Consider the following 67,228-nt stretch of genomic DNA (forward strand, 5'->3'; position numbering starts at 1 on the left):
GGGGCCAATGGGCAGAAAGTTACCAGCAGGAAACAGCAGGTGGGGGTGGTTCTGACTAAACAGGATTCTTGCTCAGGCCAAGGTGGTCAGACATCACCTGGGTGTGGGGCAGAATGACGAAGCTGACCAGATATCCGAGGTGACCAGATATCAAGGATGAGGGGTTCTGGTTAAACTAACTTAGCAGAGTTCTTGCTAAAACTGGACTTTACAAGGAAATGCACAGGCGAGCCCAGAAGGGTCAGGAGCCTGACTAAAGAGTCTAGTCAAGCAAAGAATCTTTGTCAGGACTCTTAGAGATATTTGAAACATTGAAAGGGCAGGATAAAATGTTGGAAATGGATACAAACTTAGAAACATTGAATAGGACATTCCTCCAAGGCAAGAAAAGATGCCTACTACAAATATTAAATCGTATGAGAAGCCAAGCACTGTTCCAACTACTAAATAAGCTTTTTTTTTTTTTTAAGATTTTATTCATTTGACAAAGAGAGACACAGGAAGAGAGGGAACACAAGCAGGGGGAGTGGGAGAGGGAGAAGCAGGCTTCCTGCCGAGCAGGGAGCCTGATGCGGGGCTCGATCCCAGGACCCTGGGATCATGACCTGAGCCGAAGGCAGACACTTAACGACTGAGCCACCCAGGCGCCCCTAAAGATTTTATTCTTATAATCAATGAAGGAAACAAGCAGATTGCAATTGCTTCAAATAAAAGTAAGGACATCGCCAACATGGTGAGCTAAGAGTTTTCTGCCATCTCCCCACAAAGAACACCAATTTAGAGAATCACCCTGGGACAAGGGAGACTTGTACAAGTCCAGGTTTCCAGTGGAGAAGTTCCAGACACCATTAAAGTAAAAGTATTAAAGATAACTACAGCTACAATAACTTGTTAATGTATACACTATCTAAAAAGAGGTAAATTGTGACATCAAAAGCATGAACTGTGTGTGTGGAGCGGAGTAAAAGGGCAGAGTTTTTGTATAAAATCGGAGTTATCACTGTAAAATAGACTGCTACATCTATAAGATGTTCTATGTTACCTTCAGAGTAGCCACAGAGCAAAAACCTAAAGAACATACACAAATGATAAAGAGAGGGAAATCAAAGCAATCCACTATGGAAAACCATCAATTGACAAAGCAATACAATAGCAGAAGATGGTATTAATAAGTCCTTGCCTATCAATGATTACTTTAAATGTAAATAGATTAAATTTTCCAATAAAAAGGCATAGAGGGGCCAAATGAGGTGGGGGGGGGTGGTGGGGGAATGAGACCCAACTATGTGCTGCCCATATGAACTTCAAGGACACACATAATCTCAAAGTGAAGGGAGGGAAAAAGATTCCACACAAGCAGAAACCAAAGGACAGCAAGGATAGTGACACCTGTATCAGGCAATCTAGACTTTAGGTCAAAACCTGTGAAGAAAAAAAAAGAAGTTTATCATATAATGACAAAAGGGTCAATTTTTCAAGAGGATATAACAATTTAAAATATATATGCACTCAACATAATACATACACCAAAATGGCATATTTGGGGGTGGTATGTTCTGCTCCTCTTCAAGTGAGCAACGGAAGTAACTCATCATGAACAAATGCATCACATCACAAAGTATGTTGATATTATATCCTATCGTAACATTAGAAGACCAAGACATCCAGCTCGAGGAGAGGCAGTGAATTCGCCCTTCCTCCACCGTTTTGTTCTATTCAGACCATCAGTGGATTGAAGGAGGCCAACCCCCCACAGTGGGGAGGATGATCTTCTTTCCCCAATCTACCAATTCAAATGCTAATCTCTTCCAGTAACACCCTCATAGACACACCTGGAGATAACGTTTTACCATCTCTCTGGGCATCTTTTGGCCCACATGATTAACTATCACACCCTCCCTGGCTCTGCACCCCCAGAACCTAGCACACCACTTGGCCCAAACAAGATGCTCAGCAAGTCTTTCTGAATGATTTCTGAATGGCTGAGATGTGTGAGCAGCTTCCAAGGCTTATGTCACAAGGCCTTCCGCTGTACTCCCATTAAAGCCACCTTTTGGGAGGCAGGAGGCAATAAAAGGTTGGACTTGATCCCCAGATGAGTCACACACCCTCAATACATTATCCTGTCAGAAGAGACTTCTGGCCCATCCCTGTGAAGTGGTTGGGACCTGTGCCTCATCTCCTCACACAAGGCCATGCCCCTGCCTCTCTAGAGCCACAGACCTGGCTGTATCCCATGGCCTGAGGGGACCTATGCACTCACTCCCAGAAGGACATCTGGCGGATAGGATGCACCCAGACCTATACTTATCTGTTGACATTTCCATGACTGGAAAGTTTCTCAGGGTAGCTCCTAGCCAGGGCTCCAAAGAGGTTCAGAACCTTAGCACAGATGAGATTTCTCTGGGAAATTACCTTACACACGTGAGCAGCCACTGGCCACACCAGTCAACAGCCTTTCTAGCACCTTATAATCCGTCGGTGTGATGGATTAAATCCATCAGTGTGGAAAAGCCCAGTGTCCAGAACCAATCAAATCCAACAAAATTGTCACACAGTGGGGACTCCATCAACAACCCGTGGCTTCTAACAAGCAAGGATGCTCTGGCCATGGTCAGTGGAGAATGGGATGGACTTGACTTCCATTGACCCTTCACTGTAACTATGCAAGGAATTCTACACACGTTAAATAATTTAACCTAAAAACCATCCTGTGAGGAGGGCATTCTTCTTTTTGTGTAGATAAGAAGATCCAGGTTCAGAGGAGATGGTAAGATGTCCAGCCGGAATCCGTGCTGGCACCTAGAGCTTTGCCCTCTATATGCTGAAAAGTCTCCTGTCTTTGCCAGTGTTTGCACCTGTGCCCCATCTTGTGTTGGTTTCCTGGTCAGACTTGACCAGTTGGGAGTTCGTCATTCCTAATGTTAGCTTGTGTCACTCGACTAGCACAAGGGAAAGAAATATGGTTTCTTTTATCCAAAACAGCCCCACAGTTCTGAGGATGAAAAGCAGCCCTGCTCAACTGGTGTTTGTTGTGTACTTCGGTTCACTGTTTAATTTCCTCATTTGTATATTTTGCTTTTATGCATCTTACCAAAGGGGAAAAAGAGAGAGAGTAGTCTATAGTTTCCAAAATTCTTTCATTTTCTGAGCATTTGCCTCCCAATCTGGCAGAAAATGAGCAAGAGGACCCTCACCTTAGCTTGAAATGAAATCGTTCTGAGGCTTCCTGAAGTCCCCCGTCCAGCCGCTGGAAAGCTGTGCCCAGGCCATCTATACATCAAAACCCAATGGCCCTTTCCCTCTCTGTCCATTGCAGGCTTCCTCAAGCAGAGCTCTAAACTCGTTTATTCAATGGAATGGTTCTCTTGGGAGTCTCTCCCTCAGTACAGCAGAACAACAAGAATGGCAGAGTTGAGAAATGGCGGGGCAGGAGGGGGGGGGGAGAGGGCGGGCATGTGGAATGCATTCGGATGCACATCTTGCCCAGCCCAGCTTGGTCTACCCTGAGCAGCTCTGTGTGTCTGTGAAAGAAGCATGACCCTTGTTCTATCCGCCTAATCAGCAGTTCTCTGCCCTTATCGGTCCAGCCAGCTGCTTCCCTGCCACATACTGGCTTCAGGACCGGAGGGAATGGAGAGATGAGGCTGGTGCTGAGATCAACACTCATCTATTCAGTGCATACCTGCCAGCTCTCTGGTCTGTCTTTGCCTCGTGGAAATGTTTCCTTGTTAGCTAGGATTCAGCTACGAAGCTGGAGATCACCTGGTCTTTGGGGACCATAAAGTGGGGAAGCAGAGCAAAACTGGGGCCATTGCTGGATGCTCATCGCACCCCTAGTGGAGCTGAGAGGGGCTGGGACACTGGGCCCAAGGATGCTGCTTCCTCCTCTGGCTGCATGTGGCTCAAAAAAGACATCAGACAGAAGCTTGTGTGGCCCAGGAATGTCCCTGCATCCATGAGCTAATCAGCTTGGTCACCTGGAAGTCATTTAGAACTAACTCATTATGGAGGCCTTTGGAAGGGCCCACCTTCAGATAAGGACAGGTATTTGCTCTCCCAAGCAGCTAATACTATTAAAACAGGCTTTTTTCTTCTACAGCAAACATTATAAGTGATGGTGAAAGCCTGAGTAACTTCCCCCTAAAATGGGGAAAAGGGGAAGGATTTCTGTTTCTGTTTTTACCTCTTCTATTCTAGTGGCCTGGAGGTTCTAACCAGTGCAAAGAGATGTGGAAAAGAAATAAAAGTATGTATCAGGAAGGAAGTTGTAAAACTAGCCTCAATTTGCAGGGGATGTGATTAATTGAAAAGAAAATCCTAAGGTATCTACAAGAAAAAAGGCTTGAATTTTGCAACATTACATGATACCAAGTCAACATATAAAAATCAATTGCATTCCTATACACAAATGCCAAATAGTTTAAAATAAAATGTAAAATGCCATTTATAATAGTGTCAAAAACATCAAATACTTATGGATAAATTTAACAAATTTATCAGTGCAAAACCTCTACACCAAAATCTATAAAACACTCATGAGAGAAATCAAAAAAGAGAGAAATATTTCATGTTTCTGATTGAAGGATTTATGTTATTAGAATACCATTTCTCTAAGATTGACCTGTTTATTCAATAAAATCCCAATTGAAAACCCAGAAAAATTTTTCTATAAATTGACAAGATAATTTTATAATTCATAAGGAAGGCAAAAGTATAAGAATCACCAAAGTAACCTTAAAAAAATAAGTCAGGAGACTTACCAAAATTTACTATAAAGCTGCAATATTTGTGACAGACCTGCATCAGTAAAACAATAGGTGATAGAATGGAGCACAGGACAGAAATAGGCTGACAGATACCACCAAATGATTTCTGACAAGGAAGTTAAGCCAATTCAGCAGGGAAAATGGTACCAGGAAAACTGGATCCACATGAAAAGGTAATGCAGAGGGCCTTGACTCCTCCTTCTCCTTTCTTCTCAACTAAGGGGTTAGGCAGACTTCATAAAGAAGACACAAAAAGCACAAACCATAAAGTAGAAGTTTGGGAAATTGTAGTACCGTGCAGACAGGGGGAAAAGAGTCACTTTGAGGAGAAACTTGACAAACACTACCTCCACCCAGGTAATCAAGGTCAACATTAGGAGTGATGAGTCATGTTGATATAAGACACCCTTGGTATGATGTGATAAGAATGGCACTTTACCATGCGATCTTCCCAAAAGCCCATAACCCCAGTCTGATCATAAGAAAGACATCATACAAATCTCAGTTGAGAGCCATCTCCAAAATACCTGAGTACTGCTCCTCAAAACTGTCACGATCATTAAAAAGCAGGGAACATCTGAGAACCTATCACAGCCAAGAGAAGCCTAAGGACACATGAAGACTAAATGCCATGGGGTCAAAGATTAGTTGACCATAGAGTTGATAGAGGGTCCATTTCTGGGCTCTCTATTCTGTTCCAGAAATGGACCCTCAAGTCTATGGTCAACTAATCTTTGACAAAGCAGGAAAGAATGTCCAATGGGAAAAAGACAGTCTCTTCAACAAATGGTGTTGGGAAAATTGGACAGCCACATGCAGAAGAATGAAACTGGACCATTTCCTTACACCACACACAAAAATAGACTCCAAATGGTTGAAAGACCTAAATGTGAGACAGGAGTCCATCAAAATCCTAAAGGAGAACACAGGCAGCAACCTCTTCGACCTCAGCCGCAGCAACTTCTTCCTAGAAACATCGCCAAAGGCAAGGGAAGCAAGGGCAAAAATGAACTATTGGGACTTCATCAAGATAAAAAGCTTTTGCACAGCAAAAGAAACAGTCAACAAAACGAAAAGACAACCGACAGAATGGGAGAAGATATTTGCAAATGACATATCAGATAAAGGGCTAGTATCCAAAATCTATAAAGAACTTATCAAACTCAACACCCAAAGAACAAATAATCCAATCAAGAAATGGGCAGAAGACATGAACAGACATTTTTCCAAAGAAGACATCCAAATGGCCAACAGACACATGAAAAAGTGCTCAACATCACTTGGCATCAGGGAAATCCAAATGAAAACCTCAATGAGATACCACCTCACACCAGTCAGAATGGCTAAAAATAACAAGTCAGGAAAGGACAGATGTTGGCGGGGATGCGGAGAAAGGGGAACCCTCCTACACTGTTGGTGGGAATGCAAGCTGATGCAACCACTGTGGAAAACAGTATGGAGGTTCCTCAAAAAGTTGAAGATAGAGCTACCATATGATCCAGCAATTGCACTACTGGGTATTTACCCCAAAGATACAAATGTAGGGATCCTAAGGGGTACGTGCACCCCGATGTTTATAGCAGCAATGTCCACAATAGCCAAACTGTGGAAAGAGCCAAGATGTCCATCGGCAGATGAATGGATAAAGAAGATGTGGTATATATATACAATGGAATATTATGCAGCCATCAAAAGGAATGAGATCTTGCCATTTGCAATGACGTGGATGGAACTGGAGGGTGTTATGCTGAGCGAAATAAGTCAAACAGAGAAAGACATGTATCATATGACCTCACTGATATGAGGAATTCTTAATCTCAGGAAACAAACTGAGGGTTGCTGGAGTGGGGGGTGGGGTGGGAGGGATGGGGTGACTGGGTGATGGACACTGGGGAGGGTATGTGCTATGGTGAGTGCTGTGAATTGTGCAAGACTGTTGAATCTCAGATCTGTACCTCTGAAACAAATAATACATTATATGTTAAGAAAAAAAAGAAGAAGAAGATAGCAGGAGGGGAAGAATGAAGGGGGGGAATCGGAGGGGGAGCCGAACCATGAGAGACGATGGACTCTGAAAAACAAACTGAGGGTTCTAGAGGGGAGGGGGGTGGGAGAATGGGTTAGCCTGGTGATGGGTATTAAAGAGGGCACGTTCTGCATGGAGCACTGGGTGTTATGCACAAAAAATGAATCATGGAACACTACATCAAAAACTAATGATGTAATGTATGGTGATTAACATAACAATAAAAAATAAATAAAATAAATAAATGCCATGGGGTATCTTGGCTGGGATCCTGCAACAGAAAAAGGCCACTAGGTAAAAACTAAGGGGATCTAAATAAACTACAGAATTTAGTTAATAATTATGTATTAATATTGGTTCACTAATTCTGACAAATATACTATACTAACTATATTAAGATGTTAAAAATAGGGGAACTGGATGTGGGGTACATGGAAACTTTCTGTTCCCATAATAATTCTGTAAACCGGAAGCTGTTCTAAAATTTAAAAATTTATTTTAAAAAAGCCATGGAAGTGGGGGGAGATTGATGAATTAAACTTTATCAAAGTTAAAATTTACTCGTCAAAAATCACCCTCAAGAATACTTCCTAATTCATTTTATGAGACCAACATTACCCTAATACCAAAACAGACAAAAACATTGTAAGAAAACAAAAGTACGCACTAATATCTCTCATGAACAGAGGTGCAAAGATCCTCAACAAAATATTAGCAAATCAAATCCAAAAAAGTATAAAAAGAATTATATACCACAACCAAGTGGGATTTATCCCAGGTATTCCAAGGCTGCTTTAACATTCAAAAATCAATTAATGTAATCCATTGTGTCAACAGACTAAAGAAAAAAATCATATGATCATATCTACAGATGCAGAAAAATCCAATACTCATTCATGATAACAATTCTCAGTAAACTAGGAATAGCCTGGAACTTCCTCAACTTGATAGAGGCTATCTATATAAAGCCTACAGCTAACATACTTACTGGCAAGAAACTATAATCTTTCCAACTAGGATCAGGAACAAGGCGAGAATGTCCTTTCTTACCACTCCTCTTAAATATTGTACTGCAAGTCCTTGCTAATGAAATAAGGCAAGCAAAGGAAAGAAAATGTATACAAATTGAGAAGGAAGACCTGTAACCTTTGTCTTTGTTCACAGGTGACATGATTGTCCATGTAGAAAATCTAAAAGTATAGACAAAAAAAAAAAATCCTGGAATTAGTAACTGATTATAGCGAGGCTGCAGGATACAAAGTTAATCTAAAGAAGTCACTTTCCTGTACAAGAGCAATGAATAAATGGAATTTGAAATTAAAAAGATAATACCATTTACATTAGCACTCAAAAAAATGAAATACTTAGGCATAAATTTGACAAGATGCGTATGTGGACAACTATAGCACTCTGATGAAAGAAATTTTAAAAAACTAAGTAAGAGCTATTCCATGTTCAAGTATAGAAAGACTCATTACTATTAAGATGTCAGTTCTTCCCAACTTAATGTGTAGATTCAGTGCAATCCCAATCAAAATTCCAGCAAGGTATTTTACGGAGACTGACAAAAGTGACTATGACGTTTATATGGCGAGGCAAAAGACCCAGAACAACCTATACAATACTACAAAACAAGAACACATTTGGAGGACTGATTGTATCCAATTTCAAGGCTTCTTAGAAAGCTGCAGTGATCGGGATAGCGTGGTGTTGGTGAAAGAACAGACAAACAGGTAACTGTAACAGAATAGAGAGCCCTGAAATGGACGCCCATATAAATATAGTCAATTACTCTTTGGCAAAGGAGCGAAGGTGGTACAAAGGGGTATCTGTACACATGTGTTCCTTGCAGCATTATTTACAATAGCCAAGACATGGGAACAAAATAAACAATGGATAAAGAAAATGTGAGACACACACACACAGAAATATTATTCAGTCATACAAAAGAAGGAAATTCTGCCACTTGAGGCAACATGGATGAGTCTGGAAGACATTTGGCTAAGTGAAATAAGTCAGACAGAAAGACAAATACTATGTGGTATCTTTTACATGTGGGATCTGAAAAATGTCAAATTCATAGAAACAGAGTTTAGAACAGTGGCTATCAGGGGCTGGGGGATGGAGGAAATGGAGAGATGCTGCCAAAAGGTACAAAGTTGCAGTTATGTACAATGAACAAGTACATTACGTGCAGCATAATGGATACAGTTAGTAAGACCATGTTGTACACTGGGAATTTGCTAAGAGAGTGAATTTCAGGAACTCTCAGCATACACAAAGGTAACTATGTGAGGAAATGATATGTTAATTAGATTGTGGTAATCATTTCACTATATAGATGTTATATCAAATATTGTGTTGTACATCTTAAATATATACAATTACTATTAAAAAATAATTTTTAAAACCCAGCTTTCTGGGCTAAGTACCCGGGGGACTAAAAGCAGGAGCACAAGCTCAGCTTAAGACCTAGAGATTCCTAATTGATATGGACAGTTTAAAACTACTTTCCCATTAAATTTTTCTATGACAATATTTTTTGTGAAGAATCAAAAGACTCTTGTTCCGTCTTGCTGTTCAGAAGTGTTAGCCGAGGTGGCGAACATGAGATTCAGTGAGGAAAATGCCAGAAGCCATCCGTGAGGGCTAATATCTCATTCTGCTTTTGCATAAATGATGCTGTGGCCCCTTCATCTCCCTGCTGCCTGCTGTCAGTGCTGATGGCACATCCCCCTAGGTGACTAAATCCGCCCAGTGAGGGCTCACCACGGCTTGTCGTGTTTAGCAGGGCGGAACTTCAAAGTCCCAGCGTCCTAGTCACGGAATGCAAAGTTAGCTCTTTCCCAAGCTTTAGAGTGAAGCAGGCAGGCCATTTTTTTTTCTATACAGGAAACGTTATGCTTTATTATTCCACACTTAAGTTTATCGAAAATTTACATGCAACACCAAGATTAAAATGAGTCGAAGATCTACCAACATTATATTGGCATCAGATACCTCCACATCTTAGAGTAAGTTCCAAGGCCACCTGGGATATGCTAAAAGATGAAGAATTTCTCCCAGCATTTGCGACCACCACCCTTAGGCCATATTAGTCGTTGGAGTCGTCAGTAGAAAGGAAATTAAACAGAGTATAACTTTTCTATCTTTGAATGCATTCTTATACTTCGTTGACAAAGATGACTGACAAGTTCAGGGATGATGAACAGGGGGTGGAGGGATGTTGGGAAGAAGGGGGGTAGTTTCAAGGAATCTTACTGGAGGCAGGCCATTTTAGTTGTGCACCAAATAAGTCTCCCTGGCAGGAAGGAGCAAAGAGCACACAGTCTTGGGGAATTTCTATAGAAAGCCTTCCACTTCATGGTTGCTTGGGGTCCGGGAGGACTGCAGCCACAGTAACTGGCCATCAGCTAAAAACCACTCCTGAGAAGGCCCTTCTCAAGAGTGGGAGTCCATCTCTTTTGGGAACATGGGGAAGAGGCCCCTACTCCAGGCTCTTGCGATATTTAGCTTGGGCTCTAGTCTATGTCCAAGGAAGAAGTAAACGGTGTTGGTGGTATAGTGGCGAGCATAGCTGCCTTCCAAGGAAGAAGTAAACGTAGGGTGGGTTCACACCAGAACATGGGTGTGGTAGGCTGAATCAGGGCTCCCAAAGGTGCCCACATCCCTGTGGCAAGAACCTGTGACTAGGCATCCATAGACGTGATGAAGATAAGCATCTGAATTACCTGGGAAGGTTCTCATAAGGGGAGGCAAGAAGATCAAAACAGAGGGGAAAGTGATGTGACACCATAAGCAGAGACAGAAGATGGCTTTGAATATGGAGGAAGGGGCAACCAGCAGCCTCTAGATGCTGGAAGTAGCAGGACAGTCTCTCCTGGAGCCTCCAGAAGGACCAGCCCTGCTGGCACCTTGAAACTCGCCTACACTTTAGATCTCTGAAACTTCAATAGAATAATTCCGTGCTGTTTTAAGCCACTGACTTCGTGGTCCTTACGCAGTGGCAGGGAGAGAGGTTCTGGGCTTGGCAACCCCTCACCCAACCCTCAGGAGGCCAGGACTAATGACTGATGTGTCCCTGGAGGTCAGTTGGTGGAACAAACAGACATGCCACCAAAGGGCAAACCTGTGCTCAGCACAAACACGTGTGGGGTTGGGTTTCTGCCTCTTGAGGACTCCATTGGACCCACGGTGGCCAGAGCTCTCCTCTCTGGGCTGTGTGTGAGGACCACAGCAGAGATGGGTGCCTGTTGTAACAACACCCCTCCAGGGAACATGTGTGACAGCAACTAGGCAGTACCGATGGCAGCAGCACCCCTCCCAAGATTGTCCCAAGACAATCTAGAAGTTGTCTTCCTTAACCTTAGGTATCTCAGTAGTAATTGCTCCATTAGGGATTCTTTGGGAGCAGGGATTAAAAAATAAATTTATTTTATCAGTTACCTCTTTGAATCTATTACAGCCCCATCTGTGGGTCCCTAACTTCTAGAGATGGCTCGGGCAGCACCCCAGATTCAAACAGGAGTGCTCCCCAGATCGACAACACACACCCACAGCATGACTGCAGCCGGACCTGCTCAGGAAAGGGCCTCTGAACACAGAGGGAGTCCCTCTGTCCTCTACACACAGTCAAGGTCCCCTGCACATCCACACAGTTTGACCACATGACATTGAGAGGCTATTTTCACCCAGCAAAGGACATGTGTGGATAAGTCATTTTTAAGCACTGCAGTTCTGAGTGCAGCTGTGCAGAGTTTCTAGCAAATTCTATAATTTGTGGACACAGATGCCCATTAGAATAGAGCTGCTTTAAAGTTACCTTTAAAGGGTACACTCACTGGTTCGCTTAAAATTGGAGTCCAGTTAAGAGCTAACTGGGTCCCCCCTGAGACTCTGAAAGGGACACGTTACAGAGGAGAGAGTGGACACTGAATCCGGGAGAAGAGCTGGGCAGGGTTACTCCTGAACAAGAACGTGGTCATGATCTCAAAAAAATAATAAATTCCTCATTCACTCAGTTCAATCAGTGTACCCAGCACATGCTTACCAAGTACCCACCACATACCCCGTGTTATGGCAACAGAAAATCACTGACAGCCTTCCTCCAGCTCATGTTCTGGGGGGGAGACTTAAACAAATTAACCCTATAAGAGAATAAATGCAGTGAAGATTGTAAAGCTGGTAGGGGTGGGGTGCAGGAGGGGCTTTAGCTCTCTAGTGGGGGTGGTTGAGGTCAGGCTGTGTGAGGAGGGGTCACTTAATTGATGGGAAGGAGCCAGCCAAGTGCAGATCTGGGGAAAGAGCACCCACTAGAGGCACAGCACATGCAAAGGCCATGAGGTGGGAATTGCATGGTGAGCTTGAGGAACAGTAATGAGAGCTGCATGGCTGGAGAAGGAGACCAAGGGGGCAGGGGAGGATGGAGCTCAAAGCCCCAGGGGGGCAGTTGTGACGGACACTGCAGGCCTGACGTCAGCACCTCAGGGTGAGCATCTCCACGTCGTTGAGAACAATTTTGCAGCAGTGAAAGCAGGGCAATTGGGATGGGGATGCGGATGGGAACTCACCGTGAGCTGGGAGTGTCCTGAGTACTGAACAGAGACCTTCTCATATGACTTCCCTGTAGGAGGCACAAAGGCAACCCCATTTTATAGAGGAGGGGAGTGGGGATGAGGAAGGTCAAATGATTTTCCCACAGTTCCTCAGTTAACAAGTGGTGACATCAGGATCTGAACCCACATTTGCTGTTACACACTGCACAATACCACCTATACCTCAGTTCACACACTGCTAGTGATGAGAGGCCCTTCACCTTGCCCCTTGCCACCCTGATGGGGAGCAGAGGGTCTGCCTTATGGGAGAGCCTTCCTCCCGGAGCTCTGCCACAGTGTACCCTCAGAGACGGTGTGAGCTGCTTGTGGCCAGACAGGTACGTGTAGCTGCAGACCTCCGAGCTGCAGAACTCCCTGGGAGGCAGGACCTCTGCTTTGCCCAGTTCTGGGGGCGCCCTCCACGGAGGACACTGTGTGATGCTGCCTTCTGAGCTTTGTGATGCAGTGACCCGTGCCCGCCACAGCTGGGAGCAGGAGGGGAAGCAGCGCTGACAGCTGATTCCCTTGCAGGGCTGTCCATCTCAGTGGATTTTGCCTCAGGCACCCTCCAGCCTCTCAGCTCGGCCAGAATGAGTGGCCTGCAATGAGCAGTGTTGGGTCCCTGGCCCCCCAGGTGAGCTCACCTCAGACAGTGATGGTCCAGGGCGAATGTATGGTGCACCCAGAGGTCAAGGGACAGCTGTGGGTGGAGGGGATGCTGAAGAGCCGTCTTCCCTGTAAGAGAGGACATAGGAAGGTCCCACTCTTGCCCGCCCTCCTTCGCCCCCCTGGGAGACTGGTGTGTCTGGCAGCACACCAAGAGGACTGCACGCCCCGGGGCCACGCACAGCAGAGCTGGACAGCTAATCACACTGTGGTTCTCAGCTCCCACATCTGGCCATACTTCTCATCACTGCTTACACCAGCAGCAATTAGACACACGGTCCCTGGCATCTGGAGGCTTCCAAACTGCCAAGGGCTAATTTTGAAGTTAAATATGATCAGAAACAGCAGAAACAGGACTGACTCAGAGATTCACAGAAAGCAGGGAAACAAAAGGCTTCCAGTGGGTATCTTAATGTTTACAGCACTGTTCATCCATCAGAACTGCTGATGGAGAGGCTGCTGGGTTTGTTCTGGGCACTGGGGTACAGCCAGTGGTAAGGCAGCTTGAACACCTCACCCCGATGGGGAGCGCCAGGCCCCAGGGAGTGAGATCACACGCCCACACTCATGGCTCATGCTGACTCACAGCTAAGGTACAAGCAAACCTGCACACTCACGTAGCACAGGCCCAGGGGCCATGTCACCCAGGACCTACTGGGGACAGAGGGCCCCGAAGCCAATGAGATGGGCCAGTAGAGACCAGCTTCCCAAGAAGTCATGTCAGAGCTGCTGACGCTGGAACTGAAGGTCACTCTCGAGCTGAGAGAGAACCTTCAAGAGCCCACGGGTGGTTCCTGGGGGCCCACTCTTCTCCCAGAAATGTGTCCTCTGGATTGGGTGCAGACCCACATTCCACTTGCTTCCCCCCGGCCATCACCCCGCATCCACAGCTGGAGCTGCCATCAGCGCCCTTGACCTGAGGCTGCCCTGTCCTGGCCCGGCTGACAGCCTCCAGGGAGGAAGGACGCTCGTCCTGGGTGTCCATCTTCTTCCTCTGCATCCTGGGGAAACTGCACATCTCATCTCATCTCTGAACTGCCCCGACGCCTGCAGAAAGCCCAAGTGGTGGGTATGGTGGCAGAGAGAATGCAGAGGGTCCAAAAGATGAATCCCTCATCTGGGGTCATGCAGGTGCAAACAGAAGGAGCTAAAATGTCCAGTACATTCATCCAAGGAAGAGTCTCCCTCAGAACCGGAGAGCCATGACTGCAACCCCCATCTCTGTTCAAGAATGTAAATCGATGACATTTATTTAGTACCATTTCTTGAGTACTCACTATGAACTAATTGTTGCTTCATACACTTTCTATCAGTTACTATAGTATAATCTGCCCCCACCCCTCCCCACTGGCCTCTCGAGGCAGGTGCTGCTGTGGCTCACACAGATGAAGAGCCTGGAGTTCTGAGAGCTGATGTAGGCCTGACCCGCCTCTGATGTGGACTCCAGGGCTGGGTGTGGGCCTCCCAGGCTTGCAGGGCCCACTGAGGGCCAAGCCCTGGGTTTGACCCAGGTTATCATAGGAGTATGAGCCAGAAGTGTCAGGCCCTCCAGGACCCATGCAGCTAAACCCAGCAATCATTGAACATGATGAAGGTACCGGAGTTAATATCTAAGTGATAGAGACCGGGCCTAGAAGAGAGAAGTAATCCAAAGTGTAGTCAGAAAGAATCATAAGAGGAGAAAAGGCAAACGGCGGCAGAACCTGAGGAGGAATGGGATGCTTCCTGAACTGCCCCAGACAGGGTGGCCGGAGCCTCCCCACATCTGTGCACCCCAGGAATGGGCTCAAAGGACAAGTCCAGGGCCACGGAGAGCTGAGGCGTCTCCTGATTCAGCAAAGAAGACACCTTAGCAAAGGTGCACGGCAGGCAGGGGGCTTGCTCTAGCCAGGTTCACCGGCCGATGGAGGTGGAGGCTGGAGTCAACCCCACCTCTGTCGGAGCTACTGACCACCTGAGGCGGTGTCCTCCCGTCTGATAAAGGACGACTAAATCTCCTTCCTTCTTTAGATCACAGGAGTGGTGGGAATATACGCCACCCTTCCTCAGGATGACGACACACACGCACACAAGGTGTCTGGGTAAACCGTGTGTCACAGTAGAGGGGAGCGGAAGGAATCCTTTCTCCGGAGAAAATGAGACACCTGTTTCCGGCCAGTCTTCCTGGGGCATCTGTCCTGCTGGGACTGGAGTCAACAAGGGTGAAGCAGGTAGATGTCTGTCCAGAGCAGGCGAGCCGCACAGGCTGAGTCTGAGACCCGCCTGGAGAGGCCTTGCCGGCGCCCTCTGTGCAGGGATGTCAGCCCACCTGCTCGCACAGGACTGTCCCTTATCTGGGGCCACAGGGCTCATGGCCCATTTCCACCTGCACCACACCTTTCACCTCATTCCCTCAGCTTCCCCCCTCCAACCAGCTGTCAGGAGGCCTTCCTATCTGCCCCTTGGCTGAGCATTTGCACAGACAAATCTCCTGGGGCCAGCCCTGGGGCTCTCCCAGACCCTACCCTTTGTGAGCGCCCACAGCAGCTTTCCCGCCGAAATGCCTCAGGAACCCCTGGCAGCTCCACACCAACAGGCTGCAGGGAAGGGTTGGGTCCCGTGTCCTTTTCCATCTTGCTTCCGACTTACATCTGAGACTTAACCAGATGGTGACCAAAGGTCCGTGAGGACAGAGATGTCCATGGAAATGAGACGAGGGGAATCAGGAAGCCTGAGCAAGAGAGGGCATCACAGTCGAAGAGAAAAATACCAACTTCCACAAACATTCAGGACAGTGAACGGCTTGTCGCCGTACTTGCTGTTAGGGTGGAGCAGGGGCCTGGCAGGAAGTGAGCAGATGGGAGATGTCCATGGGAACACCCAAGAGCCCAACTTCCTCCTGCTTAGCCCTTCTCCCGATCGGATGCATTAGAGACCACAGCGTGGCCTCCCCTCCTACACCCTTCATGACCACATCTTGCTTCCTACTGTGGTAATTGAAACTTGTAATTTGGCCTTGATCAATAAAGGCAGTGGAGAAGATTTACACATTCAATTTTCACAAGAGGGCAGAAACAAGCAGGGATCTCTGCAGAGCTTTATTTGGACCCCTTCTAAAGGAAACAAACCCATCAGAGGAAATAGATCAGCAATTTCCCTTCCCTGTGGGATTTATGCTAGAGAGTTTGCAAATGGAAAATGCATTCGCTACCACCACTCTTTACAGCATTCAACTGCAAAGTGGGATGTTCGTCCTGTCGCTATTTTAAAACCTGTCTCAGGGTTGGGAGTACCTGCCTGAAATCGTCTTGGACCTAATTTTGCATGACGATGTAGCAAAGTGTGTCAGGAGGAGAAAAGAAGAAAATGCTGGCAAAGGAGAAGAGGCCCTAAGAGGGACCCAGAGCCAGTCTGGGCTCCGAGAAGCATAAAGCACGGGGCTGGAGGCGGAAGCCAGACAGGAGTGGGTGTGGGTGCGGGCGCTCACGTGCCATCCGGAGAGACCACAAGGAAGCCGAGGCGTGAGAGGAGGCACAAGGCTGTGATTACAGCCCATGGGGCCCAGTGGGGATGTGGCCTTGTGGAGGCTGCTCCTTTGCTGGGGTGACATTTGCCCTGAGCGTGATCTTTCTGTGGCTCAGCCCATGGCCAGGCACCTCCCCACCCCTCCCTTCCCTTCTCCCCGTGATGTCTGGCACAAATGAGGAACCAAGGAAGTGAGGGCATATGGTCAGCCTGTAATAAAGCCCCGGGCCAACGCCACGGTTTCCTACAGCACACACACACGTACACACACTCACGCATGCCCACACACAGAAACACACCACACTCACACTCACATTCATGCCCACCGTCCACAGGCACACACACTCACTCACACACATCTGGATCTGGCCACAGCCTGGACTCAGCTCACGGGCTGACGTGGACCCTGCCACGGGTGAGGGCTGGGTTGGCAGTCTGGGCCACTCAGATGTCCTGGCCCTGAGCCTGGTCCAGCTGAGACCCTCGAAGGTGCCCTGCCTCATGCAGCCCATTTCAAATTACAGCTGCTGTGATCTCCAAGAAACCAGTTTTTTAAAAAGCTAAGCTACTTACTTTTTATGCTTTTGTAAAAGTTCTGTAACACAGAGCAAATCAGACTTGGTTTTCAGCAGCATTTTCTCCCCGCAGAAAGATGCCCGGCCCCCTGGCACCTGTCACTGTTTCTTCTGACAGGGAGCACAGCTGGTTGGAGCTGGAGCCTCACTGCCCAGCCCGGCTGCAGGCCATCCCTGATGGCCACATGGGCACGTGGTGGCTGCTCCCAGCGCAGTCCTCTTAGCCATGTTTCTGCTGACATCATGAGCCATTCTCCCTAAGAGTCAGAAAGTGGGGGAAAGGTTTGTTTCCATACCTGTAGTCTGTTGGGTTCAGTTTTGGGGTAAGTGTCTCCATCCCTTCCTTCCCCTACATGTGTACTTGCACTAAGCCAGTCACTCACAGTGGCTGCCTCTCTCACATGCAGAAGCCATGCTGGCCCCGGGGACTCGTGGTAAACACGGTGCCCGCATGGCCAGGTGCACCGCTCCGTTCAGTGTGGGACCTGGCTCAGAGCAAGGCCATGCACAGCTGGGAGGCGGCAGAATCCTGCAGAGTGGTCAAAACCAGAGGCTGGGGGTCCCAGCTCTGCTGTTCACCCACCACAGGGTCCCCGACTGCACCAGCCTGTCCAGGCAGCATGGCTAATGCCAACTCCCTAGGACTTTGTGAAAACCGAGGGACGGGCCACCCTCAGCAAGTGGCAGTGTCACCAGCCCACAGAGGCACTGGGAGAGGAGCTCCGGTGGAGACTCGGGCTCCAAGCAGTAAGTGGCTGAGCCACTAAGAGGGTTCCTGTCTGCGCTGCCCTGGCTGGGCCCTCAGCCTAAAGTGCCCAACTCCAAGGAGCACCCCAGCCTCCGGGCTCCTCCCACCTAGGGAAGGCTGGTCTGGCTCCTTCCTGAGGCCGCTGTGGCTGTCTCCTCCCACCACACATGCTGGGGAAACACGGTCGAAAGCGTCACCCACAGAGGGAAAGAGCAATTGGGACCACAGCACTCATGGCCACGGCCATGTGACAATGAGGGAGGAGCCTGAATTGGGCAGTCCAGCGCCATTCCAACAGCCTTGTGCTCCGCCCTCTGACCCATGGGCCTCTGACCAGCAGCAGGCCAAGTGTGAGTGCTAGCCCCTGCAGCCCAGTGACCTGCCCCCCACCAGCTGTGCCGGCTAAGCGGGCCCCCAACAGCCCCTTCGGGTGAAGCAAGCGTGGTGGGTAGTTGGGACCCTCCCTCCCGAGCCCTCCCCGTCCCTACCCACAGCCAGGTGAGCTGCATCTGGAGGGACTAGAGCAGGGAGGGTCCCCCCAGGCACTCACGGATGGGGAACCAGAGGATGGGGTCTGTCATAGCCCCTAGGAAATGTAAACTGCCCGTTCCAAGTTTGGTTTCCAGGAGAAGTGGGCTTGCTCATGTGTTCCTTAGTTCCTCGTTTGTTCACTTAGTGTGTTTATCTACACCAGACTCTCAGGTCATGCAGGGATCGTGGTAAAGCCCCCAAACTCTCTCAGAGTCCTGCTCCTGCCCTAGGCAGCAGATGCCCCTTGTTACTGACAAGAAGGCCTCACCCGGTGGTCCGGGTGGCCAAGCACTTTGCTCAAAGTGCGAGCTCAACTATCATCAGACACCTCTGCTCAGGGGGACCTGGCCCTACACATGAGAGGATCACCTGCCCACCATCCCACAGCCAGTGAAAGGTCAAGACTATGGACTGACTGCTTGGGAAGAAATGGCTCCCTCCCAACAGACCCCTGTGAGTGACCATTAGAAGGAAAGTGTCCCCCAGGAGCCTTGGTGGTCTTTCCAGCCAGAGGGTAGAACCCCAGTTGTCTGTGTCAGCCCGCAAAGCAAAGGCCTTCACTGTGGAGAGAGCAAGGCTGGTGTTTTGAATACACCTGACCGCGTGGTCTCCTGCTGTGTGGCCAGTCTCCCAGCTCTGGTCCTGGAGCAGCCCGCTGGAGAGGCCCGTGCATACTTGTTAGCTGGCTGTAGTCAGTGCCATCACGGTACAGAGGCAGAAGGGTCTGTCCTTCCTCTGCCTGGTGCAAGCATGCAGTACGTGCATATGTCAGAGTGTGGGGGGAGGGCAGCAGCACCCCAGCCTGCAGGAAGGGCAGCCCAGCCAGGAGAGCCCCTGCTGCAGACCCCATGAGGTCCTCCAGAGCAGGCCTGGCTCTCACTTAGCATATTTCCTCCCAAATCCTTCTCTGATTTTATCCTACAGAGGACCTGAGCTTTTACATCAAAATCCAAGAAGCCTTTCCTTTGTCCTTGCTTTCTGCTGACATACTTGTTTCCCAAGGCACCCAGCCCAACTGCTTGAAAAGAAGGCAGAGCAAAGGGGTGAGCCGTGGCTGGTGGGTAAGGAGGAGGAAACTCGGATTAAATCTTAAGCCAGGTTGCCTGGAGATTATACCGTATCTGATGATCCCTGCCTTTCTGATTGGCTCATTCTGCTCTCTTGTTTGCTTTGTAGCTTATCCTGGGATGGGATTCGGGTGTCCCCACCTCGTCCCTGATGAGAGGAGCTGAGAGCTCTCAGCATCTGAAGCCTGGGCTGGGGTCAGCTGTGGGTCTGAGCAGGGGCCCTCCCTTGCCTGGTGCTGGACCTGCAGCAGGATGCGGTGGGAGGGGGCAGGGCTGTGACCCTGCTGCCCTGAGTTCAGACAGCCGCTCCAGCCTCTCTGGTGCCTGGTCTAGAGGCTGGGCCCTCAGCCTGAAGCTCGTAACTCCACGGAGCGCCCCAGCCTCCAGGCTCTTCCCACATGGGTAAGGCTGGTCTGCCTCTTCCTGGCTGCAGCAGCCCACAGACTGGAGACCTGGTGAGTCAGCGCATCAGCCGCTTCTTCTCCCCATGAGCTGTACAGCTCTGCCCTGCAAACCCAGAGCTGTGGACACCAGGGGAAGCATCAGGGCCCTTGGCCTGCCTGGGTCAGGTGTGACTGTCCAGGCCCCAAGCTCAGACTTGGCACCTCAGGCAAGCAAGGCAGGATGCCACCGAGAAGGCCAGCTGGGCCCCGCCAAAGCCACCACCCTGTCCATGGACCCTCAGAGTCCCAGGACAGCAGCGAGGTCACCTGAGGAGGGGTCAGTCCCTGGGTGCCACTGGTTCCACTGGGGTCTCCACATCAGCCTGGACCGAGGAACCAGATTCTTCCTACAAAAGCCTTGGTGGGATTGGCTGGCCCTTGATGTCTTGGGAGATAAAAGAGGCAAATACAGCCAATTATTTATTTCCCTCAAATACACAGAGAATGAGACCCAGCAGCACATGGAGTGGACTGCAAAGTTTGTGTCCCCCCCCCCCCCCACCACCACCAAGGAGGTGCTTTTGTTTTGCTGTGGGGAGGAGTCTGTGCTCATCAAAGGGTGGCCAAACACTGGCTCTGCTGACCCGAACCCTGGAGGGTCTCCCGGGACCGGGGCCAGACACCGTCAGCCCCACACGGCCTGTGGGAGCAATGGGCAGGGAGCAGGGGTCTGCTCTCCGGTGTTTCCTTCTGAGCCCCCTGTCCGCTCAAGAACTTTCCATATGCCTGATGCAGAATCTCCACAATCCTTGGGGTTCTGACCCAGGCCCTGTACCGGGCCTATGGCAGACTCTGCTGCCTCCCAGAGACCCTGTCCTGCTGCTCCAAGTCCCCCTGAGGTCACCTTCTTGTAGACTAGCACTTCGGTCCTCCCCTCTCCATTGCTGATGGAAACTGGCCACCGACAAGTCCAGCAGGAGCCCTGATTTGCTTTTTGGGAGCAGAGGTCCGAGTGGGACCTGGAGAGGGGGCAGGAGGCCCCCAGGAGAGGGGCAGCTGGACATATGCGCTCTGGGGCTACAGAGGAAACGACTCCTACCTGCTGCCCCAGAGCTCCCAAGGCCCATCTCTGGCCTTGTTCTGCGGGTTCCACCCAGTGGAGGCTGCAGCTGCCTCTGGCCAAGGGCATGTGTGCCTCTGCATGTGTCTGTGTGTCTGTGTGTGTCTGTGTGTCTGTGTGTGTCTGTGTCTCTGTCCTGTGTGTGCCTGTGTGTCCGTCTGCCTGTGTCTGTGTCTACTTGCTCACGGGACAGTCAGAAACCACAGCTCAGGCCCTCCTCTGTCTGGCCTACTGTTGGGGCCACAGGGAGGTCAGTGTCTTGGAAAACGAGCACCACAGGACCTCTGACTCAGAGCCACTTCCTGCCCCCGCCCACCCCCATGGCTGGGAACACAGGCGCCCACAACTCAGACCCGCAGCCTGACTCACCCACCTGCCTGTCTCTAGCTGGATCAGGTCCTGGGAAGGGCAGTCGAGGACACAGGGAGGAGCTGTGAGGAGGCGGGTCCCAGGGTCTCTCAGGGCCTGCAAGGAACGGACCCCTGCAAAGCCCTCTCTGCCTAACGCCCAGACAGCCAGGAGGAGAGGGGTGACTGATGGCTCCCCAGACGGACACACACACAGCCATGGCTTCACATCTGCTGCTCCTGCTGTGAGTGTCTCGTCTTTAATCTCCCCCTCACTTTCGTTATGGTGATTTTTCATTGACAGGTTTTTAGTGTATTTGAAAGTATTAGCCTCTTATTTTATAGTTAGAGCTCTTTATAGCATATTTATGAAATGCCTACTCCAAGGTCCCAAATAATTCACTGACACTTTGCAGGCAAAGTTTTTAAGAACACCTCTGATTTTAAGCCCTGGATCCATGTGGAGCTGATTCTGCATATGTTGGGAAGTAAGGGCTCTATTTCTTTTCTCACACCTAGTGATTTCTCTGTTCTTGTAGGAAGGAAAACCCCACAGGAGAACAGGGCAGTCGGATCCAAAAAGATCCTTGGAGAAGGACAAAGGGCTCCCAGCCCAGACATCCAAACTGGGCAGGGCCTAATGTCTTGGGAGATGTGAAATTCTCCAGAATGATTCCAGAGTGGGGTTGGATTGATTTCAATCCACTGTAATCCAAAGAATAAACATGAGAAGCCCTTTCTTCCGGGGGCAAGTATGCGGTTTTCACAATCAGCTCCATGCCATGGATGCCAGACTTTGGTGGTTTTTCTTTTTCCTTCCACTGACAAGGTCAGGGTAGGAGGCTGTGGGCCCCAAGCTGAAGAGAGGTATGTGTGTCTTTCTGCATATGTATGCACGCGTGTCTGTGTGTCTAACATGTGTGTGCGTGTGTGCGTCTGTGTCTCTGTGTGCATGTGTGCGTCTGTGTGTCTGTGTGCAGGTCTCTGTGTTGTGCATCTGGGTCTTTGTCTGTGTGACAAAGCTGCTGGCGGGAGGATTTTCCACTCCAGACCCAGTTAGGCCCCTTCTCCATGAGTGTGGAGACACCGGGCCCCACATTTGTGAGCCCAGGGGAGTGGGTGAGGGTGGGGAGCCAGAGGGCAGACCCGGGGGCCCTCACATGGAGCATCTGCTCCCAGAGCCACACTATTTTTCCTTTGGAGGACGATTCTACCTCCCCAGCCGGGAATTCAGTTCTGGGGAGCTTCACCTTGGGTTGAAACCAGAATCTTCTCTGTTTTAGAGGAAGGAGCAGGTCCCAGGCCTGGGCAATGAGCAACCTGTTTCATGCAAGATGTAGCGTCTGCCCCACCTGTCTTCTCCCCAGCTCCTCAGCAGGCCTGGGAGTCCATCAGCAACAGCAGCTCCCCTCCCTCAGGCACCCTCTGTCCTCCAGGACAGTGTCACAGCCCAGTCCACCCACTCAGGGCCTCCTCCACTGTCGCTCAGGCAGGAAGGTCCATAGCACTATCCCTTCCTTTCCTTCCTCCCCTGCGCCCCGCCTTCTATGGCTCAGAAGAGCCTGACATCTAGCTCTGCCATTTCCAGCCGCTCCTCCTCCTCTCTTAGGTGGGATACACAGCACCTGCTACACAGGGTAGCCTTGGGAGCAGGTCCCCAGGGAGAGGGTGTCCAGGCACGCGTCCCCAGGCCCTGGGCGAGACCCCAAAGTAAATGAGGAAGAGAGAAGAGGTGTCTGAGTTAATGGTTGTGGGCCCACAGCATAATCCTCGTCCCTAGTTCAATTGAAAACCCCTCCCCCAGAAAGCCCCTCTCCACACACAGGCTGGAAGTGCTTCTTAATGAACTGTTTACTGCAAACCCCTTTCACTCTCAACCTCAGCCCTGGAATTTAACCTGGTATTTGAAGCAACAATACAGAGGGTAGCTCTGGTAGCCAGCAGGACACTAACAAAGTCGAATTAAGTCATGCATTTTCACTCCCTCGCCTGACTGGGCTCGCTGCGGGAGGAAGGGAGTGAGAACTTGCAGCTTTCTGCAGTTTGTCTGCACGCTCCAGAGTTCTACTGATCAAACTCCACAGAACCATGACCATAAAGGGTGCCCCAAGCAAGTCATTACAGATGAAGATCCTGAATGCCCATCTTTGGCAAATACAGGCAGAAGGTGCTAGGCTGAAGAGGTCTGTTTGTACAAAAGGGGCATTAATTTCATTTAGGGGGTTCTCACTGATAGACCCCAGGGCAGGGGATGCCTCTGGCCACCCAGCAGGACCATCCCACATGTGGCCCCAAGAGAATGTGCTCAATGCCCCAGAACTGTTCATTTCAAAAAGGCTAAGAGAAAATTTTATGTTATGTGAGTTTTTTACCACAGATTTTTTTTTTTAATGTAATAAGTAAAAAAAAAAAAAAAAGCTGCTACAGAATGATAAGGTTTGAAAACCAATCTTTATATTATGTACGTATTTTAATAGCATCAAATAGGCTTCCTCTTTAAAGACACCACATCTAGGATGGTGGTCACCCTTGGGGAGGGGTGGAGGTGAAGCGGAGATCAGTGGGAAGGCTCCAGGGGCAGAGGCATGTCAGCTGCACCTGCAGTGACCAGAACCTACAGCCAGCCCCAGGTCCCTGTCCTGTCCTGGGGCACGTAACTCAGAAGTGGCCCTGCCCCTCAGGCCAGGGGTGTGGGGCATGCCTAGGAGGGAGGGACATCACCCTACCCATGTTCCTATGCCAGTTTGAGGGGAAGACCCCACAAAGGATGTGGGCAGAGACTGCTTGTCTCCCTGACACTGCAGCCCTTGATTTCCCCACAGTGTTCTAGAGGCGATTTTCAAATGAACCTGAAAGGCGTGGGCAGCACGCACATGAGTGGGAGGCGTGGGCATGTCCTAAGATCAGGTCAGCAAAAACTCTCCTGCGTGGGGCTCCAGGCTGGTCCCAGACTGGATGGACAGGCTCGCTGTCGGGGTCTCGCGCCCATCCCCTCTCCTCTGGCTTTCCATTCATGGGGCAGGAAGTCCCACTGGGGAAGGCCCATCGTGTCCTGTAGTGAAGTGACCATGGGCTGCTGAAGTTGCCCTGGTCAACAAGACCCACAGAGCTCCTGTGGTCATAATCCCAGGCTGGGTCTTCCCAGGCTCCTGGAGGACAAAGCCGGCAGGGTGGTGCTCCATGAGCACAGACATTGCTGGGCGTCCATGCCCTTCCCGATTCTCCAAGAGGGGACGTGGTGGCACTCCGGACTCGCACACCGCTGGGCAGGCCACTTGACCCCATGGGCTGCAGATGCTTGCCTTCTGCAGAATGTGCTGAGGCTCCCGTTTGGGGATTAAAGGCCCTGGGTAACTGTCATAGGCAATCAATAAATGCATTGGGAACCTCTCCAGTGAGAGATGGTCCTTTACCGTTCAGCATCCCTTGGGCCCTACTACAGAGGCCCCGAAAAGGTGGGCATAAGGGCACCTCCGGTTTTCAACGTAGCCACTGCATAAGGCTCAGCAAAAGGGCTTCGACATTTGTTGGGACCAGCGCCTGCTTGGTGAACACTCCATCATCTGCATCCAATCAAGTCGGTCCCCACTGCTGACCCAGGAAGATGGAGTCGGGAAGCTGCCACTAGCCAGCCTCAGAGAGCGCACCTTCATCTGCTCCATGGGATCCTGCCTCTGTTTGTCAGGCCAAAGGGCCCCAAATGGTGTGCTCTGTCACCCCTTCCCTCTCCCCAGACCCAAAGAAGCTGAAGGGCTACGCTCTACCAGCCTGTCCTCCGGGACCTGGGTGCGGGCCACCTCGGCTTGAGGCTGCCACCTGTTGTCTCTACTCATCTGTCTTCCAAGCCCTGCACCACTGAGGGAACCACAGGGAAGCCAGACCCTGGTACCTGTCACAGGGTGGTTAGGGGCGGGAATCAGGAGCAACTTCAGGCTGCTCAGAATGAGAGCCATGCTCTGGGTACCAAAAGGAGAGACAGAGGGTCAAGGATGCATCAGGAGGACTGCGTGGAGCGAGAGGCTTGAGCAGGGTCAGTTAGGGTGGGAGGGAGGATAGGATTGCTCCCAGGTGGAGAGGGCCAGTGACATAGACACACATGATCATGACCCAGACCAGGGAGCTGACCTGCCCTCATCATGACTGCTTAGCCAAGGGATGTGAGCTCAACTGAGCCTCGGTTGTCTTGTCTGTAAACTGCCTGGGCACACACTCAGAGCTGTTGTTCACTGAGCAATCAACAGACCACGGGCTCCATGCTCCTGGGCAGGAGAATGGACACATCATGATGGGTGCTTTTTCTTATTAGAATTCCAAAACTCTCCAAGTAATAGATGGCTCAGCCACCCCATATGTCTATGTAATAAGTTATCCCCAAACTTGATGGGGAACTCAACTGAGTCCACTCAGGCTGCTGGAACAGAACATCACAGCCTGGGTGGTTTACAAACAACAGACATTTATTTACCACAGTCTGGAGGCTGGATATCCAAGATCAAGGAACCGGCAGGCTTGGCGGCGGGTGAAGTTCGCAGACGGTGACTCCTCGTGTGTCACCTGGCGCGGTGGAAGGGGTGAGGGTGCTTTCTGAGGCCTCTTTTATAAAAGTGCTAAGCTCCACCCCATGACCTAATCACCCCAAAGGCCTCACCTCCCAACAGCATCACACTAAGGATTGGGTCTCAAGATTTGAATTTAGGGAGACACAAACATCGGGTCTGCGGCAGACCTCTTTTCTCTCATCAATACACTGGGTGGGGAATCTATTTACAAAGTGGATTACTGTGGGCCAGGCCAGGCTCAATTAAGTGCCCCCTACCTTCTCTCCTAGTCCTGACACGAAGCCAGGATGATAAATGTTGTGCCTGCGGCTCCAGCATGGGGACATTCTGCACATCGGTCACCTCTCTTTCTAGGAAGACTGCTCCTATTGGGGCATGGGGCTCAGGGACCACCCACACCCCTGTCTGCCTGGCCCCTTACCATTCCCAGGAGGTCCAGGTGGTGCCTCTGGCTCAAGGCAGGATCCTGCCGTTAGTGAGAGCTGCTTCTTACCTTGCCCCTTCTTCCCCGGGCCCCCATCTGGACCTGTGATCCGGGGAGGAAAGGCACCTGGAGCCCCAAGGACCTGTGGTCCAGAAGGTGAGCTGAGTGGAGAAATGTGGCCTGCGTCTTGGCCGTGTGCAGACCCAAACCTGGGAAGGATTCAAAACAATAAAAATCCCTTTTTATTTTTCTACTGGCATTGACTTCTGGGATTCCTTACACAGCAGCTTAGAAATGGGTCAACATTCCAACTGACTGCCGTGTTCTCCTGGTGTGGGGACATTCATGATACCATCTAGGTACCCCAAGAGGACATCTAGAAATGTGGTGCTGAGCAGAAATTCTAGACTCGGGTGCCTTAGAATCTAGTTCTGAACCAGCCAGGTGTCTTGGAGCAATTTTCCCAGGTCCTCTGTAGGTCTGTTTCCTCAGGTATAGAGTGCAAATTCTAGAAGCAAATCTAAAGCATGAGGCAGTGCCCAGCACGTTTTAAGCTCCTCCTCAGTAGACGTCAGGCATCAGATGAGGGAAGGGAGGCCATTAGCTTGAGAGCCAATTAAGTATTTTTCCATCAAGGAGCTCAGACGCAGATTCTAAGTCTGATGAAAAAGGCACAGTAACTGTGGACTTCAATGACACACTTCCACTCAACGACAGAGGAACTAGGCTGAGGATCCAAAGGAAATACAGGATCTGAACAACACTATAAGCCACCTTAGCCTGTGTGCGACTGCAGAGCCCTCGGCCAACAGAGGAACGCACAGTCTTCTCAAGCACACAGGGCACACTCGGCAAGACAAACCACATGTTAGGCAACGAAACAAGTCTCAGTACATTCAAAGGGATCGCAGTCATACCAAGTAGGCTGTACGTCCACAAGAGAATTAAAGTAGACACCGATAACTGAAGGAAACCTACACATTCACAAAAATGTGGAGATCTAACAACATATTCCTATTTAACGAAATGGATCAGAGAAGAAATCATGAAGGAAATTAGAAAATACTTTGAGATGACAGACTTTACAAGAAAACTGCAAACCAAATCCCCGAAGCACATAGATGCAAAAACCTTCCACAGAACACTAGCAAACCAAATCTAGCAACAGACAAGAAGGGTGTATACAAGGACCCAGCAAGATTTACCCTAGAAATGCATGATTGATTCTACATCCAAAATTCAATCACTGTAGCACACCATCTTGGTAGACAAGAACAGAAACCACTCTGGGAAGAAAACGTAGAGGAAGTCTTCACAGCCTTGAGTTAGGCAATGAGTTCTTAGACGTGACACCAAAATCACACGTAATAAAAGAAAAAAATAAAAAAATCACACTGTATCAGAATTAAAATCTTTCACGCTGCAACCAGTACCATCAATAAAGCAAAAAGACAACCCATAGAAAGGGAGAAAATATTAGCAAATCAAATACCTGATAAGGGACTTGTATCCAGAATGCATAAGAGACACAACTCGCGAACAAAAAGCAAGTAACCCAATTTAAAACCAGAAAAAGGTTTTGAACAGGCATTTCTTGAAAGAAGATGTACAAAGGGCCAACAGCACAGGAAAAGATGCTGAACCTTGTTAGTTATTAGGGAAATGCAAATCAAAACTAGGCTGAACTACATCTTCACACTCTGAAGTGAGATGGCTACTCTTACAACAAGAGGATGTCGTTGATGTTGGCGAGGACGGAGACGTCGGAGCCCTCCTACACGGCTGGTGGGACAGGACACTGGTGCGGCTGCTGTGGAAAACAACAGTGCTGCGACGGAGCCACCGTACGACCCTGCTATTCTGCTCTTCAGTAGGTGCCCAAGAGCAGTGAAAGCCCGTGTTCCGGTAACAACCCACACACAGATGTTTCTAGCAGCACTCTCCATGAAGCTGCGAAATAAAAGCAACTCAATATCTATGAACTGACGAATGGATACAGCCACATAGTAGAATATTACTTGGCCCTCAAAAGGAATTAAGTACTTAAAGAAAGAAAGAAGGAAAGGAAAGAGGAGTGAAGGGCTGGCACCTACTACAACGTGGACAGACCTTAAAACACCATGCTCAGCGGAAGAGGCCCGTCGCAGAAGACATGTATTACATGTCTGCATTTAGACGAAATATCTAGAACGGGCAAATCTGTGGACACAAAACGTAGATTAGTGGTTGCTTAGGGTTTGGGGGAAGGGTTTACTGGGGGCAGGGAGCAGCTAAAAGGTCTGGAGTCTCCTTTTGAGGTGAAGAAAATGTTCTAAAATTGTCTGTGGTGATTGTTGCACTTATCTGTGAGTGCACTAAAAACCACTGAATTGTGCACTTCAAATGGGAAATGGATGAATTGTGTGGAATGTGAATTATAACTCAATAAAGCTCTTTAAAAAAATAAAGGTGTTGTATAATGACTGCCTTCCAAAGAGTACAGTATAAAAGGGGAGGATAAATAACTTTACAGTGGAGAAATCAGACAGACAACGACCTCTGCCAAGTGGCCAAGGTCATGTCTAGAATGACGAGTCATGTTGATAGCGTGGACCCTGACAGGGCGCAGTGAGAATGCTGCTTCACTTCTGTGGTCTGCCTCCCCAAAACCCACACCCAGCATAATCCTAAGAAGAACATCAGACAAATTCTGACTGAGGTACAATCAGAATACCTGACCATCCTCCTTAAAACTGTGAGGATCACCAAAAACTGGGAAGAGTCTGAGAATCTGTCACAGCCAAGAGACCTCTAAGGAGATGTGATGACTAATGGAAGGTGGTATTTTGGATGGGATCCTGGGACAGAAAAATGACATTAAGGAAAAAGTAAGGAAATCTGAATAAAGTGTGGACTTTAGTTAATAATAGTGTATCAATATTGGTTAATTAATTGTGACAAATAGGCCATACTAAAGTAAGAAATTAATAATAGAGGAGCCTGGATGTGAAGTACATGAGAAATTACTGTCACTATTTTCTCTAAATCTAAAAATATTCAAAATTTACAATTTTCTTTAAAAAACATTTTTTAAATAAAGGCAGGGCTCCCTGATGTCAATACGCCCCATGAAAATGCATTCATTAATAATCAGGAAAAAGCACCCTCAATGCACCTGCACGTACGCACACGCACACACACGCACGCACTTAACACAAGCACAGGGAAAGAGCCCAGAAGCTGATTCCGGCATCACAACGAACAGGATCCAAAAAGCAATTACATTGCCAAGTGTTATGCTAATATAATTATTGAAATTGCCAGTCAAAAGCAGTTAATGAAATAATTAAGACAGATTGACCTAAAGGTTGATTTAAAATTAACCTGACACGTGCATACTATCTAAATAATGACCCTCTCCTATGATCTAGCCTCTCATTAAACTCAAATTTCTTTGGGAGAAATTATACATTTTGCACCGTGATTGGGTAGAACAAGCCACATTCACTCTCCCACTGATGAACGTGGAGGAGCTAAAGGACAGTGAATGTGCCCCGCCTTCCCTGGTGTGGTGCCATCTGCCACTGTAACCAACTACCCTCCCTCCCATTTTCCCTCAGTAAATGCTGAGAGCCCATTATAATTGTATCGGCGAAGGACCCCAAGCCAGTGGTGTGCATCTGAAACTCTTTCTAAAGGGAAGCTGGGCAGGGGGTGACCTGTGGCACTAGGGTCTTGCAGATGCACTGTAGGCAGGGAAGAAGAAGGCCTACCTCCCTCAGGTAGGCACCTCACCCATGATGTGGATGCACCCAGCTCATTTCTCTAAAGGTGAGGAAACCCGGCGATGAAGAGAAGGGGCTTGTTGGAAACCCGTCACCAAGCCTGTGGCCAGAGTAGGAGCAGAAGCTCCGTAGGTCGTGCTTTCCCTGCTCAGCATCTTCTCTTTCTCTCATGATTTCCTACTGGAACTCACGGTGAGGTGTGTTGGTCTACGGCGTAATGCAGGAGTACTCCATGCTCCTGAGGCCTCGCCCAGGGTTTGGCCCAGTCTCAGTGAGCAGCTTTGGCTTGTCCCTGTATCCTCAGGCAGCTGCCTGTCATTGGCGGTGCTCAGATTCTGTGTGGTGGCTACCGCCCCTCCCTCCAAGGGCCATGCTCCTGGCAGGAAGACCTCAGCTAGTGTCTGGGACACGGGCGCTGGGTCCTTGTTCAATGTAAGCCCTGGAGTTACCTTCATAACATCTTTTAAAATGGGTCCCCCGCTTGGCATTTTTATGAGACAATTTCCCCCTCAAAGTTATTCAGACTCAGTAATAACATTAGGAGAGTGGGAACACATAGGATGCTACAAAATGGTCTATTACTGAGAGGATTTTAATGTTCTAATGAGGAAAACCACTCATTGTCATGTTTTCATCCTACGTCCTGTTTTTATATCCATCCTGACAATCTTTGCCTTTTAACTGAAAAACTTGGGGGCGCCTGGGTGGCTCAGTCGGTTGGGCATCTGCCTTTGGCTCAGGTCATGATCCCAGGATCCTGGGATCGAGTCCTGCATCAGGCTCCCTGCTCAGTGGGGAGTCTGCTTCTCCCTCTCCCTCTGCCTCTCCCCCCGGCTTGTGCTCTCTCTCTCTCTCACTCACTCTCTCAAATAAATAAAATCTTTAAAAAGAGAAAGAAAACCTTGGTCCACTAACACTTAAAATAAATATTAATCAAGATGTCAGGATAGGAGTTACAAGCAGAGGCTGTTCAGCAATCTTGAACAAAAAGACTAAAGTTGGAGGCTTCACACTACCTGATTTAAAATGCACTACAAAGCTACAGTAATCAAAACAGCATGGCACTGGCATAAAAACAGACACATAGACCAATGGAGTAGAGTAGAGAGCTCAAAAATAACTCCTTGCATATGGTAAAGTGACCTTTGACAAAGGTGCAAGAACACACAATGGGGAAAGAATACTCTCTTCAATAAAGTGTTGGGAAAACTGGTTTTCCACACACAAAAGAATGAAATTGGACCCTTAACTCACTCCCTATGTAAAAATCAACTCAAAATGGATTAAAAGCTTAAATTTAAGACCTGAAACCATAACATTATTAGAAGAAAATAAAGAGGAAAAGCTCCTTGAGATTGGTCTGTATAATGCTGCTTTCGGAAGCATTCGGTGCCCTAAAGATCCTGTACTTCACCTGTTCATCCCTCCACACCCTCAATGATATTATAGTTTTGACTTTGTTATGTGTATTATACAAAAGTTGAGGAGCAAGCAAAATAAAATGAGTAGCCTTTTACATTTACCTATATATTTACCATTTCTGAGGCTACTTATTCCATTCTGAGGATCTACGTTTCCTTTTTCTGCTATAATGTCCTTCATCCCAAAGAGCTTCCTTTAGCATCTTCTATTGTAGAGTTTTTTGGTGATAATTTCTCTAAGCTTTCTAAAATCCAGAAAAAAGCTATACTGCAACAGTCACTCTTAAAGGATATGTTTGCTGGATACGGGGGGATATACAGGAATATATGGGACATAGGGAAACAGGGGACATAAGGGATACGGGGGTCATAGGGGGACAGAAGGGGACATACGGGAAATAGGGGGTATATGGGGACATATGAGGACATAGGGGACATAGGAGATATAAGGGATATAGGGGGATTTAGGGGGACATAGGGGATACAGGGGACATAGGAGATATAGGGGACATAGAGGATATAGGAGACATATGGGGCTATAGGGGACATAGGGGGACATAAGGGACATAGGAGATATAGGGTTCTGGATTGAAAGGTCTTTTTGTTTGTTTTCTACACTTTAACTTTGGTGTCTCATTCTCTTCTGATCCCCATAGAGTCTGATAAGATGTTGGCTATTGATCAAATCATTATCCCTTCTATGTACAGTATCACTTTTCCTCTTGTTGCTTTCGATATTAGCTTTTTGGGAGTTGGTAACCATCTGTTTGATTCTGATGCATCTCTGTAGGATTGTCTTTATTCTGCTTGGTACTAGCTACCTTATATTTGCAAATATCTGCCTTCCATCATCTGGGTGGTTCCAGCCACTATTTCTTCAAATATTTTTGTCTACCATCCTCCCTGTCCTTTCCTCCTTTGAAGCCAACCACATGTATATTAGAGTTTGACCTTATTAAGAGTGCCTGAAACTCTGTTATTTACCCACCTTTTCCCCTTCTGTTTTCACATTAGACCATTTCTGCTGTTCTATTCAAGTTCATTATTTACACTGTCATCTCTATGTAGCTGTCAATCCATGTAGTGAATTTGGTATTGTGTTGTTGAATTCTAAATTTTTTTCAACTGTTCTGATTTTTCTGCCAGGATTTCCTACTTTTCATTTTTTGCAAGCATGGTTATTTGTCTCCATTGAGGATATTTATGACAACTGCTTTAAATTCTTTGTTTAATACTTCTGTTTTCAGCCAAAATGAAGTTAACAGGGAAAAATTCGCCCTTCTGTCTATAAAACTAAAACTCGGGGGGTGGCGAGGTATACAACAGTAGTTTTCAGACAGTGGGCCTCGGGCAGCACAGGACAGTGATCCTTGGGGCACGCAGCTGACAAGGTGAGCCCTGTGCTGGCACTGCTGCCTGCAGAGAGAGATTTCGGGCTTTAGCACAGGGGGGAGAAGCTGGTGGTCTCCCTGGGTGAAGAGATGGCCCTGGGAGTCCTGGAAGCTGATGTGACTCACACTTACCTGGAAGACCACCAGAGAAGAGAGAACTGTGACAGGAGGGAAAGAGCTTCACAGATTCTTGGTGGGTCCCATTGAGTCCTCAACTGAACTCTGACCCATGTGCAAATGTAAGGGAACTACCCAAAGGTACAGAATAAAAAACCAAACAAGAATTAGAAGAAATAACCCTTGGAGCTCACGCAGAACAAGGAATGGCTTGTGTTCCAACCGGGTCACATGTGGCTCAGGAAAGCCTCATAACCCAGAGGAGACTGTGTGGAGTATTCAGAATGGCATTACCTCAGGAGTAGAGCATGATCAGCCCGAGACTGAAAGTGACTCAGATCCCAACTCACAATGCTTAAAATCAAATATAACTATGTCAAGTTATTTCAAAGTCACACAACTCTATCCCGGAAATAAAGCTCAAGAATAGTTTTAGAAATACAAAACTATCCAGGAGCCAACAAGGAAAAATACACAGTGTCTAACAGCTAAAGGGAAATCACCCGGTATACAAAAAAAGCAGGAAAACACATCATGTGATAAGAAAAATCAGTCAGTTGAAACTGACCCACAAATGGCACAGATGAAGTAATTCATGGACAAATATAGAATGTTGTTACTGTCATTGTATTCTGTGTGCTCAAGAAGCTAGTGAGGACACTGATGATGTTCAGTAGAGACAGGGAAGAAATGAAAAAGACCCAAATCAGACTTTCAGGGACAAATCCTCGATGTCTGTGATGAAAATTCACCAATGAGATTAAGAGCAGATCAGGCATTGAGAAAGAAAAGGTTAATGAACTTGAAGACATTTAATAGAAACCATCCAAAATGAAATATGGAGAGAAAACAGACCGAAAAAAATGAGCAGAAAGTTAACTGGGGGATGACTTCAAATGGCCTAAAATACATGTCATCAGAGTCCCAGAAAGAGAAGGAAAAGAAGAAAACAGGACCAAATATTTGAAGAAATCATGACTGAATATCTGTATATCCAAGATGCTTAATGAACCCTGAGCCCAAGAAGCCTGAAGAAGGCATATCATAATTAAATTGCCTAAATAGGGTGATAACAAGATAATCTTACAATCAGATAAAGAGACATGCTACATACAGAGGAACAGAGGGAAGGAGGAGGGCAGATTCCTTGTTGAAAATAGGGCAATGGAGGAGAGTGGAACAAGGCCCTTAAAGCACTGAGAGAGAAAACTACTAATTCATGATTCTATACCGAGCAACGAATGGCGTAAAGAAGGTAAAACATCAACCTTCTCAGACCTACAGAAGCTACAATAATTCATCATCTCCAGCATATCAGCACTAAGAGATGTTAAGGAAGTCCTTCAGGCAGAAAGAAGATGACACCACATGGAGACCTGATATAAAGAAAGGGGTGGACAGGGCAACACCACCATGAAGACTGGATGGGGGATGGAGCCATACTGCTGTGAGGTTACTAAACTGTCATGAAGGACTGTGATGTTATTTGAAGATGGATGAAGTTAAAACCGTGCACTACAGGGGCGCCTGGGTGGCTCAGTCGTTGAGCGTCTGCCTTCGGCTCAGGTCATGATCCCAGGGTCCTGGGATCGAGCCCCATGTCGGACTCCCTGCTCAGCCGGAAGCCTGCTTCTCCCTCTCCCACTCCCCCTGCTTGTGTTCCCTCTCTCTCTGCGTCTCTCTCTGTCAAATAAATAAATAAAATCTTAAAAAAAAAACAAAAACGTGCACTACAAACCCTAAAGCACGCATGTGAGCATGCACACACACACACAGAGTTATAGGGAACCAGCAAAAATGTGATTAAATGGAATCATAAAAAATACTCAAATTATCCAAAAGAAGGCAGATTAAGAGGAAAAGGTAAATGAAAACCAGATGGACAGTAAAAAACAAATAGCAAGATCACAGATTTAAGGCTGACTCTTATCAACAGTAGCATTCGATGAAAATGCTCTACAAACGCCAATCAAGAGGTATAATTTGTCAGATTGAATAAGAAAGCAAGACTCAACTATGTGCTGCCTACCTCACATCCACTTTAAATATAAAAACACATATAAAAGTAAAGAGATTGAAAAAATCTACCACTAACACCAGACGAAAGAGCTGGACTCACTGTATTCTTAGGAGATAAAGTAGATTTCAGAGAAATGAGCACAGCCAGGGATAAAGAAGGTCATCGTGCAGCTCCTAAAGTGTCAGTTATGCAGAGGACATAACGCTAAATGTCTCTGCACCTAGTCACCTAGCTTCACGGTACAAGAAGTGCAAGCCCCATCTGCTGTCTCAACACCTGCGGCCTCCTGGGTTCTCTCTCCATTCATGTTCCTTTCTCTGAGGAATGTGTCCCATTTACTCATTCTTTTGCATATTGGGTAGTAATTTTGAGTTGTGTCCACATTATGAATGTGGTCTGGAGGAGATTCTGGATTCTGGTTGTTTTTTTTTTTTTTAATTTAAATTCAATTAATTAGCATATAATGTATTATTGGTTTAAGGATTCTGTTATTTTTTGCCAGTGATGTGTCTTGTTTGGTTCAGCTGGTGGTGATGTAAGCTGAGCTAACTCAGCTCCCCAGGGCTGCAGCTCCAGCCTCAGCTTGGGTCTTGTCCTTGGCTGGTTGCTTCCGGAATGCTCTGCACATGTGGTCCGCTCAGTCAGAAGGGTGGGCAGGCAGGCGTGCGGGCTCCCTGTACATTTCTTCCCCTTCTGGAATCCCCATGCCCTGCAGTGGCCAAGCTCCCCGCAGTCCTACTGTTCTCGTTCTCCAGGTGGCAAAGTCCCGTTTGCCCCACAGATGCCTCCCGCACCACCACTGCCCGTGGCCCATCTCGAGGCCGAAAGGAGAAGTCTCTTCATACAACTCCCCCGGATCTGTGGCTGCTGTTCACTCTCCAGGGCCCTCAAAAGGCTCCCGTTTGCACTCTGTACACACTTCCTCGCTATTTTCTGTGAAGAAGTGAGTGTGGCGTGGTCTTACAAAATCATCACAGGAAGCAGAGGCAGCAATTACCCATCCACTTTTAGACCGCCTTCTGCATGAACCTTACATCCATTGAGTCACACTTGGGGGAAGTGTACGAGTCACCTGCTGCAGAGGTCACGACGGTTCCACTGCACGGGTGAAACACAGGGACACTGCAGCCCCACGAAAAGCAGAGTTCACTGGACGCGTTAACTGGATGAGGGCTGGACGCCAGAGAGAGAAGACAGGGGTGGAGGGCGCCCGGCAGGCCCCTTCCGTTGCAAGTTCCTGGTCTCGATGCAACAGCCAGCTCTTGCCAAGGGCCCATCCCCCCCACGCCCACCTGAAGAGTCTCCGCCAGGAACTACCTGACTTACTCTCCCCTCCACCTCATGGCCGCTCCCTGGTCCAGCCCCCTGCTCAGCTCCCTGCTGCCTCTATTCTCCTCCACACACACCCCCAATCGGTGCCCCTCACACAGCTCTCCCTGCTCCCTCCGGCCCCGGGTGCAGCCCCTCCAGGCCCGGCCCCCATCCTACCTCATCCATCAGGACTATCTCAGTGTTCCTTCCCCCAAGAAGCCTGCCCTGACCCCCCAGTTTGAGTTAGGGGCCCTCTGCTCTCCTTATACTGCTGTTGTCTTCGTCAACTCTGGAAATCTCAGACCAAGGTGGCTGCTAGTGAGGCAGGCTTCCCGGTTCCAGCCAGCACCTTCACAGGTGGGGACCACAGAGAGGCTCCACAGCTCTGCAGTGGTCAGTGAGAATGAGAGGGGTCCCCTGGCTCTGCTCTCCCCACACGGCCCTCGATTTGGCCTAGCCTGGCCTGGGGCAACCCGGGCTCTGCCCATGTGGCCAGGCACAAGTGCGGATTGGGGTTAATGGGCTAGAGGCTCATGGTCCCCCCGGGCCTCACAGCCTTGCAGAGGTGAAAGCAGGTGTGGACCCCCCCCCCCCTTGGAGACTTTCTCAGCCTTCCCTTGAGGAGGGCCCAGCCCCTGGGGCAGGAAAACTCTGGGGGGAAGGATGGCCTGAGCTCCTGGTGCTCCTGGCCATCAGGGTCCACCCTGAAATGAACAGAGTAGGGCCCACGGGAGGCCTGGGTGCAGAGTCTGGGCTGGTCATCCCTGACCTCGGAGGTCAGCAGCTTCCCTGTTTCTAGCAGAGGCTTGACAGTACTGGGCCCCACAGACCACATGGGGTTGCCCAATGGTCTCCCTGAGCTGCCTGGGTGACACAGTGGGAGGGGGAGCCTGGGCTGAGAGCCAAGTGCCTCAGGCTCTGCTGGCCCTGCCACAGCCCCGGACGTCAGGGCCTCAGGACACGAGCTTAGTGGGAGTGCTTGCCATCCCACTACAGATGGGACACTCTGGCAGAGGCCGCTCAACAGCTTGGCCAGCTGGCTGCACGGCTCCTGAGTGAGGGGCAGCCAGACGCTCCTGGAATGCTGTAAGCCGGGCCTTGGCTCCCACCTCTATACCCCTGTCCTCTCAGGAGCAGCCATGGGGCCCAAGAACTCTCTTCCATTCCTAACACTTGACTTTGCTCTTGTTCAAAGCTGAGGGATCACAGCTCAATGCCATGGGAAACGCGGGGCTTTGTGAGGGTGAGTGGGTCCACCCACCCTCCAGAATGAATGCGGCATGTAAGTGTTCACGGGATATCTTTGTTTTACCCTGCCCACACCTGCTGGCTGGAGTCTCAGGGAAGGAGCAGCACCTGGGCATCCCTGACATCCTCCAGATAGACACAGCCCCCTGTCCCCACCCTACTCCCCACCTCCCCATCCCCTTCCCTCCTTCCCCCTGACCTCTTCCTCCTCCCCCTCCCCACCTTGCCCTCTGTCCCCACCCCCCTCCTCCCTCCTCCCGCCCCCCCCAGCCCCGCAGCCTCCCAGGCCCCCTACCCCCTGTTCCTCTAAGGACAGGGTCACCTGGGTCACCAGAACAGCCAATGTCTCACCGCAATTTCTGGGCTGTGGTCTTGACTCATCCTATCTCTGCTTCTTGACTCACTGCCCTGTGACCTGTTGGAAAAACAACAGTCTCAGCCCTGGATTAGCCCCTGGTCCCTGGGCTTCTTCCTGATGCTCTCCCCAGTCATCTAAACGGCCCAGACTATGTGCATCCATCATTTCTTTAAATAGTTTTTGAGAAGAGTTGATTTTAAAAACATAAGTCATGCCTGTTTTGGCCAAATGCAATGATTTCTCCCAGATTGAGAAATAAAAATAATTCTGTTGCAGGACACCTGGGTGGCTCAGTCAGTTAAGCGTCTACCTTTGGCTCAGGTCATGATCCCAGAGTCCTGGGATTGAGCCCTGCATCAGGCTCCCTGCTCAGCGGGCAGTCTGCTTCTCCCTCTCATCTGCCTGCCGCTCATCCTGCTTGTGCTCTCTCTCTAACAAATAAATAAATAAAATAATAATAATTTTGTTGCAATGAAAGCAGGGCTGAGGCAGATCTGAGCCATAGTTAGTGTGAGCCCCCCCCCCCCCACTGGGCAATAGAGAGCAGTGCACACAGATGCTGCCCCTATATGCCAGGCCTGGATTGTGGGAAGAGAAAAAAAAAAGACAGACAAGAACTGACAAGGAGAAAGGATTGGCCAGGGAGGTCCACGCAGGTGGCCATGGGGCAGAGGATGGAGGAGAAAGGACAAAGGCTTCGGTGCGGGGCCCTCAGGGTGGGGGGCAACCAATCCCTGTGGAGACTGGCCTGAGCCAGGGCTGTGCCCAGATACAGGGGCACCAACAGTTGCTTTTGCTGCAGTGACGTGACGGGCAGGAAAACAGAGTGGGAAATGAACCTCAGTCAGTGTGGTCCAGGGACCCCTACTCAAGGCCAGACCTGCAGGCTGTGCCCGCGGCACCCGCTCGGGTGCCCACGGCCACAGGGCCTCGCCACGGCCCTATCACCATAAGCGACAATGCAGAGGTGTGATAAAAGCCATCTGTCATTCATAAACTGCGACGTCGCCTTTTTGCAAAGCCATAAGCCATGCTGGGGCTCAGCCAAGAAATGGCCTATAAAATCCTGAGTAATGACCTCAAAGCATACTTTCCAATATAAACAATATTCTAGGCAGCTGTTTCTAGGATTTATCTGTGTGCAGTAATTTTATACCCAAAACGATTACCGGGCTCAGTGTCTGATGCCCCTCTTCAGCAGCACCCCTCCCCCCCATTAATAGCAGTAAAGCATCTAGAACGTGTTCCACAGTCCTGGGAGCACAGGATCCTGTCCCCTGGGTGACAAGTGGCAGCGTGTGCTCATGTGCCGTGCCCTTTGCCATCGGATGCATCGGCACGCAGGGGCCTGGGGGGAATGCTGGCTGTCTTTGGGATCTCCAAGTTACCAGGGAGGAGGAGCTCAGCCTTGTCCTGAAACTGTTTCTATGGTAACGCAAGAACAGCAGGTTTCGTCTGGCTTGGACAAGGGCAGGCATCCTCCCTGGCAAGGGCTGTAGGGGACCCTTCTGACCACATGCCCCGGGGCAGAGCCTGAAGTGTGCAGAGGACAGGGAGCCTCAGGGGGAGGGGCCTGCCGGAACCTGCTCGGGGCCCCACCTGGAGCTTGCCTCTGAAGGTCAAGGGACGCTGAAGGCCACAAAGCTGGTGAGTGACAGAGCTTGAATTCCACCCCGGATGGACTCCTTCCCAGAGCAGCTGTCTTCCCAGAGAAGCCAAGGCTTGCCTGAGTACACTGGGGGATCAGGGAGGGTGGGGCCGTGCCTGCCTTGGACACCACTCTGTAGCCAGAGGGTGCCTCAGAGTGCCCCAGGAAGTGCTTTCTCTGCCCACCTTACCCGAGGGTGCCTTGTGTTTGAGGGTGAGGGGCTGCCGCCAGGCCAGCAGAGATCTCTGCATGCTTCACTCTCTTGAGCCACGGCGAGCTCCTAGTTGAAGGAGCAGGGACGGCTCTGAGGCTCCTGCAAGCCCAGACCCCACCGTCTGTTCAGGCCCTGTCTCTGGAGACACGGAGACAAGGAGAGAGCAGTGCTGTGCTCGGGCTCTGCAGCCTGGGCTACCAGGGACAGAGGAGCACCCGGCGGTGAGGAGAGGCCGAGATACCTGCCAGGGTGAAGACAAACACACTGTGGCTGAAATGGGCACTGCACAGAACCAATCAGCCAAATCTGTAACAGCAAAATCCGTATCGGCTCCTGTCAGACGGAGTCACTGATTTTAAGAATACTGGGTGTGAAGCTTTATTGTGGGCCCGCAGCACTGAGGTTATAGCGAGCCACCACCGGGCGCCGACACTCACCCGGTGGATGGACGGGCCACAACGGCTATTGAGTGGAACAATTGTGCCTTCACTTGCCTGAAGTCTCGGTCCTTGAGGGCCTGTTGTGATTCACACTGGGCCACATTAACTATTTTAACTGGCGGTCAGGTCCCTGGGGTCCCAAGCTAGGTCAAGCATCTGTACCCACCACGGGAGGTTTTAAGGCAAAGTGCGCTATGACCTTGGAGACCTTAGGGCAGGCAACACTCCAGTGGTTAGGATGAGGCCTGATTTGTAGTTTACACTCACGTGGCCCCAGTCCCACACTCCTGCCCCTAAGCAGCCATTCTGTATCAGGAGCTGGACAGGGCTGGACAGCACAGCAGAGCTGCCGCTGAGCTGGGGTTCCAGCAAGGGTGGGTGGGTGCCTGCAGCACCAGGAGCCAAGCCAGAGGTGGCTCCCACTAGACCAGGCCAACTGCGCCATTATAGTCATTATGGGGAACTAAAGCATAGGTCTCTCTGGGGTGAAAATGTTCCAGAACCAACCATGGTGATGGTTGCATGCATCTATGAACACACTAAAACCACGGAACCGGTGACTTCTGTGCTATGTTAATTACAACTCAAGAAAGCTGTTTGAGTGAAGGCGTGAACTGGGAAAGGGAATGAATCAGTGATCACTGCCAGGTGTCGGATTCTGGGGACTGTGGCCGGCACCAGGGCCACCTCTGGGAGGCTGAGCAGCTTACCTCACCCGGCGAGCCCCATTTGCTCTCCTGCGAAGGGGTGCTATTACCACCTGCAGGCCCTGGGCTGCCCCAGCATGGGATGTCTGGAAGGTAAGCGAGATGACAGAGCTTGAGTCTGTAGCACAGCCCAATACACGTTGTCTGAATGCTTCTCTATTACTGAGAGATTTCCTGAACGAATGGGGGTTTCAGCAAAGCTCAGAGGCTCCTTCTCAGCTACAGGGAGGGGTCTGACTGGAAATGGGAACCATAGGCACAGATGTCCCTGGTGCTCCTGGGTGAGAGTTATGCCTCACCCCAGGCTGGCCTTCCCACCACCCTCCCGGCAGTGGAGGGCTCCCTTGGAGGCCCCTCTCCCCTGCTGCTCCCTCCAAGTGGAAAATGATATCAGCCTGACAGATGGGCTGACGCTAGACAAGCCAAAGGAAGTGGGAATCTGTGGGCTCCATGAATCATGGGCGACTGAGCCAGGCAGCTGAGGGCCATGGGGCCCTGAGGTCAAGGTCATCGTGAAGATGCCTGTGGACAGGGACTCAGGCCTTGATGCTGCTTGGTGGCCAGATGCAAATGGACACAGGGTGGAAATGCTGCTCCGTCCATGCACGTGAGCCTGATATGGGCCAGGCCCTCTGAGGGAGCCCTGGCAAGAGCTCTGGTTCTCAGAGGCACCCTCCTGTCCTGCACGAAATGAGGAAAACAAGAGAGTAGATAATACTGAGCAGAAGAGACTTCTACAGGGCCAGTGGTGAAGGGAACATCCCTGTGTAACCACAGTGCAGGGGGAAACCAGTAATCTCTGTATTCCAGGCCTGATGCTTGGCATTTGTGCAGAACTGGCTTTTGTATTAACACCTGCAGGCCAGAGCCTACAGGCTCCTTGACACCTGCCACCCCACCTCTCCACCACGTGGGGCATCCCTCTACCTAGGTGGGGTGTTGTCCGGGGTGGCCCTGCTCCCCCCAGGTTCCTGGGATGGTGTGCACCAGTAGGTCCCACTTCAGAGGGACTGTGGTTAAATGGGGTATCCTCACTGTGTCAGAATCTAACAGCAGGACCTACATGACCTTCTACACTTTGCAGCTGTGAAAACAGAACCCCAGAGCAAGAAAGGGGCTGTCCAAGGTCACACAGGGGCCTCACACAGGCAGGGACTTAAGCTCCCACTGTCAGTGTGTTTTCATTTTTTTCTTCTCTAAATACACATTTTTATCAAAGTGTAGCTTACATTGATAAAAGCTTCATAATCTAAATACAATTGTATACTTCACACTCAGATCAAGAAATAAAAAGATCCCACAAACTTACAAATACCCACTCTCACTGACAGGACTGAAGGATCCCAATCTCTTAATTTTAGGCATTTGATTCATTGTGTGTCGGTATTACATTATACAGTTGACCTTGAATGACACAGGGGTTGGGGCACAACCCCCCCTCGCAATCGGAAATCCATGTGTAACTTCTGACTCCCCTAAAACTTAACCACTAATAGCTTACAACTGACCAGAAGCCTTCCTGATAACAGTTGACTAACATATATTCTGTATATTATATATTGTATTCCTACAATAAAGCTAGAGGAAAAAAATGTTACTAAGAAATCATAAGGAAGAGGAAATACATTTAAAGTATTGTACTGTATTTCTTGGGAAAAACAAAAAAAAAACCCTCGTGTAAGTGGACCATGCAGTTTGAACCCGTGTTGTTCAAGGGTCAACTGTAGTTTTAATTTTCCTTGCTCTGATGCACAACAAATGCTGAACTTCCCAGTGATTAGGTTTTCCTACATTCTCACATATGCATTAGGCTACAATTTTCCCTCTAGTTCCAGCCTTACCTGCACCTCTGCATGCTGAGCTCTGCCTGGGAGAGCTGCAGAGGGTAGCCTGGGCCTTGGATCTGACAAGGAAGTACACATCCCTGGGCCCCCATTCCACCGCTAGAGATTTGGGTGTCCGTTCAGTGAGAATCCTGTCAGGAGGAGACTCTCCTGGCCTGGCTCTCTCCTGGGAGCCCAGAGACTCCTCAAGCTTGCCACCATCCCAACTCCACACCCCAAAATGGAGTTTGGGACACACCCCAACTCCACTGCTTGCCCCATGAGTCCAAGGAAGGGGAAACAATCTTGTTGTGAGGACTAGCGCTCCAGCCTGTCCCTGCTCCCAGATGGGTCAGAAAACACCACTGAGGGGAGCTGCCAAGGGGCTGGCCTGCTAGATGTGTCCATCAGTCCATCCTTGGCTGTGAAACTCAGGTAAGAGCCCATTGCCCTTGCCTCTCAGGGTCCAGGCTGATTAGATCCAATTCCAAGGACACCCAGTGCAGCAGAGCAGGTCATGCCAACTGGTCAGGGGGGCTGACCCTGAACCCCACTGTCTGTCCTTTAAGAAGTGACCAAAGGGTGGCCGTGTCATTCATGGGCAGTGACACACCTCCAGCCCCGAGCCCTTCACCTGCTCTGCACTGAGCAGCCTGAGGCCAACTAGGGGCCCCACACACATCTGGGGCCTGCTCTGTCTTTAGAACCAAAGGCTGGTCTTAGTCTGCTGGCACTCTGGACTGAGTTGCCTCCATGCCGGCCTCTGCCCTGGGAGTTTCTACATGTTGTAGTCACTTCTGGAAAGGTCTATGAAGTAGTAGGTACTGTTATTACACCCACTGCAAAGATGGGGAAACTGAGGCACGGAGCGAGTAAGTGACTGCTGGGCTCTGAACTCCTGCAGCCTGACCCCAGGCCCGTAGGAGCCGCCCTACTGCAGCCCTGACACTTGAGGCTGTGGAAGCCCAGATTCTTGTGGGGCTGCTTCTCTGGCACCTGAATCCTCCTTCCAGTCCCCCCGCCCACTTAACCCAGAGACCCCAAGAAGATGCAGCACAGCCGCCACAGAATGGGGTTGATTTCCTTGCAAATCAGGTTTCGATTACAATCCTTGTCAGGAGACCTGGGCATTGGAGTGTAACGGAGCCTGACAACTACCTTCCCATTAGAGAATCTCCATCTCCATTTGCGATTTCTGGTAAATGACAGGCTGGCACAGGCAGGGCCCAAGACGTGCCAGGCTGGTGACACAAACACTAATCAGGGTGGACACACCTGTCCACAGCAGGGACCTGTCTGTGGCACCTGTCAGCATGGCCCTGCGTGGGCCACTGGCTGGGCCTGAATGCTCGGCTGGCGGCTGTGCCCGGAACTCCCTCCCAGACCCTGGGCCTGCACTGAGGCTGCTCCCTTCCCCAGAGGGACGGGGTCCTCTCTGAAGACAGGAGAGCAACGGAGGGAGTCTGGGGAAGAGTGCCGTCCTTCCAGAGGGTGGCTGCACAGGGGAAGGAGCAGCATGGGGAGCCCGTGGCCCAGCCTGGGGAACACTCCGAGAGCCCCAGCTGCAGCCCAGAGGCCACAGGACTACACGGGAGCTACGCCCTTGGAAGGCTCACTTCCCTTCGTGCTCGGCCCTCAGAGTCTGCCCGGCATGGGCTGGCTTATGAGGGTCCAAAGGTCACTAGGCTCTGAGTTTTAGCTAATTCTGGGGCTGGTCTCCTAAGGGAAGGCCCAGCCATAAGGCAGTAAGGTCTGCTTCCTAAACGTGCCATAACCCCTCCTCCACCCCCTCCCTGTGCGTGCCTTATGTCATCCAAAGTCTGCCTGCTTTCCTGAACCTCCGTGACTCCCAGATTTTTCTGCACATTTGTTTCAACTGGAATATTTCTGCTATACTCGTCTACAAACTTGTCTCTGTGAGCATCACACCATGGACACATTCCACTGTCATCAAATATTCTTCACAAACATGACTCTTGTGACAAAATGATATTCACCAGGATTGTGTCAGGATCCATCTCCTTGCTGGTAGGGCACTCACCTGGTTTCCAGTGTTTCACTATAATGCATTAAACCTCTCACTGCACACAGCTTGGGCGGGGACTCCAGTTACCGCCCTAGGATAGATTCCTGAGGGAGGAATGCTAGGCCGAAGAGCATGTCTGTTTACTTCAAGGCTGCATGCACGCGTGTGTGAATGCGTGTGACAATCTCAAACTTATGCAGAAGTTGCAAGTGCAGCGCAAGTTTTTTTTCTGACTGCTCTAAAAATAAATTGCTGACTGGGAGGCTCCATCACTCCCCAATTTTCCCACAAACCTGGACACTGTGCTGCATCAGGACAGCACATCAAAATCAAACCAGGAAATGGGCACTGATGCTTCGCTAACCGTTCTACTGCATTAACCTAATCCTCCGCTCCACCCACGTTTTGCCGCTGGTCCAATGTTGCCGTTAGAGCAAAAGGGTCCAGTTTGGACCGCGTGCCAGCTTCTTCACCCTTCCTCCTTAGTCAGGAGGAGCTTAGTCTCATCTTGACTCTCATGATCTTGGTGCATTTGAAGATTACAGGTCAGCTCTTTTGGAGCATCTGTCCATCTGGGTTTATCGGATGTCTCTTCAGGATTAGATGCATCTCTGACAGGAAGGCTGCACAAGGGACTGTCCGCACCACACATCAGGTGGCAATCTGTCCTATTACCATCAAAGTTCCTTTTCATCACTTGATTACACTGGTGGGCACCAGGACTCTCCACTGATTTCCTACTGAAATGTTCCATTTCTCATGGAACTTTGAACTTGCGTATTTCTTTACATCAGCTTAACATGTGGTTTCTATTACATTCAATTTGTCCCTAATTTTACTTGTTTTGATACTGCAATTGTCCTGGAATTAGCAGATGGGACCCTTCACATGAGATTCTGTGGTATCTGACATGTTCCCATCACTCTGAGAGCAATTCCTCACTGACTTGCACAGTCTGATAGTCCCTGCTTATCTTTCTCTGATCCAGCACTGAAATGAGCTGTCGGTCCAAAAAGTCCTTGTTTCTTTCAGTGAAAATGGTATTCAGGCCAATCCCTCGGGGTGCCCCTACACTGCCTCGACCACTGCACCTGTGAGCGATGACCCACCACACTGGCCACACTCCCACTGGACGCCCCCTCGTCCTGCCCTGACCCCTGAGCTCAGCCCCCAAAGAGAGTGGCCCTGAATTCTTTAGGAAGGGACCGAACAAGAAAGGGAAGCAGAATAAGAGGGACCATCTCAATGTCTTTTGTTAAGGATGAAGAAAACTTGTATCATTCCATCACCACCAGAAGAACTTGGAAATGCCTCATTTACCAACAGTGCATATAATCCTCTTAAAATCAGTAACAATTTCTGATCTAAACCTGCTTTATTTGATCAATAATGATGCTACGCATTTTTCCATGTTTACTATTATCATTCCTGTGTTTTTCATGTCTTTTGTCCGTTTTTCATTTGATACAATCATTTCTAAGAAATTCTTACATATGAGGGGAGTATATCTATAAATTTTTATAACTACCCTCCCACTTTTTCATCTTTATTTTTGTTGTTGCCAATTCTATTTTTTGTGTGCTCTCTCACATATTTTCAAAAAAAATGTCATTTTTACCTTAGAGGTGATAAACATTCTTCTGTTTAGTCTTCTTGTTCTTCTGTGGTTTTATTTTGAAATCAAATCTGTCTAGAATTTATCATATTCTAAGGGCATATAAGAAGATCTAATCTTAATGTATGTGGTTTATTTCTTGGTCCTGTATCACTGATTGAATACTTTCTTGACTACTGATACTATTAGCATTTAGTAGATTACTACATGAATTCGGGTTCTTTTCAGAGCAATCTGTGCTTTTCCACTGATATAAATGGTAGCTCTTGCACCACATTTTGAGTGATTGTAGCTTTGTACTATGGTTTAAGATCTGATAAAGAATCTCTGTCCTAGATATTCTTCTCTTAAGATGCTTGTGGTTCTTCGTGTTCACTTATTCTTCCAGATAAGCTTTGACTCACATTAGCAGGTTTAGAAGATCTAGGTATAATTTTGTTTCAACTTATATGAAATCTTTAAAACCCAGAAGAATGAATCCACCTGCTAGTCCGTCTTTGCCTTCAGGTGATGTGTGTTTCTCCTTCACTCAGACTGTTTTAATAACCTCAGTGAGACTGTGAGCATTTTCCACATTAAGCCTCTGCCTTTCCAAATAATTCCTGAGTTGTCACTACTGAGATCGGGCCTCAGTTTGTCCCTATCACATTTTCCAAATTACTACTGACTTTCTATAAGACACGTGTTCATTTTACACATTTTGTTGCCATTGTTCTTACCACATATTTCCCCCTTACTTCCTGCCTCCTGCCCACACCTGGCTCTATGCCCCAGACACCTTTGCTCAGGTCTGCTGGTGCTAGCCACGTGGCAGGAGAGGTCCTGACAGGAAGGGCCCACCATGGTGGCCGCAGGGGAGAGTTCACCAGAAGATGTCCAGGCAGCCCTGCCCTCTGAGGTCCCCGGAATGGGCAGGGATCCTCTTCTGCCATCCCCACACCCACACCCACCCACAGTCCCTCTGCTCTTTGCTCAATGGAAATACCCCTGTGGTCTGTGACAACTCACCCACGTTCCAGCTTCCTGTACTTTGGGCAATTACTTCATTTCTTCTTTATGTATTTCTTAACCTTCCAGTGTCCCAGCGAGAAGCAAAGGCAGGGAACAGCACCGAACACCATCCTAGCCTGCCATCTCTTGGGGGAGGGTGCCCTAGAAACGTAGCAAATAAGCATAAATGAAGGCCTAGCACAAATGCTTCCCCTCCTTCCATGAAGATCATGCTCAGTGGCAGTTGGAGCGATGCTGAATGACTACCATCCCTCACTCATCCCTCAGGACCACCAAGCCTGGGCTCCCACGGTCAGCCTGTGGCCGTGGTATCATGCACCCCTCCCTGCACAGGGGCAGCCCATGCAGAGGCCTGGGCTCCAAGGTCCGAGGGCCCTTTGGGAACTGTCTTTCCTCTGATCTGCAACTGGGAGGCTTCCCAAAAATCCATCTCTTGGTCAAGTGGATCTGGTCTCCAGCAGTTGTTTCCTGAAGGTTTGGATTAGAGAATGGAGGAACCCTTGGTGAAATCTGCATTGTGTCTTTTTCTCCAAGGACACCTCCAAAGACATTTTAAAAATACATGTGGAAAAAATTCAGGTTTTCAGAAATAGTAAACATTACAAAATAAACTGCACGTTTCCTCTTTTCTGTATAAAACAGAAAACGTGGTTATTTTTAGCTCCTGGAGCTCCACTGGGAATGAATGGGGTGCCAGTGCATACACAGAGAGGTCCTTTTTTTATCAGCTGCTCCAGCCTTGCAAAGATGAGAGCCTTCGGAAAGGACGCATGTAAGCAAAGCACCGTTCTCACTGATGTCAGTGCCGGTCCAAGAGTGAATGCACCAGCAACAATGAATGGACACGTGCTCCGGCAACCCCTTTTCTTCTTAAGCTGGATGAACCCAGCTAAGGTCTTGTAGCTCCTAGACTCAGTTTCCCCATGTGTAAAATCAGGATAGTGAAACTAAGACCCTAGGTTTATAATGAGGATTTAATAAGAAAATGTGCCCAAAGTGCTTGGCACACTCAATAAATGGTAATTTTTACTGTGATTGTTACCATCAGTGTTTACCTTTAGATTTTGGTGTCTATGTGATAAATCACCTCTGCAGGAACCAGCAGTTTGGAGACTCACTCTTCCTTGGGGGAACTGACCGCACATCTCCTTCCCCTTGCCCACAGGAGGTCCAGGAAGAAGGGTGGCTTTGAGGATTTCACAAAGTAAATATCAAGGAGTTTGAAAGAGCTCCTGATGACCAAAGCTGGAATGATTTGAGGAAAAATTAATGGTTTTGAATATGTCCTGAATTAATAATGACAGTGTTAGATAATCACCCATAGGCCAAAACATCTAGGAGTCCATATTGATATAAATAAGTACCCAAATACATACATAAATGTGGAAGAAGGAACAGTGTTTTCCTCCAGAAAAGCTCTTATTAATAAACGTAGAAGGGATGAAGGAAGTAAAATGTCACCACTACGCAAACAACACCATAATAATTGTTTCCGGCCACTAGGCAAAAATCTGAGGAGAAACGGGGCATTGGCACAGCCTGGCAGCATCTCCCCCAAGATATGGACGAATGCCCTGGGTGGGTGGTGTTAAGAAGCAGTTGCTCTGCACATATTTTTAGACCGGAACTTCTCAAAAGCACTCCCCCTGCACCCCTCCCTCCACCTAGTTTTTTCTTGATAAGAGTCTGGTTTACTGTTAACTTCAGGATGATTCTGATGTACAACACACCAAATCCTTGAAACAAAGGATTTCAAGAACTGAAGCCTTGCAATGAGGCTGAACGGAAACATGTAAAGGGCAGCACCTGCAACCACACACTTCAGCATCTTACCCACCGCTGACCCCGGGTCCCCAGGAAGGGCTCAGGGCTATGGCCCCTTTCTCATGACAAGTGAAGTCATGATGGACTGGAGAACGGACAGGCTAAGGCTGCACAGTAAAGATGGAGCCCAGTGCCCATATCCACCCAGTCTCCCCAGGGAAGCTGGGAGAAGAGGGACACGAGAGACAGCCTCCACGGGATCCACACATACAGAGAGGGGGACAAGGAGAGAAGCAATTTAAGAAATTCCATGAATATAAACCCCCTTAGGTATTTTCTGGAAACACCATAACAAGGACTAGAAATGCTTTTCTCTTATTTTTAGATGAGGGTTGATGTTTCTCTGCAAGACAGGGGTCCCAGATCCACGCAGGTGAGAGCCTTTTGAGGTCTTTTGGTGCAGACACGATGCTCATTTGCATCCCTTCCAGTCTCCCCTGTCAACAGTGGATATTATAATGTTTTATCTCTACCCCTCTGGTAAGAGAAAAGGAATCTTGTTTCAATTTGCATTTATTTGATGGCTTGTGCAGGGGAACCTTCTCTCTCAGGTCAAATGGTCATTTACGTTCCCTCATGTGTGAGGCACTGTCCAAGTCTTTCTATGTCATTGTCAGAGTTTTCTCTCTCAAAGCTCTTTACTCACTAAGGATCCTAAAATTTTTTTAAAGATTTTATTTATTTGAGACAGCAAGAGAGAAAGAGCAAGCACGAGTGGGGGAGGAGCAGGCTCCCCACTGAGCAGGGAGCCCGATGCGGGGCTCCATCCCAGGACCCTGAGATCATGACCTGAGTCGAAGGCAGACACTTAACTGACTGAGCCACCCAGGTGCCCCAAGGGTCCTAAATTTTTTGTGTAAATATTGAATATATGGACCCATCATGTCATCGCTCTGTTCTTTGCCTACTGCTTGTGCAGTATTTTAACTAGATATATGAATCCTTCCTATTTTCTCCTTGGGGTCCTGTTCTGAGGTAGAAGGCCACATTCAGGAACACATGAACACAGGTGTTTTGAGAACCCAGCCTATGGACACAAATGAGCAAAAGCAGACATGGTAGAAAGGAAGACTCGCAGGCTCACCGGAGCAGGGCTGAGGCAGGAATGAGAATGCTGTGGGCATTGATCACTCACTCTTCCAGTTCCCACTTCCTGCCGAAGCTGTTCTGGGACTGAGGATTCAGCGGGAGGGAAGCAAGACAGACAGGACTTGCTCTGGCAGGATTCAGTCTGGTATAGGGAGGAAAAGCATTCAACCCTCTTGAGGTCTCCGGCTTGGCCTGAGAATTAGCGGGAGAAAAATGCAAAAGTTTATTTAATATAAGTTTTCCATAACATGGGAGCCCTCATAAGGAGAATGAGGACCCAGAGAAATGGCAAAACCGAGATGTTTCATGCTAGTGTGAACAAAGAGGAAACTGTGGGAAAGTATCCAAAATGCCTGGATGGGAGTTATTGTAACAAGGTCTCAGAACTCTCTTGGCCTGGACTCCTATTCCCTTGGCAAGGCCACTTCCTTTCTCCTGGGGCAGGGATGGGACCTTTCCCCGGGTCTGTCTCTTGCTCTCAGGAAGAAAAGGGGAGACAAGGATGTTCTTCTTGTACCTGCTGTTTTCCAAGTGTCTTTCACTCAAATAACCTTATGCCAAAGTGGGCAGATGGGGTGGGTGGGGCAGATGGAGAAGATGGGGTGGGTGGGGCAGGTGGGGAGGACGGAGAAAATGGAATGGGTGGGACAGGTGGAGGGGCATTCCTGCAGGCAGCAGTCATTTCATCTTTGTCACCATGTTCTACTTGTCTATTAACAGTACCTGGGGAAAGTCTGAGCTTGTGTGGCATCTAAAGGAGAAAGACACTCCCCCACCATCCCTGCCCAGGGTGCCGAAGGCCAACACCAAAGCAAACATGGCTCAGGGGTATAGGGGTGATGGTGGGTGGTTGTTGAGGTGCTCACCCCACTAGGACTTGAGGTCAGGGGATTCCACTAAGAGTCTCATTTACTCTAGGAGACAAGCACTTGTGGCCCTCTGAATGCCATGTTGTCTTTTGATCTAATTGCAGTAGATGCTGTCCGTGTTCTACCTGCATTTCCAGCTGACCATCTACCATTTTATGCACCTTAGCTCCAGGTCTTTCACTCCCAACATCCAGCTTCTGAATATTTGACAGAGGGTTGCCCTCTGGCCACAAGAACCCCCTTCTCCTAAGCTCCTGGAGGGATGGAATTGTCTGGGGATTACAGACAATTAAGTTAACTGCCTTAACTAGTCATTGACAGGAAGGGGTAGGAACCTGAACGCCCTTGCCGCTAGATAGGGATACCTGTGAGCTGTGACCTGCAGTCTCCAGAGTTCCTCCATGAGATGGAGCCCAAGTCACTCCCCCCACCACCCTCCCCCCGTCTGCCTCCCCCTCCCATCCCATGTCTCCCAGGGAACACACCCTTTATATCCCTTTCAAAAATTCCTCATATCAGAATCTGCTACTGAAACCCCAGACTGAGACACCCACCCACATTCAGTTGCCAGTAACCGAATTCTCTGCACCAAAAGCTACCAGAGTGAGCAGTGGTGATGGAAAATTCGAGACAGCTTAGGTGAACAAAGCTGTCACTCCATGAATCCATAAGACGATGCTCAAAAACACCCTGTGGACCAAGGAAAGGGATCCAGTTACAAAAACAGAAAAAGGAGGTTGCAAAACAAAGTGTATGGTGTGATTCCATTTTCCAGGGGGGAGAAAGCATTTGTATAAGACTGTGTGGTAAAGAACTTAACCTTGCCCAAAGAGAGGCTTGGCCTTGCCCTCAGCTCCTGAGGGGGATGGCTAAGCCCTACAATGCCTTTGTTTGCCTGGGGCCCCTGGGCCCCACGAGAAAGTCTATGACTTGGGGTGGGGGTTTCAAGGCACCCTCCAGAGGGTCTAGAGACAGATCAGGCACAAGAGCAGCAGATGATGGAGCCCCAGGAAAGACTGTGGATGCTGAGCTCCAGTGAGGACAAGGGGATGCCAGGAAGGAGAGCTGTCCGCAGACAGCTGGGAGCTCCGAGTCTGGACTCTGCCCTGTGTGCCTTCTCCTTGGGTTATTTTAACCTGTATCCCTTTGCTGTAGTAAACCAGAGCCATGAGTATGTCAGCTCTCAGTGAGCCTGAGTGGCCTACTGGGGACCCTGCACTTGCAGTTGCGCACATGGACTGTTCCCTCCAACCCTGCAATAATGTTAACTCCATGTACTTGCCTGCGTTTGTGAGACTGGACAACCATCCGGAAACATGCTGACAGTAAATACCTCTGGGGCGCAGCACCACGTCCACGTGTGCTCTCGTCTATTTGCATGTGTGTGCACGCAAGTACCTGCAACACTCCCACCTCTGCTCTAGCACTCACGTGGTTGCGGGCTCGGCGAAAAGCAGTAGACCACTTTCCACTGTGAGCTGGGCTGGGACACCTGTTTGCTCCTAAACCTGTTTATGCTGCTTGTTCACATTCTCCCTATTGCATAGCTTGTTTGAGATTATGTAAACCAACTACCTGTTAATGTAAAAGGAAAGAAAGTTATTTCTATGAAGACCAAGATAAATGATTTGGAGAATCAAGATAAAGGCAAGTTGAAGTTGCTTTAAAATCGATTTTGAATTAGGTACAGGCAAGATAACTCTTAAACAGAAAATAATTTTTGAATATTTGGAAGAATTCTGGTCTTAGATTTCTTTACAAATACACTTGATTTGTCAGTTCACTTCAGAAAAATACTGAAACTGCACATCTTAGGAGGACAAATTAAGGATATGGTTTATACTAAAAACGGAGACTAAAAACCCAGTCCTCAGACCGGTGCTTACTCGGAGTCTTCGGGCCCGTACTGAAACCACCAGAGTGGCGACTGGAGCTAGAACTGGCCATCTGGGGATGGCGGCCAGCGGTGCGGTGGCCTCTGGGCAGGGTATTGACCAGCAAGGGATGAGGGGACTTTCTGGAGCAATGAAAATGTTATGCACCCTGACCGATGTTCTACATTTGTCAAAACTTACCAACATGAGGTGTTAAAACCTGAAGGTTTCACTGTATGAAAAGTGTATCTCAATAAACTTGTTTATTGTTATTTATTGTTTATCGTTAAAAATTAATGCACAGCTACAAATTTTAAGTTAAAAATATATGTAAAGTATGTTTGCTTCCTTATTTTTTTATTACCTATTTTCACCAGCTTTTATAAATAACTGACACATCCTGCTGGCTTCAGAAAGTATTCCTTCTGTTACTTTCACAATGAAGAAATAAATGTATTTTAATGATTTATTTATTTATTTTAGAGACACATACAGAAAGAGAAAGAGTGTGCACAAGCGCAGGGGGGAGGGGCAGAGGGAGAGGGAGAGAGAAAATCTCAAGCCGACTCCGTGCTAAGCATGGAGCCCAATGAGGGGCCTGACCCCACAACTGAGTTCATGACCTGAACCGAAATCAAGAGTTGAACACTGAACCAACTGAGCCACCCAGGTGCCCCAGGAATAAATGTATTTTAAATAAAATAAAATAAAATTTAATAATTTTCATCAGTATCAGGGGTGAAGGCAGGATCCTAACCAGCCACCTTAGAGTAAGAACTTTTCCAGTTAGAAATTTGACTGAAGTTGAGGGCACATAAAGGTCCTGGAGAGCTGCCTAAGATACAGAAAATGTCCCATCTTTTAGAATTCTAACATGGTAGAGAAAACCCTCCTTTCATGACGGGTGACCGGTGCCCAGGACCCAGGAGGGGAGCCTCCCTGGCCCCAGCTCTCTAACAGGACACCCAGGGCCATGACGTAACTCCTGGAAGGCCACCCAGGTGGGCCTACTTGCTGGGCAGGGGGTCACCACTGTTAGCAGTGGTGATGATGTGAATACAAATGAGAAGATGTTATTAAACATTGTTTATCTGAAGAGACATTTTCACCCTTGCACCTGCTCCAGTCAGACGTGTGGTCTCTGACTGCAGACGGTCTGCAGTGATGTTCACAGAAGCAAATGGGTGCTGTGAGGCCCCCTCCCTCCCCTCTGCATCTGCCTCAGACTTCCCTTCTCATCCTTCCCTCAGAAATGAGCTGCAGAGACCCAATAACAGGCTGACAATGATTGCAGCTTTCTCTTAAGGAGGACCGCAGGGAAGGACCCAGGGCAGGCTTAACGCAGCCAAAGGCACTTCAGGTTCATATGCATGGTATTGACTTCTGGAGGGAGTCCTGTGCACATGAGACAGTCAGTGCTTTCTCTGAAAGCCCAGGCGTGATACAGGGGGTGAAGGCCGTTTGCAAGTGAGGCAATGAGGCCAGGGGCAGATGGCTGCAGCCCTGGAGGCTGGGGTGGCCCTCCTGGGTCTGGGATCCTAGTGCATCTGTGGCAGGGACACTGCTCTGCCCTTGGGCCCTCAGACTTACAGGGAGCAGAGGATGGAGCCCAGGCTAGTGTTCTGGGCAGCTGAAGGCAATGCTCTCCCAGGGCTCACTTCCCATCCTCCATCTCCCAGAGAGGAGGCTTCTAGCCACGGTGAGACTCTGCCCACCCTGGAGTTTAGACTCTACTGGGGGTCCTGTGAGATCTGAGGGGACTGGCTCACTCTTTTCAGGAGTGGAGACAAGAAGACCCCTCAAGTAGGCTCCCCAGGGGAGAGAGACTGAGTTCCTGACCTTGGCCTGAGAGCCCAGCCCTGCCTGCAGGGCTGATTCTGGCCTCACCCCTGGACCCAGGAGGTGCCTGAAGGGAATGCAGTGACGTTTTCACCAAATCCCAGTGAAGAAAGACACTTCACTAATTGATGGGATAAAGGAACAAATTGCTGAGAGGTGCTGGGTGCAGGCCCCTGTCCTTTGGGGTGGGGGTCACTCGTGCTGGTGTAAGACCCTCCCCACCAATGTCAGGGCTCAGCATAGACTCAGCATAGACCCAGCAAAGCTGTGCCTGCTCTTGGCCATCTGCTGATACCGGGCTCGGCTCTGAGGCCTGCAGTCCTGTCCCTCTGCAGCTGCTCTGGGCTGGGCTCACACTGCGTTAATCCATACACTTCCAGGATCCCAGGGTCAGGGACCAGGGAAAGCAAGGTCAGTGTGTCGAGATGTCTGGAGACAGCAGACCGGTGGTGCCCTAAGAGGGACCCCCTTTGGAGATTCAGGTCGGGAGGGCACCAGCAAGTTCCTGCCACTTGTGCGCGTGGGGTGGGGGTAAAACACAGGCACCCAGACTACCTACCAAACCTTTTTTCAAGCTAACACCTTATGGGAGGTGACTCGGCACAAGCCCCCACATACTGCCACACAGGGACCCCGTGCCCACGGGCCAGCCTGGGAGAGAGCAGCTACAGGGTGCTCTCCCTCCCTCCCAGGCAGCTGGGGCCTCTTGTCAGGAGACACCACTCGGCAGAGGCCACTCTCTCATTACAGCATTTGCAGGAACACACTCCTTCCAAGGGAGCAGGTCATGCACAGTGGACACGGGGCGACGGTAGCTACTACATCGGACCAGGTCTCTTTTCAGTGTTGGCATCGCCAGGATTACAGCCTTTTCAGAGGGGCTTCTGTCTAGTTTTCAAATTACTGGTGATCACTTCGTATTAAAGGTAATCTTCCGATTTGAAGAGAAGACTTGGAATACATATGCAAGATTCAGGCAGGACTTTGAGTACGCGCCCTGTGAGTCTGCGTGGCTGAGGTGCAGGGGCTTGTGGCCCGACTCTGGCCGTGTCCAGACAAGCCTGACTGCTGTGGGCAGCACTTAGATTGGTACCAAAGAAGTCAGCCTCTCCAGAGGGAGGAGGAATGTGTGTAGGGCTGTGGTTTTGTCTTAGCATTCCTGAGTCTAGACATGGGATAAGACCTTGGGATGATTCTCAGGGTCTGGAAGGAAAGCCAAGGCATGCAATGTGAGCACAGCGTGTGCAGGGATGTGGGCAGCAGGGACTGTGACCGTACAGCAATGCACCTGTGCCTCTGCAGACCCTCTCAGCCATCACCACCTCTGAGGAGGCCAGATGGCCACACCCATGCACAGTTCCTGAATCCTCACACAGTGGAGGCCTTTTAGACTGAAAGAAATTGCAGAAACTCATTTTCAGCTTGGTGGCCTCGTGTCCCACTGAGGGCAACCCTGTGCCCAGGGGAACATCCCCACTGGGCGGGACCACTGGCCTACGTCCTGTGCATGGTCCAGTTTCCTTTCCCAGACACTGCAGGGTCCCCATCCTCTGCAAGAGAAACCCCCAAATCAGAGTGCAGGGGAAATAGCAGGGAGAGGGGTTCTGCTGTCTACCCACAGAGAGTGGCATGAATCAACGTGCAGCGTTACATAGGATTTACACAACCCTGAGTGTCAAAAGGCCCCATGATGATTCTTTCTTCACCAAGATGCCCTGACCTAGGCTACAAGAGGTCACCTGATTTCTTTCCAAAACATTCTAAGTGAACACTACAGCATTTCTCCATGTATTTTAATGTCAAGGTATCCCCACCACACCCCATATCTGCGATTTGTGGTGAGCTCTGCTTAGAAAATTTTCTCCTTGGGGCGCCTGTGTGGCTCAGTTGGTTAAGCATTTCACTCTTGATTTCAGCGCAGGTCATGATCTCAGGATTGTGAGATAGAGCCCCGCTTTGGGCTCTGCACTGGGATGGAGCCTGCTTAAAATTCTCTCCCCCGCCCTCTCTCTCTGCCCCTCCTTCCCCCACCCTCCCTCTCTTAAAAAAAAAAAAAAATCCTCCTCAAGCTCACGGAGGGACCTAGGGCTCCCTGGGAATCACATGGGATGTCCTCCTTAAAAACTGCATTGTACATACCAATAGCTCATTTCCTTCTCCTGCTGAATAACAGCCGGTTGTATGGATAGAACACAGTTTAGCCATTCTCTACATGGGCACGGGGGCTGTTTTCAAGTTTGGTTATTATGAACAAAGTTGTTGTAAACATTTTTGTACAAGTCTTTTTCAGACATGGGTCTATTGAAATGTCATTTCTCATGGGTAAATACCTAAGAGTCGAATTACTGGCTCACAGAGTAGGTATGTACTTAATTCTGTAAGAAATTGCCAGAACTTTTCCCAGAGTGGCTCTACCATTTTACACACCACATCCCTATCTGTGCTGGGTGTCTAGCGGCATCTTATTAGAGTGAGCCTAACTTACATTGCAGTGAAGTCCAATTTATCAGTAAGACACACAAGTTGGAAGCTTAAGATTCTACACATAGACTCGCCATATGATGCGGCAGCTTCCCCCACAAATAATTTACCCAAGAGAAAAGAGCACATATGTCCACACAAAAGCCTGAACAGGAGTGTTCACAACAGCCCAAACCTGAAACACCCATATGCTCATCAGCAGGATGGCTAGAAAACTTGGATGACAGCACTCAGCAATACAAAGGGACCGGCTGATGGCAAAGACGTGCTGAGTGAATAAACCACTAACCAGTACATGCTATAGGATTCCACATATATGAAATTATAGAAAGTGAGGCCAGATGCTTGGTTCTGGGACCTGTTCTGAAATCATAAGCTGAACTACAGTTGTGTTATTAACCTAGCCCCACGTTCTCTTCTTTTGTGTTTTCTTAAGCCCTGTGCATGACTCATTAACTTTGCCCTTGTCACTCTACCCCGTCTGCACATTGATTATAAGAATCTGATGAAAAACAGATGATAACATTTTTCTTAAAACTATCTGATGTATACCAGGTCCCAGATGGCGCTTCACTGTCCGGAAGAGTGTGTACCTTCAGTGGTTTTAAGACTGCCCCCTCAAGTTTCAAGAAGCCCATAAACTTCCCTTCACATACTCACATTCCCAACCACTCATATGTAAACTGCCCCTAGATTCAACAAAGCAAGGCAGCTTTGGGAATGACCCCCTGCCCTTCTGAAAATAAAGCTTGCTGTGCTTCAAAGCCACTGTCTCAGTCATTGGCTTACTGCGCATCAGGTGCACAAACAAGAGGACAAATCTCCACAGGTGCCTGGGACTGGGGTGTGAGGGACTGGTTGTGAAGGAGCACACGGCAACATCCCTGGTGAGGGAGAGGTTCCAGAGCTCTACTGTGGTCATGGTTACATGGGTGCTCACATGTGCCGAAGTTCGTCAAAACGTACACCCAAAGGGTTGCATTTTATTTTACGTAAGTTATACCTCAATAGAGCTGATCTTTAAAAAGATGCAAATACTGTTTCTGGCTCAACATATCTTCAGTAAGTACTCCCCCTCTTCTACAGCAGCACCACCAACCGAGTCACACCTTGGCCTTGTGTCTACAGTCTCGGAGACTGTCTCGACAACATAAACACCCTCTTCATTCCGTAGTTGCCTGCTTTGCCACTTCCTGTACTGAACACGGCAGAAACTTCAGAAAACCGTATTTGTTCACTCATTCACTCAGCCGGTCAGGCAACAAGTGTTTATTGTGTCTGTTAGCTCCAGGCACTGTGTTAAGAGAGGCTGGAAATGTAAATAAGACACAATGTCCACCCTGTATCTTAAAAGAGGCAGGGAGACACAAAGTGAAATCAGTACAGAATGGCAGCAGTAACTGGTTGTGCAAGTCTAAGTCCTCGGGCACAGTATGCCCACAAAGGAGGGATCCATGTCCTCTCCAGGGTCAGGAAAGGGTACAGAGAGGTGCCATGTGAGGTAGGGTCTCAAAGTGCTGATGGAGGAACGAGGGAGCACATGGAAGGGCATCAGAGAGATGAGGGAAACGGATGAAGGAATATGGCGATGGCACGACGAGCAGACCTGGAATATGGGGAGACCAGTCACAGAGGGCGAGCTGGAGCTGAAGGTCCTGGCCCGGGGCAGCGCACACCCCCCTTGCACACCCGTACATGGGACTCTGTCCGCAGGTGTGGCCTCTGACACCTCGTTTCTCTTACACGGGAATATAAAAGTACAGTTTCATTTATTTAAAACCAGTCACATACTTGAACATGTTCACCTGCCACGACCGCCAACTCCAATGACTCCTTCAGAGACAGTAACGGAGAAGGAAAGCGGTAACGAATTCCCGATTTACCTGTGACACCCAACCCGGGGGGTGTGGGGGGCAGAACCGCCAAGGCGTCACACACGATCTGTAAAGGTCCATGGCTTAATCCTGCAGGGGTACAATTATGAAAAGGTGAAGAAAAGATTATTTATAACCCTAATCTAAACACCAGAAACTATACTGTGTTCTTCATTTCCACCGAGGACATACTTTTCTCAACCAAGCTGCTTCTAAGGAATAGTCACTAAAATCGAATTCCAGCAAAGCACACACGACACCTGTACGGGAAAGGCCCACAAAGGAAGGTGGGCGAGAACGCCGCTCATCCCTTCTCTGAACACACGGACGGCCGTCCACAGCGGGCAGGGCGCTCACACTTGCCGCCTCCGGACGCGAGGGGCTCAGGCCGCCCCCACGCCCACCGACCCCCGTCCGTTCCCGTCTGGGGAAAGATCGTCAGCCGGTCTCCTGCGCTGGCAGCGCTGGCAGCGCGGGAGGGGCAGGCTCGGGCGACCACGGCCGGACAGCCGGGCGCTCCCCGGGACGCCGGGGGGGGACACCGCGCCGCGCAGGGAGGGAGTCGTGGCTGGGAGCAGAGCTGCCACGTTCGCGGGGGGTGGGGGGGGGCGGGAGTCACCTTCTCGCGAGGTGACAGGGCAGGGGACGCGGGGGTTCCCGTCGCCTCTCGATGGCGTCACAGGCCTGCGCGGACCCTGACGCTCAAAGGCCCCGGCGCGGCCGCGCACAGCACGGAAGAGGAACCCGCGGGCGAGATGGGCGACACACGCTGGGGGACAGAGGGCCAGCCTCGCTCCTCGGCCCGCTTGGCTGCCTCGTCGAGGGCCTCCAGTCCGCGCCTGCGCTGGCACAGTGAGCCTGCGCAGTGCCGTCTTCACCGCCTTTCCTCCTCAGGCACATTGGAGTCTCGCTGAGCGGCCGCGTGCACCAGGCAACTCAAGTCAGGACTTTTGGCCCGCCCAGTTCGGAGGCACACGCTGTACCTGGGTTTTCCGCCTGCAAAGGGCCCAACCCTCAGCTCGCCCGACGACCATCTTGCCCCGCTCCCCCAGTGTCTCCGTTTGGGCACGCAAGAGCACCTCTCCTCACTCTCTGTCCCCTAACGTCTTGTAGTGGCCATGCTGTGCGGTTCTGCGCGTGCGCCGGGCCTCACCCCTTCAGCCTCCGCTAGCCGTGCGCGGCTCCGGTACCACGCTCTGCGCGTGCGCAGAGCGTCTTCCTCCCAGCCGTCTGTCCCGGACGTCGAGGGGCGCTGTGCTCGGCTTTGCGCGTGCGCTGAACCGCACCGTATCCCGGCGGTTTATGTGGCAGTATCTTGGAGAGCTGCGGCACTGCGCTCCCTCTGCGCGTGCGCGGCCTGATAGCCCTCTTAGCGTCTGGGTTTGCACCTCTAAGTGAGGGTGCTCACACACACACGGTGCTTGCAGTTTTTTATTTTAAGCATAAGGTTTCTCCAACAAGGACGTCACAAGAAAAAAAAGATTTATTTATTTGAGAGAGAGAGAGCGTGAGTTGGTGGAGGAGCAGAGGTAGAGTCTCCAAGCAAACGCTCGGCTGAGCGCGGAGCCCAATTCCGTCTCACAACCCATGAGATCATGACCTGAGCTGAAATTAAGTCAGATGCTTAACCTACTGCACCACCCAGGTGCCCCACACTAATGCTCTTTTTTGAACATACTTATGACGGGTCACTTTAATGTCCTCCTGGTGGCCTCCATACCACTGATCATCTTGGCTCATTTAGGTTCTAAAAACCCGAGACCAAGGAAGGTCCTTGCTGCCTTGTGGGGTCTTTGTATTGTTAGCTGGGGAGGTCGTTTCTCCCAGGGGGTCTCAGCGCCAGGAGCCCCTGCTGGACTTTGTGGGGTCAGGAACCTGGGGAGTGGGCGGAGACCCCTCAGGGCAAGTTCACTAACATGCTCAGCACCAGAAGGGACTGTGGGAAAGTTCCACTTTTAGATGGGGAAACTGGTCCTGGGGTGTGAACTAGGGGTGTCCCAGGGATGCCTGCTTGGCCAGAGTAAGTCCTCACAACCTTTGCTCCAACCCCAGCTCTGAGACCTTGCCCTCCAAAGGGCAGCCTTTCTTTGATGGCCCTCGTGGATGCATGGTGATTCACAGTCCAGGAAGTGGGTAGGAGAGGCTGGGTCAGAAAAGCCAGAGAGCATGGCCCTGTGTGGGGTACAGAAGGGCCAGTGTCAATCGGGGGGGGGGGGGGGATGCTAAGTTAACCTGCACAATAATGGGGAGAGAAGGTATGTGCCATGGCCAAACAGACTCTGTGCAGTCTGGGGCTGAGGGGTCAGAGTGATGCCTCCTTTTCCCTTTGGTTGGGAGATGGCCTGGGTGGGGCTGCAGAGATTCCTCCTGTTCAGAGTTTGCCCACCTTGAAGGTGCCCCAGAGCTACTTCACACCCCACGCCCCCTGAGGTGCCCACCCATCTCACCACTTGTATTTCTTGAGATTTGGGGGCTGTGACTATGGGATGCTTGGGTATTGGGATGGGGAGGGGGTGGGAGGTATGTCTTGTCCTAACCACAGTATATGCAGGAATGATGTATTAGTACAAGACAATGAAAACAAAGGCCAGAGAATCACGGCCAGGCTGCAACCCAGTGCTTGGAATGAGAACGAGCAGTTTAGGCCCAGGCTGAAATGTAGGCTGGGAGGGAGGACCTCCAGGAGGAAGGCAGGGGACCTGGCACCTCCAGGGTGGGGAGGGGTGAGAGCGACTTGGACCTGGCAGATTGAAGGGGGCCAGGCAGCCAAAGCAAAGTCCCCATAGGCAAATTTGAATGTGTCCTGCATTACAGATAAGAGCAATATTAGACCAACATAGATATGTTATCCATCCCAGAATGTTGCCTGGAATTTCTATTATGATTTGGTTTTAGATTATATTTCTGCTTGATCTGTCTCTTTCTCTTAAAAATGGAATACAGCATGGCAATTCTGGCTATCTCTGTCCTGGTTCATCAAGATTTTAGTGCACTAAGATTTTATTGGCTAATTAGAATTAATTGTAATTCTGGGATACTTAATAATGCCATTATGCAATTTTCTCTGTTGCCCATGAAGAATGAGATCAAGCGCATGTGGCACGGACAGGATCTGTTCCTCATCGGCCACTCTAATGGGGTCACATAAAGTAGCCCTGGGTGGGAAGGCCCAGTCACTGAACTGCCTCCACAGCCCTTCCAGAAGCCCCACACTCAATTCTGGGGAGTTGAAAGCACTTTAGAGATCAAGGGAATAATGACAGACATAGATGAGACAGCTCACAGAATCTGCTAGCACGATCTTTTTTTTTTTTTTTTAAGATTTTATTTATTTATTTAACTGACAGAGAGAGAACTAGAGAAAGAACACAAGCAGGGGGAGTGGGAGAGGGAGAAGCAGGCTTCCCCCCAAGCAGGGAGCCCGACACGGGGCTCCATCCCAGGACCCTGGGATCATGACCTGAGCCGAAGGCAGCTGCTTAACTGACTGAGCCACCCAGGCGCCGCTAGCACGATCTTTTAAAGATCCATCAGCAACAATGTCAAGCCCAGATGGCTTGGTCCTGAGTTCCCTCATTATCAATATAGCTTTTATCCTGGTTCCTCTGAATTATTTGTGCAGAAAATTGGTTTTGCCTAGCTGGAAAGACCTGTTTATATGCACATTTCTTTTTAGACAACCCCTCTATTGTCACAGATTTTTTTCCTATTTTTGAGTAATTCCTGGGAGTAACACAGAAGAGGCATTAGAAATGACTGTCACCTGGATGCAAGTCCCAGTTTTTCCTCCAGTGCACTCTCCTACAATGAGGTGAGAGTGGAAACTGCTATATTTTTAGATGAAATTTCTTTGGGAAATAGTTTCTATTTTATCAGTAATTCTCTGGCTATTTTTTTGGGGGGGTGGGAGCTCTGGCTAATATTGTAAACCAATATTCATAAAGCTACCTAAGAGCTTTGGGATAAATGGGTTGTAATGGAGAAAAGCTGTTCTCCAGTGCACACTAGAAGCAGGCCCTGGCAAACAAGGGCACAGAGAAGATGCTAACAAACGAGAGGGAGGGCTCCCAGGGCCAAGAGAGAGCATCTGAAAACAAGACAGGCGTGAACACATATCTGCAGCGGGACAGCAACAGGGCCTCCCAGGAGAACTGGGCTGTGGTAGCTGATCCCCACACATCTAGGAGCAGTCGGCCTGTCCTGTCCGTCCCCGACAACATGAAGATCTTGGTGCCCTGCCTGGCCCTCTGCCTCTCCAGCTCCCCTCAGATGGCTGTTTTTATATTGCAAAGCTGATAAGATGTCTCTTTTGTTCCATAACCATAATTAAGTCTCTCTAGGTCTCGGGTATCTGTGTGGTAGTGTGTTTAGGGCCCACTATAGCAGTCCCCCCCGCCCCTCTGCAGGCCCAGAAGCATGAGCCTGAGCCAGTGGGAAGGAAACATTGCCAGCGCTAAGGCCAAATACTTTTTCCATATGAGCCATTTTTTCTTTAAAATAATGCCACAATTAAATTTCTTTACAGTAATAACTTTATCTCTCCAAATTATAATTGTTGTTCTTTTTGGTACAAGAGATTAAATAAGGTCAACATATCACAGTCTCCTTCTCAGCAGTCTCTAGGAGGCTGGTTCTTTCCGGTGACCCCATCCCTTCCCTCACCATCCAGAATCTCCAGGACCCCGGCCTGTGGCTACTGCCATCCCTGAGCCGTCCCTTCCTTCCCACAGCCCTGCTCTTCTGGTCTGGGACCTGCTCTGCTCCACATCTGCATTCACAAGGGAGCTGAGAGGTTGCTGCGGCAGGAGCTGAGAAGTGCCAACCGGGCTTACCGCTTGCACCCCAGTGGTCTGGTCTTTCTGGAGACATCTAGGGAAACACTGGTTCATGGGCACTCCTGAGGGGGCAGAAGGCTGGTCCTAGGGGCACGCCACTAGTCCCTGCCCATGACCCAGTGTGGGTGGCGAGGGTTACTTCTGCAAATGCCGAGACCAGGCTGGGCTGTTCACACCCCCAGAGTAGAGATGGAGGACTTTCAGGGTTTTGTGGGGCGGGAGTATTTGCCCAGGCTGCTTCTGAATGGAGCCTCCCACCCCCCGGAATACACAGGGATCGTGTTTGTGACATGGGTGCAACTCACAATGCCCAGGGTAATCCCAAAGATGTAAAGAGCAGGGGGGATAGTCAGGGTAAGTCTGTGCAGCTAGTGACAGTCCCTACAGGCCACTGGCCACAGGCAGCCTCCTCTTGGGATTAGCCCAGGAGACTGCACAGCTGTGCCCAGTGAGGCCTCCTGATCGCTTGTGGCTTTTCCTTGGAGTAAGGAGGCAGCCTGTACGGCCCCGTTGGAGTCCTATCAGCAGCTGCAGGAGCTTTCCCCACCAACGCTCCACCATCCACACGGGCAGCCTTGCTTTCAGGCTGTAATTACGGAAAAAATAAACATTTTAGGAGACGTTGCAGGATGGGACACTTGCTGCTCTCTTCTGAAGCTGTAAACGTGATGGATGACCCATTGTTGGATGATTATGAAAGATGAACCAGCTTAAATTTCAACAGAACCTAAAATATCATCAATGAGCACAGTCAGCTTAATGGTTCATAAACCAGCTGCTTAATTGTTGTGACACAGAAGGTCGAGAAAGATTGCCTGGCGTTTTTCCAAAAGAGGTTAGCCGAGAACATGGATTTCCTCGTAGCCTTCCGGTTCTTTTTCCTTCGTGTCCTGCAGCCAGTGCTCTGGAGAGTTCCGGACCTGCCTTCTATGCAGGACATGTTTTTCTTGGGCAGCAGCATGGCTGTGCATTTGGGAGCCAAGTGCAGGTGACCAGGCTGGCCAGGGCTCAGCTTACATGGAGCTCAGGGCCCTGCGGGCAAGTGACACAGGCTATCAGAGGGCACGGAAGTTACCAGTGCCCGTGAGCGTACTGCACCCCCTGGGCACAGACTCTACCAGGATCCAAAGGCTGGTTGCACAGAGCAGTGATTAAGAGAATGGGCTTGGGACAGGACAGATATGCCATGCACCTGCTGCACGACCTTAGGCAGGGGTGATCACACCCACTTCAGGGGGCCATCAAGAGGTACAACATAATGAGATGCCTCATGTGAGGAGTGTGCCTAATCCCAGCCCGTGGGCAGGTGGCAGCAACGCATGTCCCTCTTCCAGGTTCCTCTGGCTACTGCTGCCCCCTGGTTCTGTTTCTGTTCAAACCTCAGCATGACAAGCAGCACAAAAGGAAGGCCTGTGATGGGAGGGCAGGGTCTGCAGGGCAGAAAACCCTGGTCCAGGAGATCTTACCTGGTGAGCAAAGCCCAGGGCTTACCTGATTCCAGGAGGTGAGCAGCCAGGTGTGGAACCATGTTGCTCCACTGATTTTTCTAAACGGACAAGATCAGAAAGGTGGGACTTTACATTTACTAGGTGGGGGAGGGGTGCTTGTGATCGAAGGATGGACAAAGTCAGGGTACATTGAGTCAGAACCAAAAACAGGTACTGTGGATTTCCTGGAACATGGGAGAGGTGCGTCCTGAATATCAAAGCAGTGCGGTCAGAGTGATCAGCAGTTCTCCTTGGACAGCAGCCTGGGGACTAAGGGCCACCACAAAAACTGGGACATGACGGAGGATGCTGATACAGGCTCTGAGCAATGTTATACTGTAGGGGAGACGGCCCTGTAATAATCGCAGAGGTGGCCACTGGTGTTTATTATTCCCTATGATTTGGTTCAGCTACATAAACAGAAAGCCAAAAATAACACTGGTTAAAATAAGTCCGAAATGCATTCTCTTTCTGGTGAAGGAAGCCTGGAGGTTGGCATTCCCTGCTTGCATGAAATTTGCAGTGGGGCTACTAGCGAGCAGGAATTCCTCCATCCCGCTGTGTGTGGCTTCTGTTCTCCCTCCACAGTGGCTGCCGGAGCTCCAGCCTTCACGTCTGGTCCCGCCCTGTCTTCAAGGGGTCTCCAGAAGCTCTCAGACACCATTCCTGCTTATACACCGTCACCCCAACCTGGTTACCCACCTGCACTGACTCCAAGGGAGTCTGGGAAATGCATCAGTAGCTCAGGTGGGAGAAGTGTCACTGAGAAGAAAGGAAGGATCGATACTGGTTGTGATGTTGTAACATAATAAAAAACATATGGTTTGGTCTTCATGTCCAGCTCCTAGCCAGAGCTCCTAAAAACTTCGCACTTTCCTAAGTGATGGTGCCAGGAGCATCTTTTGTTCTGGTATTTGGACTTTGACCCCAGTTCCCAGCACAGAGCTCCTTCGAGTTTCCTGGGTTATCGGAACATTTTTTTTTATTCCAATGAGGTGGCTTTTGGTGGGTCCTGGATAGTCACCAGAAAGACCAAACCTTAATCAGAAGCTTGGGACTTTCAGCCCCATGCCCTATCCTCCAGAGAGGGAAATGGAGTGAATAATTGATCATGCCTGCATGCTGAGCCTCCATAAAAACCCCAATAGTATAGTGTTTGGAGCACTTCCAGGTTGGTGAACACATCCACCTGCAGGGAGAAGGGTTAGGGTTACCCCTTCTGAGCCCAGCCACCAACCTGGTCTATGACTTTTAAAAATTTTGTTTAGGGCCGCCTGGGTGGCTCAGTCAGTTAAGCGTCCGACTCTTGGCTTCGGCTCAGGTCATGATCTCAGGGTCGTGAGATCAAACCCCACGTGAGGCTCTGCACTGGGCATGGAGTCTGCTTTTAAGATGCTCTCCCTCTCCCTCTGCCCCTCCTCTCTCTCTCAAAAAAAAAATAAAAATTAAAAAAATTTAAAATGTATTTAAACCGAGGACTCTGAAATCCTTTATCAAATTGTGCTTTCGGCATGGGAGTCCGACAGAAGGCACTTCCCACCATCTTGCTCCTTCTGCTAACGGGCAGTTGGGCTGTGTTACTCAGCTGTTGGGAAACAATTAAACCTAAATTATTTGTTGCCCTTTTAT

At 49.6% G+C, this 67,228-nt stretch overlaps 1 long non-coding RNA gene across 6 annotated transcripts; it reads right to left on the minus strand.

Annotated features, from left to right (window-relative positions):
- Window positions 1-24,681: 24,681 nt before the first annotated feature.
- Window positions 24,682-60,424, minus strand: LOC116625505. Of its 6 annotated transcripts, XR_004298083.1 has the most exons (9): window positions 59,897-60,424; window positions 59,287-59,367; window positions 50,336-50,532; window positions 48,483-48,672; window positions 47,425-47,568; window positions 40,956-41,038; window positions 39,782-40,046; window positions 37,937-38,000; window positions 24,682-26,522 (listed from the first exon to the last, which is right to left on the minus strand). It is a non-coding gene; the product is annotated as an uncharacterized LOC116625505 (long non-coding RNA). The 6 variants fall into 6 exon arrangements; XR_004298085.1 differs by lacking the exon at window positions 39,782-40,046; XR_004298080.1 differs by having other exon boundaries at window positions 39,782-41,038.
- Between the last annotated feature and the right edge of the window lie 6,804 nt (window positions 60,425-67,228).

Source organism: Phoca vitulina, unplaced genomic scaffold (assembly GCF_004348235.1).
Source record: "Phoca vitulina isolate PV1807 unplaced genomic scaffold, GSC_HSeal_1.0 scaffold79, whole genome shotgun sequence".
Lineage (NCBI taxonomy): Eukaryota > Metazoa > Chordata > Mammalia > Carnivora > Phocidae > Phoca > Phoca vitulina.